This window comes from Musca domestica, unplaced genomic scaffold (assembly GCF_030504385.1).
Source record: "Musca domestica strain aabys unplaced genomic scaffold, Musca_domestica.polishedcontigs.V.1.1 19, whole genome shotgun sequence".
Lineage (NCBI taxonomy): Eukaryota > Metazoa > Arthropoda > Insecta > Diptera > Muscidae > Musca > Musca domestica.
In genome coordinates, this window is record NW_026712245.1 from 3039945 (window position 1) to 3112033 (window position 72089).

Genomic DNA, 72089 nt, shown 5'->3' on the forward strand with positions numbered 1-72089 from the left:
TTTGCGGCCAAAATGTGTGCATGCCCAAGGCTTTAATACACCTCCAGAATATTTTGGCCATAATATTCGGCATTTATTCTGATGCCACAGTCGATTATATGAGAGGAGAGCGACCATCGGTTATTATGGCGGCCCACACCATTACCATGGCCGGGCGCTTGAGTTCTGGTGGCCAACAGAAGGTGCACACTTTCAGCTGACCTCTTTGGCAAGACAAAAACACGATCATTTTGTTTTTGGTCACAAACTGCGGGACAAGGAATGTTTTCTCATCGGAGAAAACCAAATTGGGCAGTTCACCACTTTTGGCCAAGCGAAGCAACTCTTTAGCTCTTTCGAGTCGTTTTTTTTTCTGTTGCGGTATAAGTTCTTGCACTTTTTGGCATTTCATTGGCTCCCCGTGCACCGTGCTTATTTTTCAATATTTGCCGAATGGAGAAAAACAAAAAACGGAGAAAACCAAATTCGACAGTTCATCACTTTCGACCAAGCGAAGCAACTCCTTAGCTCTTTTGAGTCTATTTTCTTTCTGTTGCGGTGTAAGTCCTTGCACTTTTTGGAATTTCAATGGCTGTAACCCGAGCTCATTTTTCAATATTTGCCGAATGGAATATTGCGATATGTTCAGCTCACGAGCCATTTTTCGGCCACTGCGACGCGGGCTTCGATCAAGTCGCTTCTTTACTTTTCGAACCATTTCTACAGATGTTGCTGTTTTCTTCCGTCCACTTCCTTGACGTCGGGCTACACTACCAGTATCACGTAATCGGTAACGAGTGATGGTACGAGACACAAAATATTTATTCACATTTAAATGCTGGAGTGCTCTAACGATAGCCACTTGTGGGGTTTCCAGCCAAATATGAAGAAATCACACTATAACGCTTGAATTCCATCACGAATAACTTTTTGTTCTGGAAAATTCTCACCAAAATGCCTTTGTACGCTTATAAACAATATAATGAGCTGTCACCGGAATAATTTTAACAGCTGTCGAACGAGTGGCTTAGAAATGACAGCGGTCTGAAGTAGCTTGCAGTTTTTTTTTTCATCTCACCCCGTATATCGGTTATACCATCTGTGGGCTCATGATCATCATTATCACCCAATTTTGTTTTTAACTTCCCACAGAGTATCTTGGGATTTGGGCTTTTGACTTTCCAGCCCTGGTGTTTTTTTTATATAAAAATAATAAAATTTATGTGTTCATAAACAAAAAACTTTAAATAATAAACAAAAAACCAAATCTACTGCCTTTATTAGCCGGCATATCACCTCTTCTCTCTCAGATCGGTCTATTCTATTTACCACTACCACCAACTCCACCTTCTCTACACTAAGAAAAAAAAAAAAACACACACACATCACTTTGAAAGCCTAGCCCACCCAATCGTACACTCTCTTGACTCTCTCTACCTTACCACGCCCCTGAGACCCCATTTTTATCGTAACACTCTTCCCCTCCACCTTTTTGATATCACACATTTGTGTGTAAACAAAAAAAAAAAATAAATAAATAAATAAATAAAATTTAATAAAAATAAATAAAACTAAAATTAAAAATTCATATTGAACAATTTTTATAGACTACAACAAGCAACAAAAAAACAACAATACATTCATAAATATGACAACAACAACACCACATATTCACAGTTATTTTTGGTGAATATCTGGGTGTTGTATTTTCACACATCTGTTTTCCTTTTTTTTTTCTCTCAAGAAAATCAATGAATAAAATTCCTACAAAAAAAAGTTAGTTAAATTGAATTGATAGCAAAGAATAAAAAAAAAATTAGAAATTTAAAAAAAATGAAGGGAACGAATATATGAAATGAAATAAAGGAATATAGTGTCACAAAGCAAATAAACATTTAAATTTAAAAACAAGAAGAAGAAGAACAACAACAACAAAAATGGTAAATAAATTTTGAATAAAAACGCTTTAAACTTTTATAGTAATTACTAGATTTTAATGTTAAAACAATTTAATAAAAAAAATAAAGAAATAAATAACAAATAAAACTGTAAACGACAAATATTACAAAACTTTGAAATGAAATTTGTGTTTTATTTTATTATTGAGAGGATTAAAAATTAATTATAAAATTTTCAGGTTATGCGACAAGCAAAGAAGGTGATAAGTCGAAATTTCAATATCTTTCATCATTTGGAAGAAACGAAATGAAACAAGTAAAAAATCTGTTAGTTTTAATACCCTCCACCATTTAGAACAAATTTGGCAATTTTCAAAAAAAAAAAAAAAAAAAAAAAAAAAAAAAAACAAATAAAAAAGCTGTAATTTTGGAGGGGCCGAACTTTGAATTCCCTCCACCATTTGGAACGAATTTGGCAATTTCCAAAAAAAAAAAAAAAATAATAATAATAATAAATAAAATCCGTTAAAAATTATGTTAAACTCTTAAAAATTCCGAATATAGCCATCATATTAGGGTCTCTACGACGACGTGGACCTGCACAGGCAACTTTTGTCATAAGCCATTACAATATTTAAATGCGAAACTTGAAAAAATTCGGTGAATAATGTAGCTAAAATCACCAAAGCATCCATTACGAACATAAAATACCAAATTTGAAACAACTCCCGTGAATAATGTCGCAAAAATCATGAAAATACCGAGTGTCGGGAGGTACCGTTATATGGGGGCTATACGAAGACGTGGGCCTGCACAGACAATTTTCTGTCTTAGGCTGTAGTATCCACTTCGAACTTCAAATATCAAATTTGAAATAATTCCGCTGAATGATGTCGCCAAAAACATAAAAATACCGAATATCATAGGCTGTAGTATCCATTGCGACTTTCAAATACCAAATTTGAAACAATTTCGGTGAATAGTGTCGCTAGAATCATCAAATAAAATAAATCGGGAGGTGCCGTTATATGGAGGCTATAAAGACGTGGAGCTGCATTCGAAATTTTTTGTCATAGTACCCATTAAGATATTCCAATGCCAAATTTGAAACAATTCCGGTGAATAATGTCGCAAAAATCATGAAAATACAGAATATCGGGGGGTATCGTTATATGACGGACATATGAAAACGTGACCCAATATACGAAATTTTTTGTCATTACGAACTTTAAATACGAAATTTGTTACAATTCAGATGAGTACTCTCGCAAAAATCATGAAAATATCGAGTATTGGGAGGTACCGTCATATGAGACAATTCTGGTAAATAATGTCGCTAAAATCATCAAAATACCAAATACCGGGAGGTACCGTTATATGGGGGATATACAAAGACGTGGAGCTATATACGAAATTTTTTGTCATAGGCTGTAGCATTCATTACGATCTTCAAATACCAAAGTTGAAACCATTCCGGTGAATAATGTCGCAAAAATCATGAAAATACCGAGTATCGGGAGGTACCGTTATATGGGGACTATACGAAGACATGGATCTGCACAGACAATTTTCTGTCATAGGCTGTAGTATCCATTACGAACATCAAATACCAAATTTGAAACAGTTCCGTGAATAATGGCACTAAAATCATCAAAGTATCGAATATCGGGAGGTGCTTTTATATGAGGGCTATACGAAGTCGTGGACCTGCGCAGACAATTTTCTGTCTTAGGCTGTAGTATCCATTACAAACTTCAAACACCAAATTTGAAACAATTCCGGTGAATAATGTCGCCAAAACATCAAAATACCGAATATCGGGAGGTACCGTTATATGGGGGGCTATAGGAAGACGTGGACCTGCACAGACAATTTTCTCTCATAGACTGTAGCATCCATTACCAACTTCACATACGAAGTTTGAAACATTTCCGGTGAATAATGTCGCAAAAATCATCAAAATACCAAATATCGGCAGGTTCCGTTATATGGGAGCTATAGGAAGACGTGGACCTACACGGACAATTTTCTTTTTCTTGCTGTAGTACCCATTTCGAACTTTAAATACCAAATTTGAAACAATTCGGGTAAATGATGTCGCTAAATTATTCAAAATACCGAATATAGGGAGGTACCGTTATATGAGGGCTATACGATGGCGTGGACTTGCACAGACAATTTTTTCTCATAGGCTGTAGTATCCATTACGAACATCAAATACTAAATTTGAAACAATTCGGGTTAACAATGTCACTAAAATCATCAAAATACGGAAATATGGAGATACCGTTATATGGGGGCTATACGAAGACATACATGGCTCATTTTCTGTCTTAAGCCGCAGTATCTACTACGAACTTTAAATACCAAATTTGAAACAATTTCGGTGAATAACGTCGCAAAAATCATGAAAATACCGAGTATCGGGAGGTACCGTCATATGGAGTTATACGAACACGTGGACCTGCACAGACAATTTTCTGGCATAGGCTGTAGTATCCATTACGAACTTCAAATTCCAAATTTAAAACAATTTCGGTAAATAACGTCGCAAAAATCATGAAAAAACCGAATATTGGGAGGTACCGTTATGTGGGGGCTATACCAAAACGTGGACCAACATGGCCCATTTTCAATAGCAAAAGTCCTGCAGACATAATATACATTTGAGTAAAATGTTATCAACCTGCTTCATTGCGTTTCACAGACGGAAGGACATCGTTAAATCGACATAGAATTTTATGCTGATCAACAAAATATATACTTTGTCTGGTCTAAAACCTAGCTATATCTAAATGTTGGCGGATTATCTCCAATTTGAATCAGATGTATATTTTTTAAATCCACCAACAGTACCTCCTGATATTCGGTATTCTAATGATAAATGACTAATTTTCTAACACAACTGTTCAAAACTCGGTACTTAGGGTTCTTATGGGTTTTACTACTTGTGGCAAATTATTGCATATTGATGTTAGTGTTTCGGTACTTCCCGATATTCGGTATTCTGATGATTTTAGTCATATTTTTTTCGGGGAATTGTTTAAAATTCGTAATATAGTCTTTGTAGTGGGTTTTGTCTTCTGTGATAGACAACTTGTGGAATAGACTCATTATTCCTTTTATCACTCATAATTCAGTGCCTCCGAATACTTGGTATTTTAGCCAATTTTTTTAGCCGACATTGGGAACTTCCTATCTCGAAGAGCTGAGTCGATCTAGCTTTGTATGTCTGTCTACCTGTCCATGTTAAATTGTAGTCACGCTACAGGTCCCAATTATGGTCCGATTCTCACGAAAATGCCTGGAAGTAGGGTTAAGATCAGAATAGAAGAATATTGTTGATCGTAATATATTTTGGTGTTGAAATGGACCAAAGAAAAATTCTTGATTTTGTAGTTGCACTGCAGATCGCAATTATAAACCAATCGACGTGGAATTAAGCATGGGGCTAGGGTTTAGGTCTGATCAGAAGATTAATAATCTTGATGGTCATCGAATTCCATTTAGCGGGTGAGTAAAAAATACGGAAACTTGCACTGACTTCCGGCGAAGTTAAAAATACACAAAAGGTCATTTCAACCCGTTGCATTACATATCCAAGGTATCGCATATTTACAAAAACATATAAAATTTCATATATCAAAGATAAACCGCTTATGATTTTGACAATTCTCACCGATTCAAAGTGGCCTTCTGTCGGAAAAGAATAAAATCTAGAAAAATCTTATAAAAATATGCTAATAAAATTATGAATATTTTTCAGTAATAGTTTGTTAAATTTGTTGTCATATTACTGTTCATCATCATCAAGATGATCACAAAGTGGATTTTTTAAATAATATTTTTTCAAGGACCAACAGAAACGTGGATTTTTTAAAGAATATTTTTGAACAGGACCATGAAAAGAAACGTGGATTTTTAAAGAATATTTTTCAAGGATAATCTCAACAATAAATGTGGATCTTTTAAAGAATTTTTTTTTCAAGGATAATCTCAACAATAAACGTGGATCTTTAAAGAATTTTTTTCAAGGATAATCTTAACAATAAACGTTGTTTTTTAAAGAATTTTGTTCAAGGATAATCCCAACAATAAACGTGGATTTTTTAAAGAATATTTTTCAAGGACCATCAGACCAATAAACGATGATTTTTTAAAAAATATTTTTTCAAGGACCATCAGACCTCCAAACGTGGATTTTTTAAAGAATATTTTTCCAAGGACCTTCAGACCAATAAACGTGGATTTTTTAAAGAATATTTTTCCAACGACCTTCAGACCAATAAACGTGGATTTTTTAAAGAATATTTTTCCAACGACCTTCAGACCAATAAACGTGGATTTTTTAAAGAATATTTTTCCAAGGACCTTCAGACCAATAAACGAATATTTTTTTAAGGACCACAAGAGCATCAAACTTGTTTTTTTTAAATAATATTTTTTTAAGGGCCACAAGAGCATCAAACTTGGATTTTTTAAAGAATATTTTTTCAAGGACCATCAGACCATCAAACGTGGATTTTTTAAATAATATTTTTTTAAGGACCACAAGAGTATCAAACGTGGATTTTTTAAAGAATATTTTTTCAAGGACCATCAGACCATCAAACGTGGATTTTTTAAATAATATTTTTTAAGGACCACAAGAGCATCAAACGTGGATTTTTTAAAGAATATTTTTTCAAGGACCATCAGACCATCAAACGTGGATTTTTTAAATAATATTTTTTTAAGGACCACAAGACATATGGTCGGCCCGCCCGACTATAGCCTTTATTTGTTTCTTTTTTACTTATATTTTGACAATAGCATTCAGAACTATAAACGTTGACTTTTAAGACTATTTCATCAAACACTATTGCGACTTTTGTATAGGATAGGATTTTTGGGGGATTTTTTACGATTATTTATCAATTTGTATTAGAATGAAAGTTAAGGTGATCTTAAAACATATTTTATACAAAAATATTTGTTTAGATTTTAGATATTTCTCCAAGGATAATTTATATTTTTGGAGAATAATTTAACATGGACCACCAGAGATTTTATTGTAGATTTTCAACAGCAATATTTTTGCAGGTTTTCGGGAATATTTTAGAAGTCTATATTTGTTTAAAAACAGGGTTTCAAAAATTATTTTGCTGCAACATCCCAATTTTTTGAATATTTCTTGAAAAATATTCAGAGGAATAATGTGTGTAACAATTTCCAACAATATTTTTTTAATGGTCCAACCAATAATTTTCAATAATGCTGGGGCTGGATTCTTGTTCTATGAAAATATGAAATGAAAAATATTTTCTTTATAAACTTTTTCATTTGACATGTCTTTCCTTTATAAAAGTTTTCATCTCACATTTTCACAGAACAAGAATTGAGGCCCTGTACTCGAAAGAAATAAACGTATTCCTTACACAACATTTCAGGATAGTCCATCAAAATTCAAATAATTTATTGTTTTTGAGGACTAAAGAACAATATACATTTTCATTATTTCTTTTCTCAGTGTATGATACAGAAACTATTTCAGTATTGTCAATTTGACATATCTGTCAAACTATTGTAAAGAGAAAACAATTTTGTTTACATTTTAAATGTGACAGTTTAACAAAGAAAAGGATACTCATTTTTCCAGCAGGAAAACAAAACTATACAAACAAACTTTTGACAAATTGGGATTTGAAACAATAGGGTTACCATCGTTCTAATTAAAAATACTTAACTTGTGGTACAAAAATATCAAGGCTTCCGATAATAGTTTGGTAAAATGTATGTTTAATATCAAAACAGAGTTCTTAGTTTTTCACAGGAAGATTTTCCTTTGCACCATGTACGCACAAATTTTCCTCATTTATATTATTTTAAAGTAATTTTCAATGCAATAAAAAAGTGTGAAAAAAACTTTTCCCAATTATTGGCAACTCTGCCAGTGCGAAACACACATTTGCACGGACATGCGCTCTAAATGATGGCTCCCTGAAATAAACAAAAATTACATTCACATCCACTCTCATAATTCAAGTGATAGTAGAGAACGTAAATATTAAATAACAATAAGAGGATGTCGGGGGTTTAAAATTTGTTTTTGAACATTTATATCATAGATGTTTCATTAGTGAGCAGTTAAGAATAGAGAAGAATTAAAAACAGCACACAGAGCAGTTGAGGCTGGTTTTTGTTTATATTTGGTTTTTGCTTGGGTGTGCGTAGAATATCCTTTATCATTTTTGTGAATGACTGGGTTCAGTGTTGTCAACTATTTTAAAAGTATTTTGAGGCTTCGAAAAATATTAGAAAAAGTATGAAAAAATAACGCTTTTTCAATACATAAATGTTAGGTTGTGGTTATGGAGGTTATGCTCTTTACCCATCTGTCTGGTTTATATTCTATGTCTAAACTAATCTAAGTCTAATATAAATATTACAACGTTCCAGATTTGGACTAGCATTGTTCTGAGCCGATAAATTCTATATTCATATTAAATCTCTAGTTCTTAGCTTTTTATGCAGTTTTCAAAATGTTGACCCCTTTATGGGGAATGTTGGTTGACGTAAGAAATTTGAAGGCAATTGGTACATTATTTCACATATTATAAAAGTTATTGATATTCAAAACTTTGATCCTTTAAAGGGAGGTACTTGATGGAGTGAGCCGATATTGCCCATTTTCGCACTTGACCTAGAGCTGATAAAAAAAAAATCGAAATTTCAAAATATGCATAAAATTGGATGATCCTTTCTTTTTCTAGAATGTAAATAATTATATGTGAAAATTTTGAGATTTCCGAAATTAGCCAGACAGACAGGCGGACATCGATAGATCGACTTCAAATGTTCTGAAATGCACAAAGAGAACTAAGGTCTCAAACTGTTTTCTTTTTCTTTACAAAATCCTCATTGTAGTCCTTGAAAAAAATATTCGGTAAAAAATCCACTATGGGTTCTTTATCCACGTTTATTGTTGGGATGGTCCTTGAAAAAATGGCCACTTCGAAGAAATATTCTTAAAAAAATCCACGTTTATTGTTGGGATGGTCCTTGAAAAAATGGCCACTTCGAAAAAATATTCTTAAAAAAATCCAGGTTTATTGTTGGGATGGTCCTTGAAAAAATGGCCACTTCGAAAAAATATTCTTAAAAAAATCCAGGTTTATTGTTGGGATGGTCCTTGAAAAAATGGCCACTTCGACAAAATATTCTTAAAAAAATCCACGTTTCTGTTGGTCTTCGAAAAAATATTCTTAAAAAAATCCACGTTTCTGTTGGTCTTCGAAAAAATATTCTTAAAAAAATTCACGTTTCTGTTGGTCTTCGAAAAAATATTCTTAAAAAAATCCACGTTTCTGTTGGTCTTCGAAAAAATATTCTTAAAAAAATCCACGTTTCTGTTGGTCTTCGAAAAAATATTCTTAAAAAAATTCACGTTTCTGTTGGTCTTCGAAAAAATATTCTTAAAAAAATCCACGTTTCTGTTGGTCCTCGAAAAAATATTCTTAAAAAAATCCACGTTTCTGTTGGTCTTCGAAAAAATATTCTTAAAAAAATCCACGTTTCTGTTGGTCTTCGAAAAAATATTCTTAAAAAAATCCACGTTTCTGTTGGTCCTCGAAAAAATATTCTTAAAAAAATCCACGTTTCTGTTGATCCTTGAAAAAATATTTTTTAAAAAAATCCACGTTTCTATTGATCCTTGAAAAAATATTTTTTTAAAAAAATCCACGTTTCTATTGATCCTTGAAAAAATATTTTTTAAAAAAATCCACGTTTCCATTGATCCTTGAAAAAAATATTTTTTAAAAAAATCCACGTTTCTATTGATCCTTAAAATAATATTTTTTAAAAAAATCCACTTTTCTATTGATCCTTAAAAAAATATTTTTTAAAAAAAATCCACGTTTCCATTGATCCTTAAAAAATATTTTTTAAAAAAATCCACGTTTTTATTGATCCTTGAAAAAATATTTTTTAAAAAAATCCACGTTTCTATTGATCCTTGAAAAAATATTTTTTAAAAAAATCCACGTTTCTATTGATCCTTGAAAAAATATTTTTTAAAAAAATCCACGTTTCTATTAATCCTTGAAAAAATATTTTTTAAAAAATCCACGTTTCTATTGATCCTTGAAAAAATATTTTTTAAAAAAATCCACGTTTCTATTGATCCTTGAAAAAATATTTTTTAAAAAAATCCACGTTTCTATTGATCCTTGAAAAAATATTTTTTTAAAAAAATCCACCTTTCTATTGACCCTTGAAAAAATATTTTTTAAAAAAATTTCTCTTTTTCTATTTTTCTTTTCTATTGTTCCTTTTCAAAAATATTCCTTAAAAAATCCACGTTAAGTGATGGTCCTTTTCAAAAATATCCTTTAAAAAATCCACGTTAAGTAATGGTCCTTTTCAAAAATATTCTTTTAAAAAATCCGCGTTTATTGATGGTCATTTTCAAAAATATTCTTTAAAAATGCAAGTTTCCATCGATCCTTGAAAAAATCCACGTTTCTATTGATCCTTAAAAATATTCTTTGAAAAATACACGTTTATTGCTGGTCCTTTTCGAAAATATTCTTTAAAAAATCCACTTCTGTTGAGGTAATGGTCCTCGAAAAAGTATATTTAAGAAATCCCGTTTTCCTTTTTTATCCTAGATGTTCCTTAAAATCACAGTTGACCACACTGTCCCCGGGATGCTGCTGCCGACAAGTGTGCGTTGGTGTTTACCAAACATCTCTTTATGCTCTCTGTTTTTGTGCGAGCGTAAATAAAATTCACAGACTCCTGTGTATGTGTGTGAGTGAGTGAGTGCGTGAGCGTAAGATTTGAGCACAGCGAAAAAAGGATTTTTGGTCTATCGCTTTGCCATGGCGTTTCAGTTTCAGCATCATTGTTATCTCGTTCGCATCTTCGAATGTGCTGAGGTGTTTCATTTCCTCTACTCTAGACACTTCAGACCAAAAAAACAAAAAAAAAAGAAAAAACATTAAATATTTTTTGCTACAACGTACGGCCAGCAAGAAAGGAAGGAAGCAAACTCGACCAACCAACCAACACACACACACACGTATACAAAAACTTTAAAGGCTCTGTGTATTTGATGTGTTTCATTTTTTCGCTGGACTTTGAAATTGGCAAAATTTCCATTGGAAATAATTTCGGAACTTTTAACTGAAAATTAGAAACGGCCGTGTTTAGACATCAAACGAACGAACGAATAAAACAAATTACTTTATTTTTGTTATACAATAATTTAGAGAAACCCCAAAAAAAGAAAGCAGAAAATTTTACTTAGCAATGTTATATACAGACATTACTATCTAGAAATATTAAGTGTAAAAAAATTGTGAAAAAATAATAATAATTATGAAATATGTTAGTTAATTCATTTTGAAATTTATTGGTGTGATATTTTTATTAGTGAAAAGCAAAAAAAAAAAAAGATAAGAGAAAAATAAATTTTTGGCAATTTTAAGTTTTTGGTCGTCTTGCATAAGTGTGTTGTTCTGGCTTTCGTCAAAGAAAGAAGACAACAACAACAACAGAAAACAGGACACTCACTACTCAGTGGATACCACAAATGCTGACACATACCTACAAGCAGACATACCAGCATGGCATACAACCATACAAAACCAACCATTTATTATGCACATCCTTCGTAATACGGGTATTTTAGTGAAATATAAAGAATGAAATAAAAAAACAACAACAGCAACAACAATAACTACAATAAATTCCAAGTGAACCTATCAAAAAAGAAGAAGAAGCAGAAGAAATGGAAACCAAGGATATTCATAGAGATTAGCTATATTAAAGAAAATACTACTGCACACGCACACACATACATATATACATATGTACGTATATACACATTGAGAACCCCCCCCCCACACACACACATAATCCAAACCCCCCAAGAAAAGCTTTAAGAAATGTACAAAAAAGAACAAAAACAAAAACCCACATAGGAAAAAAATCCACATCATGCATCTGTAGAATGTCAAGACAACAACAACAACAAGAGCCTACCACCAGAAGAATCCTAGACACCATGGCTTCTTTGGCTTCCATGGTTGGTGCTGTTGATTTCTCTGCCATTGCTGCTAATGCCACAATCATGTATCATTGCGGATAAGAAAAAGGCTTTTTTTAAAAAAAGAAAGGACGAACCCATAACAATTTTAAGCATCCGATTTTTACCTCACTCTCTCTGTGAAATCAACTTCAATAGGGCAAATAATAATGAAGCAGATCAGTTTCCCTTGGCTGGGGTAATTCATTGCATCTACGAGTGGCAGTGCATGTGGGCTTGTCACACTTCCATAGCGAGAGTGTGTGTGTGAGAGTGTCGTCGTCATACATCCTCCTCTAACTGATTATCAACATCATTGCTGTCGTCATTGTTGAAGCTGCAACGGCAGTAGCTCCTTGTAAATACAAAGCAATGCAATTGGAGCAAAACAGCAAAGGACTATCTTAACTCAAAAAAAAAAAAAAAAAAAAAAATAGAAGCACACTTAGAACCCAGAGTTATTAATAACCAACATCTTGGCTGGACCGCAAAGCCACAACCTAACGCAGGTATCTTCTACTACTCCAACAACAACAACAGCCGCAGCCGCCGCACTGTTGGTATTATCATCAACTCTAATAACATTAAAATAAAAATAATAAAAATATTTTGTAAGCAACAAAGGCAAAAATCATTGGAGCGTATTTTCTTCTTCTACAACGACGACCACGACGTTAGCAGACAACCTTAACAAACCCACACACAACGTCAACGCGAACCGATAGACATACTCTCCCTCCCACACACAAGCACACAAACACCCACCCGCCAGCCAGTCAAAGAGACACCCAAGTCAAAGGAAACTCAAACCAAAGGGAACACCAACCAGCATCCTTCTTGGATTACATTTTCCAGCCCAACAGCCGCACCAACACTAAGATGAGTGTGGCGATGCGTATGAATAACGGTGAGTAGTAAAAAAGTACGTATACTTCATGGTGTACATATGTTTACAATTCTTTTTGGGGTTTTTCTTTTGTTTTTTTTTTTTAAGGGGGGAGATTCAAACCTATTTTTGGAGTTTTCGTTAAAGGAGTTTAGGAAAAAGGTTTGGCAAAAAAAAAAAAAAAAAACGAAAAAATGAAGTGGGGAGGGCAACATGTGAAAGTATTTTTATAATAAATAGTTCGACCGGGTCATGTGACAACTTAAAACCTATAAAATTTGGAAATATCGTAGCAAACAATCTCGCACAAAGTAAAACTGATCAGGATCTGAAAGATACCATAAATTGGGGGAGACAATTATATGCGGGAAATTCAAAAGTATGAATCTAAAAAGATATCTTCTTCCCATTAAGATTTCTAAATATAATATTACAGCCACTGCAAATGGCAAACTTGATGTGAGGAATTGAAGAAGTAAAAATTAGTTGTTACTCCTTTGTAAGGTGCATTTTCATTCCGTCTATATTTCTTATTTTATGTCAATTATTCAAAATTGGAATTTTATTAATTTTGACCAATTTATGATGACACGGTACCTCTCTTGTGCTAATGCAGTGAAAGTGGAAAAGTTATATATGGTAGCTAAATTTTAATAAAATTGAAAGGAAGTATTTTTACCCTGTACCATTTTATAGTAGTGGCCAAGATATTTATAACGACTATCTAGACTCCATCTAGCTATGTTTGTCCCTCCGTATTCCTATGACAATTCGTTTCCACGTTACAGTTTGCAATTTTTAGGACATTTTGCATAGTATAAGGGCTGGGACTTATATTGCCTCAATAAATTAACAGCGCAAAATTCTACATGGAATTGTGGTAGACTGTATTTTGACCAAAGATAAAAGAGAAAATACATTAAGTCTTTCAACGGGAAAATTAGTTGTTAAATTAAATTTATTTTATTTAGTTTCCATAAAATAAACAATATACTCAAAAATTGATTATTAAACAATGAAATTAGTTTTCTGGACAATATTGGTTCCAGACCCATTAGGAGCTCTGTTCCAGAACCAGCAAGAATCTACTAGTTTTGCAATTTTTTCGATATCATAAGCAAAGGTTATAGCTCGGCAGAACCGATCATTTGATATCCCACAACACTAATATTTGTAAATTGTCTGCAGATCTGAAATCCTTTTTACTTGAATGAAGATTCAATGTCAAGATCAAAGGTACACCTCCCATGTATATGTGATTTTGTTAACTTTGGCATTTTTTCACAGAATTGCGGTACATTTCACCAGCTAAATATTATCCAATGACGTTCCAAAATACTAGGCTTCAGCTGAACTCTAACCCTATAACAAATTCCATGTCTATTGATCCTGAGATGATTGTTGCTTCATTTTAAACCCAAAATATTTTGCTAATATCTTCAAAAACAATTGGCTTTAATTCTGACCCTAATCCTATCCCCATGCATAATTTCGTGAGGATTAATAGAAAACCCCGAACACATAGTGTTGTTGGGTGAAAAATATACAGTTCAATATTGTAAGCCAAATTGAAAAAATCTCATGATATGATTGTATATATTTTGTTATCTATGCGATATCTTTGGATATCAGCATAAATGTAATGGTCAGAAGTAATCTTTCCGTGTATTTATGATTTAGATACGATGGGATATCCTGCAGCACTATAATTTTCTGTAAAGATTCTGTAGCTTTGAGACCCTTTCGACTAAAAGATCATGCTAAATATGAGCTTTGGCTATTAGAGGGTTACAAATAATTTAATAAATTTATATATTAAGGACATTGTCACAAGGAAATACCAAATTCCGTGGCAACTGTCGTATGTTTACGCCCTCTGTCGTGCCTATAGGATTTCGAAAAAAAAAAAAACATTTCAGAATTTAGATTCATGTGTATATACAGCTATATCTCCGATTACAGACTAGACAATTCTACGAAATCAGTATCAACATAAAGATCAGATGTGCCTTTTGTTCGAACTAGTGATTGTTTCGGAAAGTGCAATCCAGAATGGTTAGCTTTCACAATGTCCTAAAATAAAACCCCAAGCAAAATTATTCTTCCATCAGTCTATAAGTTTTACCAACTTGAGATCTGGTATGTTAATGTAATAGACATGACCCCCCTTTGCTGGTACCTTCCCCACAAAGGATCAACGTTTTGAATACACAATACGCATCGGACTACCAATATTTCTACACACACAAAAACTGGTATGAAAATGGCTTATAGGGGATCACCCTTTGTACCTCCCTCTCAGAAGGTGAAAAATAATTTTAATTATAACTCTCATAATATCGACCTCATAACAACATTTAATATTCAAACTTTTATCGGCATTTCTAAAAGTTGTAGATCTCTTGGAATATATCACTTGCAGGTACACTCATCCTGGCATCTCAACCATAAGGCTACAAAGCCTGTATAACACTTAATACGGCCGAAACGTATCTCATCCAAACAACATTTTTAGACCCTAAGTCTTATAGGACCAAAAATCCGTGTCAGGGAAGTTTGAGTCGATCTAGGGGTTTCCGTCCGGTCGTCTGCCTGGCTAGCTGGTACGCTCGATAACTTCAAAACTTGCAACATCGTAATATTAACCTAAGATCGCGTTTGGAGTTGGGTCGGTCCACTCCTTCTGGTACCTCCCCCACAAAAATTCAACTTTTTCAAAAGAAATTATTTAACTTATAGAACAAGAAAGGATGGCCCAATTTTGTTCAAACTTTGTTCAATGAAAATGGACAATATCGACCCACTCCATGAAGTACCTACCCACAAAACGACACCCCCCCCCCCCCCCAAAAAAAAAAAAAAAAAAAAACAAAATTTTGTGTAATTACATCTCGATAAAATGCGAAACAAGCATTTGATTTCTTCAAAACTTCACGCATTCCCATATTTTTTCACGCATTTCCATTTTTCCAACCCCCTCCCGATTTGCAATTTACATAACTTGCGATAGAAGACAACGATTCTTCAAACTTGGAATGTGCTAATATTTTTCTCAAACAGAGATCTGAATTAAATATAGAATTTATCGGGCAACTCCCTCTGGCACCTCCACCAAAAAAATCCAACATTTTCATTATCAATTATTCGCATTCCGATTTTCATTAAACTTTGTACATACCAATATTTTTATCTGCATTAGATGAAGTGGGATACTTTGATCTGCTATATATGGTAGCTTACGCAGATTTCAAAATTTTACGAAAAATATTACATATTTTATAAAATGTTTAGGAATTAGTCGATATAGTTCAAATCTGAAACGTTGTAATATTTATATCAGGTCAGATACAAAATGGATAATATTGGCCTACTTCGTGGGAACCTTCTTCAAAAAGGCTCTACATTTTACATAATCGTAACGGATGCATACATATTTAAATATATTTAACTAAGCAGACAATAACTGAGGTTATACTACGATCGGAAAATTCGACTTTTACTTTTTAACTTGTTTTGATATATATTGAGAATAGAGATTTCTTTGGAGATTTATAGCGTAATAAGATGAGGAATATTTTTTTTACTGACGTCATTCCTCTAAAACTATGCTTTGTAGGTGATTTTAAGAATCTAACCCCGAAATGTGATTTTAATACGTTTCTGGCGTTTAGGTACAACTTAGACTTTTGACGTCTTCTAGGACCTATAGTAGAATTTTATGGCACATAGTATTGTGGAATATTTTGACTTTGCTACGATGAAAAAGGGTCTAAAAATACCCTTTTGGTGAGTCACTTGAAGGTTAAAAGTGTTAAACGAAAATAATCCTCGTGGTTTTATCTGCAATATTACACAAGAAAGTATATATGTAAAATCATCAAACTCCAAGTCTTAAGCCGACAACTACAAAAAAAAAAAAAAAAAAAAAAAAAAATTAAAAAAAAATAATAACATTTTGTTGCTTAAATGACTGCTGTACACCATCACGTGTTAAATAAATTGAAACCTACTCCTGTAGCAAATAATGGCGTCGAACACAATTAAAGCGACGAAATATGTTTGAAAATTGAGCCATAACATACCGACATTGTCTGCAACAAATGTCATTTATTTGAAATCGGTATATTAGTGTGTATGTATGTATGTTTATGTGAACGAACATGTCTGCCCTGTACCAAAATTAAATTATTTAAAAGAATGGCAGTGTCAAATTACCCACCCCGCCCCACCAGTTGACACATTTGTACATACAACTCCAATTCGTTTATTTGGCACACACGCGACAACTCTTCATGCCGTGGCAGAAACTCCATCAAAGAGCATGCATGAATACATGAGCTTGTAACCAACAGGACCAACCCGATGGTGATAAGTGTATGTTAATGTTAATGCTTGGCGTTAAGTAGAGTGGCAAACAGAAGAAGATCGCACACACACTTACACACACTTACACACACATGAATACCCAACAGCCAAGCAGTGGAAAGGAAACCCATTTGTAGTGTTACGTTTCCTGTTCCCCATTTCAAACTCGACTCCAGATTCTCCTTCTTCTCCTTGTGCCTCTCATTCGCACCACAAATACGTTGACATTTTCGACATCCATGCCATGCCTTTAACATGGACTTGGCTGGCGATAGATGTCTCCTGTTTTTTTTTTTTTGCACTACGTCTGTCTGTCTGTTTGTTTGTTGCTTCTCATGTTGCGGTTGCCTTTTTCGTCTTCGTCTTGTGTGCCGATGTTGATGCTGCTCTCTTTGCTGTTGTTGTTGTTGCTGTTTTTATAATCATTGCTTTTATTTCCATTGTTCCCTCGCTTTATTTCCATTCACTTACATGTAATTTCTTCTCTTGTTGTATTCTTCTTTATTGTTTCCTCCACTTCCACTTGCAGCCAGTGCCGCCGTCCCCATCGCCCTTACAGCCCCTCCCCCCCACACCATCACTGCCGACGACATATGCCACGGAATTTTAAGTAATTGTAAATAATTGCACAGCACTGACACACTTTGCCACACATACACACACTCACAACATAACATACCGTCACGACGTCGATAAAGACGACAGGACGACACTCTCTCCCTCGTTTACCAACACGTAGCCAACGACAGCAGCAATGCCAACAACAACAAGTGCAAACAAGGAATCTGGTTTTGTGTACAACATTGATGGCTGATGTTGTGTCTGTGTATATTTATTGGCAAGTGTGTGCGCCCATGAATATGAATGGGAGTCGATAACCCAGCAAACAATTTGGAATATGAGAACCAGAAAAAATCTTTGATCCTACGACAAATATTCCTAAAAAATACATTTAAGTCCCTAAACGTTCAAAAAATTAGTAAAAACAAGCCAGGTGTAAACATCGAAAGTCCTCTAAAATATTGCTAAAAAATCAATTTTATTAGTCTGATGATCCTTGAAAAATATAAATAACTGAATAACCCAGACGAGAAGGTTGAAGTTCGAATATTAAAAATTTTCATGAGGGCCAGTCTTGGTGCATAAGTGTGTGCTAAGACTTGGAAATTCGTACTAAAAGGGTACGAAAAGTACTTAAAATAACTAAAAATTGAACACTTTGTATTCAAAAAATGCAATGAGCTAGAAATTTGGAATGAGAGTCACTAATGGGGTGCAGGATAGATGAACCAAAGGGCTTTTGGATTCAACAATAAAATGGATTTTTAAGGGCCATCAGACCAATAAACGTTGATTTTTAACGAATATTTTCTCAAGACCAATAAATTGGGAGTTTTAAGAAAATATTTTTTTTTTTTGGAAATTCGAACTTCAAGGTTACGAAAGTTCAAAAATGGTACTTAACTTCTGAAATGGTATCATTTAGAATTAGGGAACGGATAAAGCGTAAAACTTGAAATTTGGTATGACATTCAAGATTGGAAATTAAGTTTGATATATGAAGGCGATTTTGGCGAACTGTACTAAAGGGTACTAAATTTGGAACATTTTGGTGTGATTAAGTAGGAATTTTGAAATTTTGTATTAAGGTCCCAGTTGATGGCAGATTTGTGATAAAGAGGTGGTTTTACAAATCTCTATGACAAAAGCATGAAAAGTACTAAATAGTACTTTATGAAATTCGGAATGAGAGTTACCAATTGAGTGCCGGACATATGATAGAAAGAATTTTTGGAAATTCGAACTTTTAAGTTACGAAAAGTTCTAAAACGGTTTAAATAACACCATTCGATATATGGATTGAGGTAAACATTTGTAATTTGTTATAAGAATCAAGATTAGAAAGACAGGTTGATATATGAAGGTAGTTTTGGAAAAGTGGACTAAGTGTAAAAACTGTACTAAATGGTACTAAATGTAGAACAGTTTGGTTTGCGGTAAACGCAAGAAGGTGAAACTTTAAAATTTTGTTTTGCGGTCCCTGTTGATGGTTAGTTTGCGATGAAGAGGTGGTTTGGAAAATGTATACTACAAGTGTACGAAAAGTTCTAAATAGTACAAAATTTAGTTTAGTACAATTCCGTATTGGGCGAACTGATAATATTTGCAGATTGAATTTTTGTATTAATGCCGTTGTTGATGTGTAGCCTGGACATATGGAGATGGTTTTGGAAATGTGTACTAAGTGTGCGAACTGTACCAATTAGCACTAAATTTGGAGCAGTTTGGGGTGGGGTGAACGGATGGAATCGGAATTTTGAAATTTTGTATTAGCATGCTTCTCGATAGTAGGTTTGTGATAAAGAGGTGGTTTTACAAATGTGTACGACAAGTGTGCAAAAAGTACTGAATGGTACTATATTTAGTACAATTTGGTATTGGGTGAACTGAAAGTGCTTGCAATTTTCAATTTTGTATTAATGTCGTTTTTGGTGTGTAGCCTGGACATAAGGAGGTGGTTTTAAAAATGTGTACTATAATTGTACAAAAAGTACTAAATTGTACAATATTTGGTATTGGGTGAAGAGATATAGATACATTTTTGAAATGTGATATTTAGAGAACTGATGGTATTTATGTTTGAGATTTGGAAATGCTTCCTATATTTGTACGAAAAGTACTAAATGGTACCAAATTTGGTATTCGGTAATGGTATGGGGATCGAATCCTCAAATTACATTTTGAGGTCTCTGTTGGTGTCAATGGTTGAGAGAGGTAGCTGGTTTTGGATATTCGTTCTAAAATTGTAAAGTAAAATTAAAGAGCTGAAATCCTGACATTTGATATGGATAGTGGTTTTGGGACTGTGTACTACAATTGCAGGAAGAGTACTAAACAGTACGAAATTTGGTATTGGGTGAAGGAATAGGGCTGGAATCCACATATTTGGTATATATGTAATTGCAGATGTGTGTGGTTGAGGTTGGGAAGTGGTTTTGGAAAAAAATTACTATAATTGTTCGAAAAGTTCTATGAGGTACTAAATTTGCTATTATATAAGGAAAAGAGCTAAAACCGTACAATGTTATATTGCGGGTTGACAAATAAAAACTAAAACTATAAGAAAAGTACTAAATGTAAATTAATTTGATATTGAGTGAATTTATAGAACTGGAATCCTGAAATTTGATACTGAGATCTCTGTTGGTATCCAGGTTTATTGGTATCTTGTTCCTTGAAAAATAATTTGTAAGAAATCCACACTTATAACCTGGAAGCTCCTTGAAAAATATTCTTTAAAATATCCAGGCTCAACAGGTCCTTGAAAAAATCTGATTTAAAAAATTAATATTTGCTACTCAATCGGTCCTTGAAAAAATATTCTTTTAAAAATCCACAATCATTGGTCTCTTGGTCCTTGAAAATATTCTTTTAAAAATCCACGTTTATTGGTCTCCTGGTCTTTGAAAAATATTCTTTTAAAAATCCACGTTTATTGGTCTCTTGGGCCTTGAAAATATTCATTAAAAAACCACGATTATTGGTCTCTTTGGGCCTTGAAAATATTCATTAAAAAACCACGATTATTGGTCTCTTGGTCCTTGAAAATATTCAATAAAAAATTCACGTTTATTGGTCTCTTGGTCCTTGAAAATATTCAATAAAAAATTCACGTTTATTGGTCTCTTGGTCCTTGAAAAAATATTCTTTTAAAAATCCACGTTTATTGTTGGGGTGGTCCTTGAAAAAATATTCTTTTAAAAATCCACGTTTATTGGTCTCTTGAGCCTTAAAAATATTCATTAAAATATCCACGATTATTGGTCCCTTGGTCCTTGAAAAAATGTTCTTTTAAAAATCCACGTTTATTGGTCTCTTGGGCCTTGAAAATATTCATTAAAAAACCACGATTATTGGTCTCTTGGTCCTTGAAAATATTCAATAAAAAATTCACGTTTATTGGCCTCTTGGTCCTTGAAAAAATATTCTTTTAAAAATCCACGTTTATTGTTGGGGTGGTCCTTGAAAAAATATTCTTAAAAAAATCCACGTTTAGTGGTCTGATGGTCCTTGAAAAAATATTCTTTTAAAAAACCATTTTTATTGGTCTGATGGTCCTTGAAAAAATATTCTTTTAAAAATCCACGTTTAGTGGTCTGATGGTCCTTGAAAAAATATTCTTTTAAAAAACCATTCTAATTGGTCTGATGGTCCTTGAAAAAATATTCTCTAAAAAATCCACGTTTATTGATGGTCCTTTTCAAAAATATTCTTTAAAAAATCCAGGTTTCTGTTGGTCCTTTTCAAAAATATTGTCTAAAAAATCCAGGTTTCTGTTGGTCCTTTTCAAAAATATTCTCTAAAAAATCCACGTTTATTGATGGTCCTTTTCAAAAATATTCTTTAAAAAATCCAGGTTTCTGTTGGTCCTTTTCAAAAATATTCTCTAAAAAATCCACGTTTATTGATGGTCCTTTTCAAAAATATTCTCTAAAAAATCCACGTTTATTGATGGTCCTTTTCAAAAATATTCTTTAAAAAATCCACGTTTATTGATGGTCCTTTTCAAAAATATTCTTTAAAAAATCCACGTTTCTGTTGGTCCTTTTCAAAAATATTCTTTAAAAAATCTACGTTTATTGATGGTCCTTTTCAAAAATATTTTTTAAAAAATCCACGTTTATTGATGGTCCTTTTCAAAAATATTTTTTAAAAAATCCACGTTTATTGATGGTCCTTTTCAAAAATATTTTTTAAAAAATCCACGTTTATTGATGGTCCTTTTCAAAAATATTTTTTAAAAAATCCACGTTTATTGATGGTCCTTTTCAAAAATATTCTTTAAAAAATCCACGTTTCTGTTGGTCCTTTTCAAAAATATTCTTTTAAAAAATCCAATTTTCTGTCGGTCCTTGAAAAAATATTTTTTAAAAAATCCACGTTTATTGATGGTCCTTTTCAAAAATATTTTTTAAAAAATCCACGTTTCTGTTGGTCCTTTTCAAAAATATGCTTTAAAAAATCCACGTTTCTGTTGGTCCTTTTCAAAAATATTATTTAAAAAATCCACGTTTCTGTTGGTCCTTTTCAAAAATATTCTTTAAAAAATCCATGTTTCTGTTGATCCTTTTAAAAAATCTACGTTTCTGTTGGTCCTTTTCAAAAATATTCTTTAAATAAGAAATTTACGTTTCTGTTGGTCCTTTTCAAAAATATTTTTTAAAAAAATCCACGTTTATTGATGGTCCTTTTCTAAAATATTCCTTAAAAAATCCTCGTTTATTTGGATCCTTTTCAAAAATATTCTTTAAAAAATCCACGTTTCTGTTGGTCCTTTTCAAAGATATTCTTTAAAAAATCCACGTTTCTGTTGGTCCTTTTCAAAAATAATTATTAAAAAATCCACGTTTCTGTTGGTCCTTTTCAAAAATATTCTTTAAAAAATTCACGTTTGTTTTGACCCTTTTCAAAAATATTCCTTAAAAAATCCACGTTTGTTTTGGTCCTTTTCAAAAATATTCTTTTAAAAATCCACGTTTCTATTGGTCGTTGAAAAAATATTCTTTAAAAAATCCACGTTTCTTTTGGTCGTTGAAAAAATATTCTTTAAAAAATCCACGTTTCTGTTGGTCGTTGAAAAAATATTCTTTAAAAAATCCACGTTTATTGGTCTTACCCTCCTTAAGAAAATATCCTTTAAAATTAGCATTTTTCCACTTTTTTCACTTTATTTTTGTTTATTTATTTTTTTTTTTTTTGAATTAAAAAAATGCTGACTCTTTCTAATTTGTTGCCCAGTAACTTCCTCTTAAAATATTATTCTTGCAATTGGCCAAAAGTGTCCCTCCGGCTTAATAGAGGTACAAATATTTATAGATGACTTTATTATCATCTCCGGCAAAGTTTTGCTAAACTTTTCTTGATCCCACTTAAGTGAGATTATTACTGTCCCATCCCCCACCACAAAAAAAACCCTTTTGGGGAAATTCTCTCTAGCTGCCTATGTAGGTATGTGTGTGCCCATTTGGAAACTTCCTTGACATTCCAAAAGGGCTTTTTCATAATTTATGGGTTCTTTAAATACAAAATACCATAAATTCTTGAATAATTTTCATACTTAGAAGCCAAAGCGTTCTTGAGCTCCTAACTTATGTTCGCTCCGCCCTCTGTCGCCCTCTTTAGTTGAAATCCTTCTTCCAATTGCTTTATAATTGGTCTATTCATATTTACAGCAGCATTTCCTCTATTGTCAAAACATTTAATATGAATTTCAAAGTTTTCGAAATGTGAGGGAATGTGTGTGTATGTGTGCGTGTCACGTTGTGTGTGCGAGAGTGTATGTGTGTGTTTATTTGGGTCCTTCTAAAATATTGTCAACACCAAAAATTCAAAAAGTAAAATGACGACACAGCAAAAAGACCGACAACAGCAGCAGCATCACCATCAACCAGCATTACCAGGAAAATCTTTTACGCCAGCCAGTCAGCCAGCAACCAGCTGTACCAGTTTCTATTCCGACTTACCAACATACATACGTTGGTGTGTATGTATGTCTCTCAAAGTGCCAACTATATGCCTTCGAAAGAGCTTAATTTTGTTTAATATTGAAATTAAAATGGTTGCCTCACTGCACGTTTGCCACGACGGCCTGCCCCACTCCTGCATACCTCCCTGCCTACTTGACTGTGACAAAAAGTCACCTAAACCAGAAACGTTGACAGTTTTTTATTGCTGCTGCCGTTGAAATTATATTCACTTTCATTTGTCTTTTTTTGGGCCGCCTCAGTTGGCGGCGAACGAAACGGAAGACTTACAGTTCTTTGGGTTAGAGAGAACTCAATAAATTCTCCATTTCCATGTTCATATCCTTTTCAGACAGACAAACATAAAAACCGACCGACCGAAATACTGACAAACAGCAAGTCAGTGTTTAAACTGAAAATGCAAAAGGCTTCTTCACTTTCATGGCAAAGGTTTAGAATTACATAACGCCAAAGGATGTCAGCGGAGGCTTTCATTGAAAAGAACGACAACAACGACGATGTCGTCGTCGGTGACGGTGACGATGACACAAACATTGAAAATCAGGTTATTTTTGACATTTGTTTATTTGGATTTTGAATATGTGTGATGCCACATTTGGCATTTGGAGGACAAGGAACACTGTGGAGGGGGGTTTTTAGTGGCAGCAATTTGAATTTAATTAGAGACACTTAAGGAGGTGCAAAAATATATGCAGGATGTGTTTCAATGCATGTTTTTGGAAATATTTTTCAATCAAAGGCTAACTGCAATTAGAGGTTATGTCTCATGTAAAACGAAACTAGTTTAAGCCGTTTAGTAGTAGCCGTTTCAGTTGGAGAACATTGAAGCATTTGGATTTATCCTGTTTACTGGAAAAATAATTACAAGGTAGTTACCGAATAACTGAAATTTTGCCGAATCCAAAAAAAGATTGATGTGTGCCCGATCGAGGTATCAATACGTGTAAATTCTGAATATTTTTGACAGATAGATTTTTACAAGCCACGAACCCAAAATACAAAATTGTAGTCCGTTCATGTAAGGAAAGTGACTAGGACTTTCAAAATGCCAATAAGAGAATAAAATCCTTCTATAGGTGGCCTTTGCAAAACTTGGCGACTTAGAGATGTACTTCAAGGACGTTCAAGAAACCCAAAATATGAGCTTATGTTTAAAAAAAAAAACGTGAAAAAATCTGGCTTTCCAGCAATTTTATTAAAGTAGAGCTAACAAGTAAAAAAGCAGCTAAGTTTGGTCGGGCTTCCACCATTCGAAAAGAATTTGAAAAATTAAAAAAAAATAGTCGAAAAATTCTGCTCAAATAAAAAAATCTGTCATAGGCTGTAGTAACGATTCCGAACTTCGAATACGAAATTTGAAAAAAAAAAAAAACGGTGAATAATGTCGCAAATATCATCAAAATACCGAATAAAGGAAGGTACTGTTGTATAGGGGCTACACTAAGACACGAACCTGCACAGACAATTTTCCGTAGGTTGTAGTACCCATTACGAACTTCAAATACGAAATTTAACGCAATTCCGATTAATAATGTCACGAAAATCCTGGAAATACCAATATCTCAGGGTAGCGTTATATGGGAGCTAGACTAAAACGTAGGCTTATATAGAAAATTCTTTCAAGGCATAAGGTACTCCGAGAGAACTCCTTGTGTGGATTTTCAGATTATTCCAATGAAAAATGTGGCTAAAATCATCAAAGATCCGAATATCGGGGAGCTTCATTGTATGGGGACTATACGATATCGTGAACCTATATAGAAAATTCTCTTTCAAGAGGAAAAGTACTCAAAGAGAACTCCTTGTGTAGAATTTCAGACTATTCCATTAAAAAATGTGACTAAAATCATCAAAATACCGAATAACGGGAGGTACAGTTATGTGGGGGGAAATATAATATCGTGGACCTATGTAGACATTTCCTGTTCAGGGGGATAAGTACTCAGAAGGAACTCCTTCTGTGGATTTTCAGAATATTCCATTGAAAAATGTGGCTAAAATCATCAAAATACCCAATATATCGGATATCGTGGATTTATATAAGCAGTTCACTTTCAGGAGGTAAAGTACTCACAGAGGACTCCTTGTGTAGAATTTCAGACAGTTTCATTTGAAGATGTGGCTAAAATCAGCAAATACCGAATATCGGGAGGTAAAGTTATAGGAGGATATACGATTTCGTGGACCTACATAGACATATATTTTTCAGGGGGTAAAGTAGTCACGAAGATCTCCTTGTGTAGAGTTTCAGACAGTTACATCGAAAAATGTGCCTAAAATCATCAAAATACCAAATATAGAGAAGTTCCGTTGCTTTTCGATATCGTGCAAAATTTTAGCTCCTATCTCAACTCGTTTTGACTCTAGCGTGGTTATAACAGACGGATAGACAGACGGACGTGTGGACCGTCTTAGAATTTTACGCTGATCAAGAATATATACAGGGTGAGATAAAAAAATTGCAACAAAGTCAAACGCAATAATTTTTACATTTTTATTGAATGAAAGCAAAAAATGCCGGAAATAGCATCACATTTTAGAATAAGTTTAGATTTAATCGAATAGGTAACTTTTGACACGAATTATGGCCTTCGAAAGACCAATGAAACCATCACACGCTGCCCGAAACTTGCTCTGCGGTATTTTGGCCCATTCACGGCGAAGCACTTGCTTGAGGTGATCGACACTTTGGTATTTTTTAGTGCCAACCTTGCTTTCCAAAATACTCCAGACACAATAGTCCAACGAATTGGTATCCGGAGATGTTGGTGGCCATTGTGCGCTGGAAATGAAGCGAGAAGCCTCGTTTTGTAACCATTCTTGGGTGGCGCGTGCTGAGTGCGATGGTGCTGAGTCCTGTTGGAATGTCCAAGGTCTGCGGCCAAAATGTTTGCGTGCCCTAGGCGCTGAACCCCGGGAATGGTTACAAAATAAGGTGTCTCGCTTCATTTCCAGGGCACATGGCCACCAAAATCTCCGCATACCAATCAGTTGGACTATTGTGTCGGGAGGATTTTCGAAAGCAAGGTTGGCACTAAAAAATACCAAAGTGTCGATCACCTCAAGCGCTTGGAATGGGGCAAAATACCGCAGAGCAACATTCAAGCAGCGTGTGACGGTTCATTGGCCGTTTGAATGCCATAAATCGTACCAAAGGTGACCAATTCGAACAAATCTAAACTTATTCTAAAATTTGATGCTATTTCTGATATTTTTTGCTTTCATTCAATAAAATTTAAAAAATTGCAGTTTTTTATCTTATCGCATTTTTGAGACATTTCCTTAGGGACCAAAAAATAATTTTTTGAGGTGCTTGGGATATATAAACAATTTCTTTAAGGACCCAAAAATAGTGGATTTTAAGGAATTCTAGCGTTTAATTATTTACTAAAGAAGAACTTAAGTTATACCCAATCTTGTCGTAGCTAAAGCCTTCAAAAACTAAATATCGAGAGGAACGCCTATTTTCGGGATATACCAAATACCGGACATCTATTTTCACAATAATTGTTACTCGTATTATCAACATAATTTGGTTGGAAAATGAATTACCCTTTCTAAGCACATCTAGTACTTTCGGCTATGGATTTATAACAAAAAAATTAGATGATCATTTTAGACATGTGCTTCCTATCTCAAAAAGATATCTTTAAAGGACCACCTATTGAAAATATTGAATTATGAGAAATTTATTTTAAGGGCCAAAAATTATTTTTTTCCACATCCTGTGGATTTTTAGAAAATTTCTTTAAGGACCCCAAAAATAAATAAAAAACCAAAATAATTAATGTAATATCATTCAGAAAATAATACTGTTCAAAAATCTTAGCATTTTAAAAATATTTTCAAGGATCTCCCATCGTAAAGACTTCCAAAACAAAAATTTTGAATTTTAAGAACTTTTTTAAGTACCTCCCTACCGAAATTTGTGGACTGATGAGTAGATTCTTTCATGAACTTACTGATTATTTTATCAAATTTATAAGATTAAGAAAAGAATTCATGACCGCCTTTCAAAAATCGCAACTTTTTAAAAATATTTCTTTACAAAAAATTGTGTTTTTTAAAAAATATTGAGGACGTCTTGAATCGTAGATTTTTACAAATATTACAAGAACTTCCTACCGAAAATCATGAGTTTTTTAATCATCAAACGGAAGTTTTCTTTCCGTCTCATATTCGATACTATTTGTCTTCATCTATCTATCTATTTCTACTATATTATATTTCAATCTATTCGACTTAGCATAAAATCTCCTTTTTCTCTCAGGTCTTCACCATGCTGTTTCAATGGGCACCATCGATACAATAACCACAAATACCAAGCCAACTTGTTCCAGTCATTCTGATCGAAATTATGATTCTGAAGATGAAAATACGTATCGCCGTCGTCTGAGACATACCTCATCCACAGAATTGTATCCCAGGCCATCGCAGTATTCCAAGGGAGACATAAGAGAGCAGGTAAAAATCTATTTCCAATATTTGAACTTAAATCTAACTGAAATATATTTCCTTCAGTACTGCCTCACTGATCGCCAAGTTAATACCATCGATCGCTCACGGCGTGAACGCTTTTTTGGTTGCCTAAGTCGTCGTAGTACTCCGCAATCGTTTCTGGGCGGCTGTGTTGGTCGTCGCATACCCTCAGACGAGAATTTGGCACCCTACACACCGTTTTATAAATATTCACGTTATACGAAACAATTTCCTAATACTGCAACAACGTCGTCGTCTTCGAACACTGCTGACAACATGGATATGGAAAGTTCCTATTTTCGTAGACAACCAGCATCGATACTAAGTACTTCCAAAATGGTGGATGCATCCACGGATAATCGCCAGCACAGCAGTTGGATGGATCAGCAACAACAACAGCAACACCACCAATTTCAGCAGCACCACCTACAACAACAGCAGCAGCAGCAGCAGCAACAACAACAACATCAGCTGCAACAGCATCAGATGGCCCAGCATCCGGCATATGGGAATTATGATAATATCAGTTATATCAACGATAAAAGGTAGAAATTTTAAACATCCTCTAGATGGAGAGCAATAATTTCAGCTTTTAGGATTTTTTTAACAAAAAAATCGTGATTTTTAAGAATATCTCTCAAGGACAATCAGGCCATCAAATTAAAGAATATTTTTCAAGGACCATCAAGCCTATAAAAGTGGATTTTGTAAAAAATATTTTTGTAAGGACATGCAGACAACTAAACATGGACCAATAAACGTGAATTTTTAAGAACATTTTTTCAAGGACCTTCGGACCACCAAACGTGGATTTTTTAAAGAATATTTTCTCAATGACCTACCCCACAAAAAATGTGGATATTTTAAAGAATATTTTTTCAAGGACCTATCCCACAAAAAATGTGGATGTTTTGAAGAATGTTTTTTCAAGGACCTACCCCACAAAAAAGAAGATATTTTAAAGAATATTTTTTCAAGGACCATCCCAACAATAAACGTGGATTTTTAAAGAATATTTTTTCAAGGACCATCCCAACAATAAACGTGGAGTTTTAAAGAATATTTTTTCAAGGACCATCCCAACAATAAACGTGGAGTTTTAAAGAATTTAGGATCAAGGACCTCAAACCTCCTTCGATGGCTCTTGTCTTGCCTGAGAAATTAGCCTTAAAATTCTTTAAAAATCCAAGTTTATGGCTATCTGGAATATGGAAATTCCTTGAATTTTTTTTTAAGAAAATCCAAGTTTATGGCTTTGAATATCCTTGAAAAAATTCTTGAAAAAGTCCTTGAAAAAAATTCTTTAAAAATCCACGTTTCTGGCTTTGATAGTCCTTGAAAAAATTCTTGAAAAAGTCCTTGAAAAAAATTCTTTAAAAATCCACGTTTCTGGCTTTGATAGTCCTTGAAAAAAATTCTTTAAAAATCCACGTTTCTGGCTTTGATAGTCCTTGAAAAAAAATTCTTTAAAAATCCACGTTTCTGGCTTTGATAGTCCTTGAAAAAAATTCTTTAAAAATCCACGTTTCTGGCTTTGATAGTCCTTGAAAAAAATTCTTTAAAAATCCACGTTTCTGGCTTTGATAGTCCTTGAAAAAAACTCTTTAAAAATCCACGTTTCTGGCTTTGATAGTCCTTGAAAAAAAATTCTTTAAAAATCCACGTTTCTGGCTTTGATAGTCCTTGAAAAAATTCTTTAAAAAATTCACGTTTCTGGCTTTGATAGTCCTTGAAAAAAATTCTTAAAAAAATCCGTGTTTCTGGGTTTGATAGTCCTTGAAAAAAAAATTCTTTAAAAAATCCACGTTTGTTGCTTTAAAGGTCCTTGAAAAAAATTCTTTAAAAAATCTACGTTTCTGGCCTGGATAGTCCTTGAAAAAAATTCTTTAAAAAATCCACGTTTCTGGCTTTGATAGTCCTTGAAAAAAATTCTTTAAAAAATCCACGTTTCTGGCTTTGATAGTCCTTGAAAAAATTCTTTAAAAAATCCACGTTTCTGGCTTTGATAGTCCTTGAAAAAAATTCTTTAAAAAATCCACTTTTGTTGCTTTGAATGTCCTTAAAAAAAATTCTTTATAAAATCCACGTTTGTTGCTTTGAAGGTCCTTGAAAAAAAAAGCCTTTAAAAAATCCAAGTCCTTGAAAAAAACTCTTTAAAAAAATGCACTTTGTTGCTTTGACGGTCCTTGAAAAAAAAATCCTTTAAAAAATCCAAGTCCTTGAAAAAAACTCTTTAAAAAAATGCACTTTGTTGCTTTGACGGTCCTTGAAAAAAAAAAATCCTTTAAAAAATCCACGTTTCTGGCTTTGATAGTCCTTGAAAAAATTCTTTATAAAATCCACGTTTCTGGCTTTGATAGTCCTTGAAAAAATTCTTTAAAAAATCCACGTTTCTGGCTTTGATAGTCCTTGAAAAAATTCTTTAAAAAATCCAAGTTTCTGGCTTTGACAGTCCTTGAAAAAAAATTCTTTAAAAAATCCACGTTTCTGGCTTTGATAGTCCTTGAAAAAATTCTTTAAAAAATCCACGTTTCTGGCTTTGATAGTCCTTGAAAAAATTCTTTAAAAAATCCACGTTTCTGGCTTTGATAGTCCTTGAAAAAATTCTTTAAAAAATCCACGTTTCTGGCTTTGATAGTCCTTGAAAAAATTCTTTAAAAAATCCACGTTTCTGGCTTTGATAGTCCTTGAAAAAATTCTTTAAAAAATCCACGTTTCTGGCTTTGATAGTCCTTGAAAAAATTCTTTAAAAAATCCACGTTTCTAGCTTTGATGGTCCTTGAAAAAAATTCTTTAAAAATCCACGTTTCTAGCTTTGATGGTCCTTGAAAAAAATTCTTTAAAAAATTCTATGATGGTCCTTAAAAAAATTCTTTAAAATCCACGTTTCTAGCTTTGAAGGTCCTTGAAAAAAATTCTTTAAAAAATCCACGTTTCTGGCTTTGATAGTTCTTGAAAAAAATCCTTTAAAAATCCAAAAAAATTCTTTAAAAAATCTATGTTTGTTGCTTTAATAGTCCTCGAAATAAATTCTTTAAATCCTTGGAACAAATCCTTGAAAAAAAAATTCTGGATTTTTTTTAATATCTGCATTGTTGAGGACCGGAAACACCCCTTTATTGACTCGTTTGAGGGTTAAAATTTTCAATCCATATCTTTTATTGGTTTTTCCTAACTCTGATGTTATTTATCTCTTTCTTTATAGCTCATATCACTGCCCTTCCCATATGGGAGTTGGTGCTGGTCTGCAGCATCCTGGAGCCCTCAATACCCCCAGGTTTGGAGCGTCTATTTTGAATTCTTCGCAATTCTAAACTTGATCTTCTCTTTTCTCTTTCTCTCTTTCCACAGAACAAAACACGTTAGCTTTGCCCGTTCCCATACCCTCACCTCATTCGATGACTTCAATGTGGGCTTCCGGTCGTCGGGACGCATGAAATCGGCCCAGTCACAAGAACGCCTAATTGGTGGCAAAAAACCCTTGGGACCCAGTGGATCCTATTATGACACAATGCCTGTTTGTGCCGCCCCGCCACCGCCTATTACTGCCATAATGGGTTCGAACTCCACCATACATATGCTGCCAACGGCAACAGTTCCTGTCCACCAATTAGGTCACACACATCAACACTACCAGCCAGGTCATATGCAAGTGGCGGCGGCACCAACGCAGCCACCGCCCACAACATATTTGCCCGCCTATGTCACCGAACAACATGTCCAGACCCAGCAACCGACAGCGGTGCTAACAAATCGCCCAATCCTAGAAGACTTGTCCAGTATGAAAATGGCCTCAACGTGTCCACTGCAAAATCTGCCACCACCCAGTCCAGAGGTGATTGTGGTGGAGAAAAAGTTTCGCAATGCCATGAAGACGCAGGCCACTCAGACGGATGTTAGGAAAAATGAATTCGAACAAAGTTTGGCCTTGAGTCCAAGGACCATACATCGAGTCCGGGTGGTTTCGCAGGGAGCCCAAACGAATGGGCTGGCGAATGGAAAACCCCTGGCCAAGAGTCTCTCACAAATACCCTATGACAGTAAACGACATGAAGAGACCAGAGGCACCTCGCAGGCAGAACATGAACTGCTGCATCGCACCCAATCGGAGGAGCCACCCAAGTCCCCGCTGGAAAGTAGTTTCCCATACTACCAACCCCCACCTCCTCTCGAGTATGATACGAATCATGAGAAGTATATGTATCAAAAGAAAGATCTCAGCTCCATGTCAAAGGAGGACTCCTTTTCGTACGAAAGCAATAGTTTGCCTCGGCGAACCTGTGGCTATCGCCTGGACACCGATTTCCATAGCCTGCCCAGACGAGACATGCACAATGTCCAGGATGTGTGCAAACACATCACAGAATGTTCTGAGCTCATGGCAGATGGTTCCTCGGATTTCACCTCAGATCTACTACCACCACCCCAGGAATATTGTCTGGACGATGATGATTCGCTGGATATTACTCAGACCTATCCCAAGGAATACAAGGACTCAAGTCGGCGTAAATCCATGTTGGTTAGCATGGAACCACCCGATGATAGTCCCTTTCGCCGGGATGATATACGGCGTCAGTCCATGCCGGTCTATGTGAAAACGGAAAAACTTGTGGACCTGGATTATGTGGGCAAGGGATCGCGTCGCTTCAATCGCAAAGCTTTCCGTGACGATATGTCCGATGAAAAAGAAATTATCATCGATTTTAAACCCTACATCAAAAACGATCTGCAGTCCAAGACTTTGAAGAGGAAATTCCTCAAGAAACACGAGCAGCAGGAGGCCAAACTTGCGCCCAAGGAACTTCCTGAACCCTATGATTCCATATCAGCTGAGAGTGATCATAGCGATCAGGATCCACGACAAGATCCTGTTTATGAAAATTTACAGGCCTGCGGCTGTGTGGCCATTGCCGCGAATGTTCCGGAGGCTGAGTACAGCGAGCAGGAACATGAAGAGAAGGATGAAAAGGGTTCAGGAATTTCTGCACCGCCCAGTCCGCTGCGCGAGGAGGCCATTGGTCATGCTTCTACCTATCCGTCATCGGATTCATTGGCTAATGATGTCACAAGAGATCATTCGGATGGTCATTGGAATGAATCGGAGGTGACCGTGCTTATGGCAGAGCAAAGATCCGAGGCCTCGTACAATTTGAATCTGCTGCTAACGCCATCAACGAAGCGGAAACATTTGTTGTTGCAGCATCAGCAACGCAGTTCCGTGGACACGGATGCCTTGGATTTTGAGGAACAGTTTACGGATCAAAGTCCCACCTATAGTCAAACGGGTTCAGTGAGTATGAAATCGTCTAGGTCTCCGGCAACACCACAAAATGAGAGGGACATCATTGCCAAACCCTATGACAGGGGTAATCAACCCAAACTGATATCCCCCTCCATTGAAATAACACCCATTTTGGGGCAGACTGGCCCTCCACCTGCCAAGCCTCCGGGCAAGGCGTTGCTGGCATCGCCCAGGAAAACTATTGCCATTTCACCGCCAAAGGAGCAAAGGAGGTAATGTCAATATCTCACAAATTTTCTGAGATTGATGATATATTCCCCTTTGTTTTAGGTTATCCGACATTTCCGTGGGCGTTTCTTCGCTGACCGACAACTTGAAGGGCTTTGACAACTCCGAATGCAGTACCAATACCAACACCGAGGACTATGCCACCTGTACCGACACCTCCCGACGCACGCCAGGTATGAGGACTACCTTAACCACAACCACTACTACGACAAGCTCATCATCAACAACACAAGTACCAGGTTTGAATCAACAAACTGTCGTTATGTAAATGTTTAGACTCTAGAAAGAGAGTGAGAGAATATAGCACGTCCTGTTTGTATGATGATTTCCGTTACGTTTAGTTTAGATACTTGTGTGTATGTGTGTTTCTTTGTGTTCCAATTTTTTGGGCCCTTCCCAGAATGGAAATGTCAATAATAGTTTTTTATTTATTCTTTTTATTTTTTTAAGAGTATGAGGACTCTATTTTATTTTTATTCGAAAGATTACCCTCCTAAGCCATTTTTAAAGTGGTGAATTATTTAACTCATATATATCGCTCCATTAGATCTTCGCTTCAAATTTATCTAAGTTCCATTTATAAAATCCATTTTAAAATACCCTGGATAAATATTTTAAATATATTTAATCCAATATTGTGGGGTAAACACGCCTAGAATTAGTTTAAAAAAAAAAGTATTCAAGAAATCTACACTAAATCCAAGATTTTACTGATAATAGTTCTTGAAAAAATATTCAAGGTCAAGATCAGTGGTCTAAAACCCATCAAAAAATTCTAAAAATCCATAAAATATATTTTGCAGGAGTAATATTAAAAATTCGTAATAGAATAGCATTCTTAACATACCTAATATTATAATCCTGTGAACTCAAAAACTATTTTGTCTCTTAACAAACAATATAGTCCTTAAAAAAATCTAAAAGCAAATCCCGAATAACAATTTGTATACAGTCTGTCAAAAATGTTTTTTCAAAAATCTGCGAAGGCCCTTTAAAATATATTCATGAAAAATCCATGGCACCTTTTATTTTTCAAAATTTAAGAAATACCTTTTTGTGGTCCTGCCATCAAAATTTTTAAAGTTCCAGGATTATACCTTGGAAAAAAACATCAATATCCTTTAAAAGTACCCAGGCTCTATTGATCCTTATTCAATTCTATTAAAAAAAGTAATATTCTCAAAAACTTCACGAAAAATTATTTAAAAAAATCCCAAATGGTCCATGAAAAAATGTTAATAACAAATTATTGAAATACCAAATACTCAGACCTTCTGCCACCAGAGGTAAAACCTTTTACGAACTCTAAATACAAAATTTGTAACCATTTCGTAGAAATAATTGGCTGGAATCATAAAAATACTGAATTTCGGAAGAAACCGTTAGATGAGGGCTAAACTTTCAAAAAAAAAAAAAAAAAATCAACTAAAAAATCCACTGTTCTTGGTCTTTTTTGAAAAAATACAATGAAAAAAACAAAACAAAATTGACCTTAAACAAGTTTAAAGACATTACGTTCGGCAGGGCCGAACTTTTAATACCCTCCAACTTTTTATATAAAATATCTGAAATCACTTTAAACTACAAATGCCAGTAAGGCCGTTTGGATAATGCTGTTAAACTTTTCAAAAAAGCGGTCTCACCCGTTGTATGGGGGCCATACCAACACGGGAACCTCTATAGACAATTTAATACTTCTAGGATTGTCATCTTCCAAATCTTCTTAAATACCAAATTTGAAACCATTGCGTGGGTAAATCCCTGAAAAAATGTGTGGCGAAAATAATCAAAACAAGTTAAAAAGCAGTAAGTTCGGCCGGGCCAAACTTTTCAAAAAAATAAAATCCCTTGAAAATTCTGTTAAAATCTTTAAAATACTTAATATTGGAAGGTGCCGATATATGGGGGGATATACGATATTATACTCACAAGGAACTCCTTGTGTGGATTTTCATATAATTCCATTGGGAAATGTGGCTAAAATCATCAAAATACCGAATGACGGAGGGTACCGTTATATGGGGGATATACGATATCGTGGACCGATATAGCCCACCTCCGAACTTGACCTGCCGGCAGACAAAATAGATTTCTGTGCAAAATTTTAGCTTCCTATCTTAATTCGTTTAGACTGTAACGTGATTACAACAGACGGACGGACAGAGCTAAGAAATTTAGAATTTTACGCTGATCAAAAATATATATACTTTGTTCGGTCTAAAATGAATATTTCGATGAGTTACAAACGGAATGACGAACTTAATATACCCTCCATACTATGTATGGTGGAGGGTATAAATAGGTATATGGCCGTTATATGGCGGCTATACCAAATGTGGACCGATTGACCTCATTTTCAATCCCAACCATCCCAGACACAATTCAAATTGTTCTGCCAAATTTTGAAAATATATATATTTAAGAAAATCCATGATCATGTCTTTAAAAATACTTTTTTTTTAAAAAATTGCCCCCAATTATTCCCCAGTTGATTCTGATGAAAAAAATCTTCAAGAATCCACGAGTGCTGGTCCTTTGAAAGGCACTTAAAACAACTATGATTGATCCTGCAATTTTTTTTTAAATATAAATTTAGTCCATGATTGGTCTAAAAAATCTTTAAAAACTTCAAATTTTGTGCTGGAAAAATATTAAAAAACAAGAAAGCAGGGCCGTTCATGTGATACCCTACAACACTACAATACGTTCGAAGCTTCCTTATCCATCCATTTTGATGTTGGCCCTAGGTTTTTGATCCTAGGGTATTTAAACAATTTCGCACGAAAGTTGTGTTCAATTTTACCTCTAAACATATTCCAATGGCCATCCAAAATTCAAAACTTTTTCCCTGTCCTTAACGCTCTCCTCAAGCAAAATTACGTGTCGATTGGTTTCAAATGTGACCTTTACAGCGACTGCAAAATCTAACTTTTTCAATTAATTTGAAATCCTAAATTACACCTAAAAAAGGCTTTAATTCTAACCCTAACCCTACCTCCATGCAAAATTTCGTGAAGATCGGGCGATAATTGCGACATATGTATAATACCCTTAAACGTAGTATTGCGGGGTGTAGATAAACTTCAGAAAATTTTCAACTCAAAATTGTAACTCAAATTGAAAAAATCGCATGTGATAAAAAATATGACAAAAATTAAAAAAAAAAAAATGTAACAAAAAATATTCACTTTTTTTATTGTCAAATTTTTCTGGTAACAGACAAATGCAAATTAATGAGAATTGTAAAAATCAGTTCAGCGGTTCTTGACTTATAAGCAGAATAATTCAGATCGATTTCTTTTACATATATATTGTACCTATTTTGCTATATATCCAATATATTGGCTAACAGCATCACTGTTATGGTCATAAGTGACCTTCTAATGTATTTGTGGTTTCGCCGGGATTAAAAATATTCGCGGTTTAGTGGAATTTTTCGTATTCGTTACATACGATGACCGCCCAAATTGGTAGGCTTCTGTTCCTGTAGAGCAAGAGGAAAATCAGGACATATTTCTGTTTTTGGTCAATTCCAACCCCAAAATATTTTGCGATCCTCTCAAAAAACAATAGGCTTCTATTCTAACTCTAACCCCACCTTAGTTTTAAATTTCGTGAAGATCGGACCATAATTGCGATCTGTAGCGTCATTAGTAAGTTAATAAGTAATTTAGTAAGTTAAAAGTCCACCATTTGTCCTTGACAAATTATTTTCAAAGTTCTCAAAAAAAAAAAATAAAATAAAATAAAAAAATCATTCCACAAAGTTATCAAGTCCTTCAACAATACTTCAATAAAATTCTCTGCTAGGACTTTAAAAATATTCTAAGAAAAGCTAAAAAGCCTAAAAAATAATTTGAAACAACCACGTTAAAAAATGCATGAATTAACCTCACTAAAAGCTCATTCCTTAAAAATGCTCCAAGATAAACTTATGGCAGACTTTAGTTTCTAAAAACTATTTTAGTTTCTAAAAAAACTAGTTTTAAAAATTCAATTACCATAGCTGCCACTGTCCTTGAAAAAAACGTTGGGAAAAAGAAATTATAGATTTTAAAAAGTCCACAATCGTCCTTCGTAGAAAATAGATTTATAAACATCCATACCTCCCGCAATCCATGAAAAATATTTTTAAAAATTCCTCGTTTTTAAAATACTTGCGATTATACCTCATATAGTCCTTAAAAAGGGTTCTATTTAATCTAAGATAATACTTCCATAAAAGCCCTTAAATATTATTTTTTAAAAACTTGCAATTGTGCCTCCCATAGCCCGTAAATATATTTTAAAAATATAAATGATTATTGCTCCCAAATTCCTTAAAAACATATTTAAAAAATCCAAAATTATAGTCCTTAAAAAATATTAAAAAAAACCTCGGATACACCTCCATAGTCATATCTTCTACAGTTCTTGAACGAATACTATCGAATATCCACTATTAAAGTTTCTGTAGTCCTCAAGAAATATTCTAGCAACCCAAGATTATATCTCCTATATTTCTTGAACAAATATTTTTACAAAAATCCAGGACTACCATGGGAGCTGGTCCACGAAAAAATATTTTTACATAATTCGCAATTATAGATCCTTTAGTCCTTTAAAAAAAAAAGTTAAAAATCCATGATTCCAGCTATAGTCCTTTAAAATATATTTTCTGTAGAGATATGTACGATTATAGCATCTCTGGACCTTGAAAAATCTGTTGAATAATATTTTGGTTTTTCTTTAGTCATTAAAAATATATTTGTAAATAATCCAAATTTATATGACAAATTTTGACCTTTGAAACCAATTCTTAGAAAAATCATGACTTTGGCTTCTATTGGCCTTCAAAAATTTCCATTAGAAATTTAAATTGAAATATCTGCTGGTCCTTAAAAAAAAAAACAACATCCTTAAATTGCAATGAAAATTAAAAAAAAACAGATAAGACCCTCCTGGTCTTGAAATATATTTAAAATATGCAAAATTATTGCAATATTATTAAAAACCCATTATTGAGATCCTGTTCATGTTTGAGAAAAACATTTTTAAAAAGTTCACATTAATCCTTGAAACATGTTAAAAAATCATGATTGTAACCAAAACAATTCCCTTACTCCTAAAAAAATTAATCCGATAGTTCTTAAACATAATTTTTAAAAATTCCTTATTAGGTCCTTAAAAACATTTTCATAAAAATCCAGGATTTCATTTCTTTTGGGACCTAATATGGGCTCTAAAATTACAAGTTGATTAGACTAATAGTCCATGAAAAAAATATTTTTCAAAGTTTGACTGTTTCATAGCAGATCTTAGGAGTCTCCAGATACCATCAAAAAACTCGTAAATCAAATCAAAAACAAATTTTACAACTTAGTATAGACCATAGTAGATGGTGTTCGATGTTGTTGTTTGATGCTTGATGTATGATGATGCTTTGCGTATGCAACTAACTACCTGCTTGGAATGTCCTGTGTTTTTTATTCCTTATCCTTTGATGTTGAAAACCAAACAAAAATTGGTTAACCGGATTAATTAAATATCTCCCCCCCTTACAGCTTCCACTCAATCTTCCCAAATGGATAAGACCCATGGTGAATCTTCATTTGAGAGTGCTTCTTCTCTGTACTCATCCAAAGGAGAAATGATCTCAGAAGATATTATCCAACCCGAAGAGGAGTATCGGCGAGAATCTAAAACCCATTTAGATTTGACATTGAATTTACCCTCTCCCATCCAGGCGGGAGAGATTGCCAAGAAATCACCTTCACATTCAGTGAGCAGTACCTCATCGGGTAGCTATAATGTGGGTGTTGTTGGCGATGGCGATGAAGGAGGTAAAACACCGGAAGGGGAAAAGCCGGTTGTGCCCATGAAAAAGGAAAGCACTTCACCACTGGGCCAAAGGGTGGCGGAGTTGGCACGCAAGAAAATCGAATCCATATCAGATGATGAACGCAGCGATGTACGTTACTCCTCCTCCGGATACTATGAAAGTCCCCAGGATGATGAGTATCAGAAGTTGAAGTCAAGACGTCATCGCCAGGAGGAGGAGCGTAAGCGGCGAAAGACCTCAATGAAAATCGATATTGAAAAGGAGAATATGAGAGCACTTACGAGTCCCATAAAGAGGGATGTTCACAAGAAATCTCCCGAAAGGATAAAGGCCTCGTCCGCCTTGGCCGAGTCTACGAGTCCTGTTAAACTAAAACGTTTCCGTCCGAAGATACGTCGTCAACTGCGACGGTCTTCACGTGATGAAAGTGCCACACGAGCCACACGCAAGACCAGCAATGCGGCGACTTTGTCACCCCAACAGATAATGGGCAGTGCTGAGAAGCTGCTAGATGCAAGCATTATGTCTCCCAAGCCCCCGGCCACACCCAGCCATATGGTTACCAGTATGGAACCAGATCTACCCATACCAGCCCCTCGCATAGGCAAGGAAGCTGCAGTGGCACCACTGTCGTCGGCCACTGCATTAACTTCCACAAAGGCTCCAACCTCGCTATCACCTGCATATGTAAAATCCGCCTCGGAAACATGTCAATTAAAAGCCAAATCCATTGAGTCCCTAAATCGTTCGGTTTCGCCCGGTTCCGATTCGGTATTTTACAGTGAAGCTGATGGCAATCATGCCGACCAGCACAGTGGCCATTGCTCGCACTGTGGCAAGGAGGTTGACGATCCCACTGTGGTCTGTGGCGATTCGGTGGAATCATTACCCTACATAGACAACGAACCGGATATTGTTAAGCCACCGTCCGATTTTGCCGATTCGCCAGTGACCAATAAGACACCGCAGCGTTTGTACAAGAAAATGGATAAACGTTTCAGGTCCGAGGAGCGATATCACCTCGAGAGGGGTCGTCACTATAAGACACGAAAGGAGAATATTCGAGCGAAGGTAAGGAGGAAGGTCACTCCCATCAAAAATTAGGAGGTATTTATTTATTTTCTCATTTTAGAGCGAAGAACGCAACCAGGAATGCAATAAAAAGACCACACCCATTCTACGCCCAGCCGGTTCCAGTCCCTGCATACTGCCAGAAATTACCAGCGAAACCAAACAGCAGACCATTTACATTGGCCACTATGATTGTGCCCGCTATGCTAGGCTGACCGATTCGGATATATGGGCCCAATTGGATCATCAGAGTCTGGGTAGGCCAACAAAATTGAAAAACTTACCCCAAAAATGTCTCAAAAATAAATTATGATTTCCTCCCCAACTAGAACGCAGTCGCGGTCGCCGCTCCTCAACCGATTCGGAGAAAAGCTTCTACACCAAATACCAGGTGATACTGCATCGCCTTGTACAGAGACGTTGCACTTTGGAGATGTATCATCGCCAAAAAAATGATACATTTGGTAAGTTTTTCTTTCTCTCTTTTTCTTCGCCGACTATTTTGGCCGGCCATGCGAGCCCATACCCCATAGTTCATTGATATTCATTGACACGCAGTTCAGCTATGCTTGGCATGTAGCGGATGTACCAACAGCTCGTCTCGTGCCGCTCTGTGTTATGATAAATGTGACGACGATGGCTGCCGTGGCTATGCTTCCACATCGAGTGTGAGTGTGCGTGTGTGTGTGTGCGTGGAAGGGCCAGCTAAGGGACCACATTTTGTTTAGATACCCGGTATTTTTGACGCGTGTTTCTAATTTTGGAACATTAGCTAGATTCGCATCGCACTGACCGTTCTGTAAACAAACATTTTGAACAGCACAAGTGAGTGGTGCACAATGGGTTAGGTTGAGAGAAATTCGATTGTGGGAGAAAGAGGGGAAAGTGAAACAAATATAAAAACGAGGCAGGGACGTTGAGAGAAGAGAATCATATATTCTTGAAATCATGGGAGCGACAGAAGGCATTCATTTCAGAGGAGGGCCACTTCACTATAGAAGACAGTTTGAAACTCTCCTATACAAAAATCGCCAGAAGATGATCCTGAAGATCTTTTGACTACAGAAACTCTTTGGAAGGTCAGAAAGTCATCTAGGAAACCATTAGAGGTCTGCAGGAGATCGTTAGAATGTATTCAACCTGTAAAAGATAGTTAGAGGGTCTTCTGTCTATAACAGGCAGTCAGGGGGTCTTCTGTCTATAAAAGGCCGGTAGAGGATGTCCTATCTACAGGAGACCGTCAGAGGGTCATCTGTCAATTGAAGACATTCAGAGGGTCATATGTCAATATAAGACTCTCAGAGGGACATCAGGGGATCTTTTCGTCCGTGGAATACCTTCAGAGGGTATTCTGTTAATAGAATAAAGTCAGGACGTCTTCAACAAATAGAAGGCCGCCAGAGGGTCTTTTATCTATAGAAGGCCGTCAGCGAGTGTTCTCTCTAAAGAAAACCGTCAGAAGGTCTTCTCTCTTTAAAAGACCGTTATAGAGTCTTCTGACTATGGAAGACCGTCAGAGGGTCTTCTGTCTGCAAAAGATCGTCAGGGGGTTTTCTATTGACAAAAGCCCGTCAAATGGTCTTCTATAGACAGAAACCCCTCAAAACCCTTCAGAAGTCCTTCGGAAAGTCTCTTATAGGGATAAGCGCTTCATAAAGTCTTCTATAGGAAGTAGCCTTTCAGAAGTTCTTCTAAAGACAGAAGTCCTTCGGAAGGTCTCTCATAGACAGAAGGCCTTCAGTCTATATACAGAAGTCCTTTAGAAGGTCGACTACGGACAAAAGTCCTTCAGAAGATCTTCAATAGAGAGAAGAGTCTCTTATAGGGAGAAGTCCTTTAGAAAGTCTTCCACATACAGAAACCATTGAGCAGGTCGTTTATGGCGATGAGTCCTTCAGAAGGACTTTCAGAATATCCTCTATGGACAAAAGCCCTTTAGAAGGTCTTCTGTGGCCAAAAGCACTCCAAAAGGCAAAGACCCTTTAGAAAGTCTACTATAGGCAGAAATGCTTCAAAATGTCGTATATGAGACTTTCTGGAGGGCTTTAGAAAGACTTTCACATACAGAAACCATTCAGCAGGTCGTTTATGACCATGAGTCCTTCAGAAGGACTTTCAAAATATCTTCTATGGACAAAAGCCCTATAGAATGTCTTTTGTAGCCAGAAGCACTCCAGAAGGCAGAATCCCTTTAGAAAGTCTGCTATAGGCAAATATTCTTCAGAATGTCGTCTATGGTCATAAGTCCTACAGAAGGACTTTCAAAGATAGAAGCCCTTTAGAAAAATTTAAATGGAGAGAAGCCCTTCTAAAGGTGTTTTGTGAATAGAGGACCTTCAGAAGGTATTTTATACCCAGGAGCGCTTCCGAAGGTATTCAACAGACAGGAGCCCTTTCAGAAGGGTTCTATTGTCCGAAGAACTTCAGAAGGTCTTCAGATGGTTTCCTATAGACAACATCCCTGGATAAGGTCTATCTACAGAAGTCCTTTAGAAGGTCGACTACGGATGAAAGTCCTTCAGAAGATATCCAATAGAGAGAAGCCCTCCAGAAGGTCTCTTATAGGGAGAAGTCCTTTAGAAAGTCTTCCACATACAGAAACCATTCAGCAGGTCGTTTATAACCATGAGTCCTTCAGAAGGACTTTCAAAAAATCTTCTATGGACAAAAGCCCTTTAGAAGGTCTTTTGCAGCCAGAAGCACTCCAGAAGGCAGAATACCTTTAGAAAGTCTGCTATAGGCAAATATTCTTCAAAATGTCGTTTATGGCCATAAGTCCTACAGAAGGACTTTCATAGACAGAAGCCCTACAGAAGAATTTATATATGGAGAAGGCCTTCTAAAGGTCTTTTGTGAATAGAGGAAGAAGGTATTTTATACCCAGGAGCGCTTCAGAAGGTATTCAATAGAGGGGAGCCCTTTCAGAAGGATCCTAAGGTCCAAAGCACTTCAGAAGGTCTTCTATAGGCAGAAGCTCTTTAGGAGGTCTTCTGTGGAGAGAAGCCTTTCAGAAGGCCTTCTATGGACAGAGGACCTTCAGAAGGTCTTTTATAGACGGAAGTCCTTCAGAAGGTCTTCTATAAACAGAATCTATCCTCTTCTCTAGGCAGAAGGTCTTCTATGGAATAAAAACTCCTTCAAAAGATCTCCTATATATAGAAGCCCTTCGGCAGGTATCTTACAGAGAGAAGCCCTTCGGATGGTCTTGTATGGCCCGAAGCACTTCAGAAGGTTTTATAGGGTCTTTTATAGAAAATTGTCTTTTATAGAAAAAAAACCCTTCAGAACGTCTTCTATGGCCCGAAGCACTTCTTCTATGGCATACGAAGTAGGTTTCCTATGATCTGAAGGTCTTCTCTGCCAAGAAGCCCCTCAGCAGGGCTTTCAATGGCTAGAAGTTTTTAGAAGGTCTTCTGTAGTAAAAGCCCTTCAGAAGGTCTTTAATGTTCAGAAACCGTCAGTCCACAAATTTTGGATTTTAATTATATTTCACAAGGAACACCAGACCAATAATCGTGGATCATTTAACTATAAAACATTCGGTCTTTTATTTTTTTTTATTTATTTCCGCCACTGTGCCATGTGACAACAAAGTACCATTGACCGCCAAAAAGACTAGAGGAGAGTACTCGCTTGTGGTCTCGTTCGCCGTGTGTCTCTCTGCCCGTTGTTGTACAACACAAAACTTTGGCAGTAATAGTCCATTATTTATTTATTTCATTCGATGGCTAATGGGGGGATATCGGATGGGCGGGGGGCAGGGTGGTGTTGTTGGCTTCTATTTTTTTCGGCACCGCTTTTTTATTTGCCGATAAGTGCGTTCGTTATAAAAAAAATAAAACGCTGAGAACTTTATGGTACTCTGGCAAAGCGAATTAGATTTTGTTTGCAAAACTGTTTTGAGTTCATTCGGAATTTAGTCATCACCAAACTTACACATGGGATACAACGCCGGGCAGGAGACACTTTTCTGCCAGTATTTGATTTCTGCACAGCTATTTGAGAAGACGTGAAGTTATTTTTGATAAAAAAAACAAGCACCTGCTGTCGATTGCTAATCTAATTGGATTGAGAATTATATTGAATTAGAAGAAAATAGAAGCACATAATTGAAACAGATTTAGAAACCCCGAAACACAAAAAAGTGAAACATTGACCAGAAACTGAAAGTGAACTTTGCGTGACTTTGCCGCTTGTGGCATAAATAAAGAAGCGGCATTCGAATTTGTGATTGGGAACAGCAACAAATATAGCAACATGTTGGGTGCGTAATCGAAAGAAAAAGTACCCCTCCCTCTCTCGTTTTTGGCTGGGATTTTGCGGGTGTGCGTTCTATTTCTGAATGAAATCCCCCTAAAAAATCGACACACACTCGCACTTATATTCCAAAGTTTGGGGAGGGCGAAAAATAACAAAACAACAATAAAATATTAACAAAATCTTGACCTACGTTCTTCTAGAATTGATAACATCGAATTCGGCACAAGACTCTCTGAGGCGGCGTCTGGAGGAAATTTTAAAATTAATGCTGTTGGTATGGGCTCGTGAAGGTCATGTCTTGTCGAAATTAACAAACGGCGAATATGGTAGCTAAATAAAAACAATTTCCTTGTATTTTTTTTTCTTAATAATCCAATAATTAATAAAACAGTGGAACAGAGGCAAGAGGAACAGGTTATTAAAATTCTCAAATTCGAAGAAAAAATTCAAAATATTAAAAAAAAAAATAAAATAAAATTTTTTGAAAAAAATAAAATTTTGGAATTTGGAAAATTTAATGTTTATTTTATTTTTCTTCAAATTTGAGATTTTATATTTTTGTTTGTTCCTTATAGCCTGGTTCACCTGTATCTATTTTTTTAACAAAATAATTTCACTCCCTATTCTCCCAACCCTTCCAGGTGTCGATAAAACCGTTGTGGTCAAATCGGATTCGGGAGAATTTGGTTTCCGCATTCACGGCTCCAAACCTGTTGTCGTGGCCGCCATTGAACCTGACACCCCAGCAGAAAGTTCCGGCCTCGAGGTGGGCGACATAATCATATCAGTAAATGGTGTTAAAGTTTTGGATAAACATCACACAGAAGTGGTGAAAATTGCCCATGATGGTTGTGAAAAACTTGAACTGGAAGTGGCCCGCACTCTGGGCGTCCTAATGAACGAACAACAGGAACCGCCCATTCAGGTCATCTACAGTGGTTATCTGTGGCGTCAAAGTGGCCAGGCCAAGGGTTCGCCCAACGCCAAAAAATGGGTCCAGCGTTGGTTTGTACTGCGTTCGGATAACTGTTTATACTACTACAAGACTGAAGAGGTGAGTTGGATAGGAATTTTGAAAATCCACATATAAGTATATATAAATATAAAGTCCTCTATAGACAGAAGTCCTTCAGAAGGCCTTCTATAGGCTGAAGCCCTTTAGAAGGTCTTCTGTAGACAGAAACCTTTTAAAAGGTCTTCTGCGACCAGAAGTCCTTTAAAAGGCTTTCTGTGACCAGAATCCCTTAAAAGGCCTTCTGTGACCAGAAGCCCATTAAAAGGTCATCTGTGACCAACAGCCCTTTAAAAGGTCTTCTATGGACATAGATCCTTCAGAAGGTCTTCCATGGAAAGAAGCCCTTCAGAAGGTCTTCTATGGATAGAGACCCTTCTGAGAATCTTCAATGAACAGAAGCATTACAGAAGATCTTCTATGGACAGAAGACGGAGAGAAGCCTTTCAGAGGGTCTTCTATGAGCAGAAGCCCTTCAGAAGGTATTTTATGAATAGAGACACCTTCAGAGAATCTTCTATGGGCAGAAACCCTTCAGAGAATTTATTACCGACAGAAGCCCTTCAGAAGGTCTCGTTTTGAACAGATCCCTTCTGAAGGGCTTTTGTGCACAAGAAGGCCTATAGAAGATCGCCTTCTGGACAAAATTCCTTCAGAAAATTGTTTTCTGGGCAGAAGCCCTTCAGGAGCTCTTCTATACACAACAGTCCTGCAGAAGGTCTGGTCTAGACAAAAGTCCTTCAGGAGGTCTTCTATGACCAGGAGCTCTTCAGAAAGTCTTCTATGGCCAAAAACCCTTCAAAACTTCTTTTATGGGTGGAATCTCTTCAGAAGGTCTTCTATGGACGGAAGTTCTTCAGAAGGTCTTCTAGAGGGTCTTTCATAGGCATGAAGCCCTTCAAAGAGTCTTCTAAGGCCATGAAGCTCTTCAGAAGGTCTTCTATAACCAAAAACCGAAGCTCTTTTATAGATCGAAGTTCTTCAGAAAGTTTACTATGGCCAGAAGCCATTTAGAAGGTCTACTATGGCAAAAAGTTTTTCCTTGGACAGAAGCTCTTCTGAAGGTTTTTCTATAGACAGAAGCTCCTCAGAAATTCTTTTATAGAAAAACCACTTCAAAATGTCTTCTATGACCAGAAGCTATCAGGTCACCAATCGTATTTTTTATGGAAAATTTTTTCAACGACCATCAGACCAATAAACGAGGACTTTGGAAGAATATTTTTCCAAGGACCATTTTAACAACAAACTTAGATTTTCTGAAGAATATTTCTCTCTCAGACTAGTAAGAGGTTTTAATTTTTGTAAAGGCTATCAGGCCAAAAGTGAATCTTTCTTTATAAAATTGTGAGTTTTTTCATTATATCTCTCCAAGCCCTAAAAGATCACTATATAGCACTATTTTCCAAAAAGGTTATACATAGGTATGAGTATTTGTAAGTTTTTTTTTTTCAAAAATCATAAGACTTCTAATCTTGGATTTCTAGGAGCATTTTTTGCAAGGACCATAAGACCAAAGGTCGTAAATTTTTCAAGCAAGACCACTTTCACAATCTTGTCTTTTTTAAGAAAAAATTATCAATTTTTATTATGTCTATTCATGATATAACATTTCCCTTTCTCTTCCTCCAGGACACACAGCCAGTTGGAGCAATGATCATGGCCAAGCACACAGTCGAGCCATGCCCCGCCAAAGTCGGTAGACCCAATGCATTTAAAATAGATTCGGGTGAGGGTATACCCATGTATGTGGCCGGGGATAATGAAGAGATTACAAATCGTTGGGTAAATATTTTGAAGAAGGCAGTGGCCCAGGAGAATTCATGGTTGGATAAGAGGTAATGTTTCCTACTATACTTTACATATTCTATGAAATAATTTTGAATTTAAAATTTTTATTTACCAGTGCCCGCAATTTGTACAAACAACCCAGCAATATACAACGTCCCGACTGTTTTGGCTATTTGATGAAATTGGGCTCGAAATGGTGCGGCTGGTCGAAACGTTACTGCGTCCTGAAAGATGCCTGTTTGTATTTCTTTCAGGACGGCATATCGAAATCAGCTTTGGGTTTGTAATTTTTAAAAATTTTTGAAGCAACATTGTTTAATTTTTAAGTGTCTTACCTGCAGGTATGGTCTGCCTTCATGGCTACAAGGTCTCATCAATGTCAGCTGCTGCATCGGGCAAAAAATATTCCTTTGAAATTATACCACCTGAACCGAAATTGAGACATTACTATTTTTATACCGAATCTGAAATGGAGAAAAAGAGGTGAGAAAAAAATAATTATGATTTGATTTATAAATAAGTTTTCTAAATATTATGATATCCGGACTTTTATAAAATTTATTTTAGATATTTTTTGTAGATTTTTGAACAGTCGTCTACAAACCGGAAAAATATGTTACTTTTAAAATTAGGATGCTATATTTGTACAATTTTTTTAGGTAGGATCTCTCTTAAATCGTTAACTGATTTTACGACTTAGTTTTTTTATACCCTCCACCATACTATGGAGGGTATATTACCTCGAAAAACTCATATCAGACCCAACAAAGTATATATATTCTTGATCAGCGTAAAATTCTAAGTCGATTTAGCGATGTCCGTCTGTCTGTCTGTCCGTCTGTCTGTCTGTCCGTCTGTCTGTTGTAATCACGCTATCTTTCGAATGAATTGAGATAGATGGCTAAAATTTTGCACACATGTTTATTTTTCCAGTAGGCAGGTTAAGTTTGTAAATGGGCCATGTAGGTCCACGTTTTCATATAGCCCCCATATAACGGTACCTCCCTATATTCGGTATTTTCATGATTTTAGCGACATTATTCGCGGGAATTGTTTCAAATTTGGCATTTGAAGTTCAAAATGGATACTACACCCTAAGACGGACAATTGTCTGTGCAGGTCCACGTCTTCGTATAGGCCCCATATACCAGTACCTCCCTATATTCGGTATTTTGACGAGTTTAGGTACAATACTCACCGAAGTTGTTTGAAATGTCGTATTTGAAGTTCGTGATGGATACTACAGAATATGACAAAAAATTGTCTTCGCAAGTTCAGGCCTTCGCACAGCTCCGATATAACGGTACCTCCCTATGTTCTATACTTTGATGATTACATTACATTACATTATTCGCGTTTATTTCAAGTTCCGAATTTGAATTTGGTAATGACTCATGACAAATAATGCCTGTGTGGGTCAAGTTCGGGCCAGCCGAACTTACTGCTTTTTAACTTGTTTATCCATCGGAGTGTCATTCTGTGACGCATCGACGTAGTCAGAGGGCCATTCCGGACTCTTTGCGAAATGGACAATGTGTAGACCTTTTCTGAATACTTAGTTTGAAAAAGTATTATTTTGATTGTTGCTATCACTCAGTTTTTCGGAAGAGACGAGATGGAGGGCTGAAGTTTTCCTTACGAGTGTTTTTGGTCTGAATGTAAATCACATTTGAACCACCTTTTCTTTAAGCCCCATAATGCGAAGCCTTCAAATTTTGCCTATTTTGACGATAATAGCCACAGCTATTTAAATTTCTTAATGGGTGCCAATATCCCCGGTTGAAAATTAGGTCCACAGGTCTACGATTTTGTATTGACTCAATGTTAAGGTACTTCCTGATATTCCCGATATTCGTTACCAATATCCCCTGTTGTAAATTATCTCCACATGTCTACATTTTCCTATAGACTCCGTGTTAAGGTAATTCCTTATATTCGGTATATGCGTTATTTTAATAACATCTTCAATGGATTTGATTGAAATTTTGTATTTAAAGGTTGTAATAGCCACATGTTAGGAAATTATGTGGGTAGGTCCCTGTTTTCGTATAACATTTAAGTTCTGATAATGTCTTTATTTTCTTAGTTATACCATTAGTGAGTGACAACATAGGGAATATATTCTCCGGCTGATGAAGAATTTGCCTTTTTGAAACTAACGTTGAATGATCAAATTTAAATATGGGCAATATTGGTATTTTCCTTTCGGTCAATTAAATGAATTTTATCTGAACATATTGAGTTTTTTGAGAGGAGGCAACAGGATTAAAGTTCCAGTCAAATCAGGTGCTTCCTTCAGATACTTTTTAAAATATCTATTCTTTGTTTTGGAAAATTTTGGCCTAAATTTAAAATTTGAGCAGTATTGACCTTCTTCGAACTTAATCTCTATATTCCAAGTTTGTTCCAAATACTTTTTTCGAGAGTGAGATCCATACGCCCAAACAGGCGATCTGAAGACATGACCAAATGAAAATCAAATTTAACGGTCTCTTTGGATGAAATTCGTTTCAGACCTCTTGAAGTCGATCTGGCGATGTTCTTCCGTCTCCTGTCTATGTGCACAAAAGCTCTGTGAGGAAGTATCTGATTTCCTATTTGATCGAGAGGGGCAGTAGCGTTTTACTCCCTCAATAAGAAAATAACCAAACATAAGGGGAATCCGATTTAATCCCAATTATGCACATCATTATATTAAAGTCAGCCTTAGGTCAGATGACAAAATCGGTTTGATTCTTTTTGTACTTCCTGCACAGGGCGACAAGGTAAGGTTCGAAAATTGATAATTTACTTCGGCACCTTCGTCATAATGCAAGTTAGGATATATTAAAACTAGCAAATGCCCGCTACTTTGTCAACGAAAAGTTCACCTTAAAATTTAAAATTCGTTCCAACAGTTATTTTTAGACCTTTTAGGTTTTACATATTGTTCAAATTTAAGTACCATTTAGTACTTCCCATTTAGTATGCATACCCAAATCCACCTCCTCTTAAAAAAATATTCCAACAATAGCCTACATATATATTCCGAAAACATCTCATTTTCTAAAAAAGAGATACCAAGAGTTATATCCATATTCACCTTGATTCCTTCAACCGATACTAAATTTGGGAATATTTAGTACTTTTCGCATTTTCAAAATCACCACCAAATCTCCAATACATACAGGGTGAGATACAAAAAACTGCAACAAAGTCAAACGCCATAATTTTTACATTTTTTTTCAAATTTTATTGAAAGAAAGCAAAAAAATGTCGGAAATGGCATCAAATTTTAGAATACGTTTAGATTTGTTCGAATTGGTCACCTTTGGCCCGAATTATGGGCTTCAAACGGCCAATGAAGCCATCACACGCTTCCCGAATGTTGCTCTGCGGTATTTTTGCCCATTCCCGGCGAAGCGCTTTTCTTGAGGGGATCAACACTTTGGCATTTTTTAGTGCCAACCTTGCTTTCTGAAATACTCCAAATACAATAGACCAACGGATTGGTATCCGGAGGTTTTGGAGGCCATAGTGCGCTGGAAATGAAGCGAGGAACCTCATTTTGTAACCATTCTTGAGTGGCGCGTGCTGTTGGAATGTCCAAGGTCTGCGGCTTAAATGTTTGCGTTCCCAAGGCTTTAATACACCCTCCAGAATATTTTCGCCATAATATTCGGCATATATTCTGATGCCACGGTCGATTAATACGGGCGGAGAGCGACCATCGGCTGTTATGGCGGCCCACACCATCACCATGGCCGGCGCTTGAGTTCTGGTGGCCAACCGAAGGTACACATTTTCAGCTGACCTCTTTGGCAAGTAAACACGATCATTTTGTTTGTTTACCATCTGCTGGACAACGAATGTTTTCTCATCGGAGAAAACCAAATTCGGCAGCTCACCACTTTCGGCCAAGCGAAGCAACTCTTTAGCTTTTTTGAGTCTATTTTCTTTCTGTTGCGGTATAAGTTCTTGCACTTTTTGGAATTTTAATGGCTTTACCCCGAGCCCCATTCATTTCTCAATATTTGCCGAATGGAATGCGAGCTCACGAGCCTTATTTCGGTCACTGCGACGCCGGTTTCGATCAAGTCGTATGCTTGTAACCAATATAATGAGCTGTCACTGGAATAATTTTAACAGCAGTCGGACGAGTGGCTTAGAAATGACAGCAGTCTGAAGTTGGTTGCGGTTTTTTCATCTCTATACCTAAGGTGCACGGATTCCCAATAATCTTATTTCGGAAATTTCCAAAAAAGAGGAAAAAGGGAACTTGCCCTTTTTATTTAGGTTATTTTCAGAAGCAAACTGTTTAAACGCCGATACATTTGTCTCCCTTTTTATACCCTCCACCTTGAAAAGGAGGGTATATTAACTTTGTCATTCCGTTTGTAACATCCCTAAATATTCGTCGGGGTCATTATGTATATATATTCATAATCAGCATAAAATTCTAAGTCGATTTAACGATGTCCGTCTGTCCGTCTCACTGTCCGTCTGTCTGTCTGTTGAAATCACGATACAGGCCACATTATTTGACGTATAGCGTCAAAATTTAGCATAATAATTTGTATTGTGTCTAGGATGGTTGGTATTGAAAATGACATATATAGGTCCACGTTTTGGAATAGTCCGCATACAACGGTACCTCCCGATATTCGGTATTTTGATGATTTTTGCCGCATTTTTTCATGGATTTGTCTAAAAATTGGTATGTGTTGATCATAGTGGGTTCTAGCTCCGGTGGCGAAACATTGCATGTATAGGTCCACGTTTTAGTATAGTCAACATATAACGGTACCTCCCGATATTCGATATGATGATTTTTGGCAATTTTTTTTGCGGATTTGTCTGAAAATTGGTATTTATAGGTCATAGTGGGTCCTAGTTCGTGTGGCGAAACATTCTATGTACAGGTCCAACTTTGGTATAGCCCCCATATAACGGTATCTCCCGATATTCGGTATTTTGATAGTTTTTGTCACATTTTTTCACGGATTTGTCTTAAAATTGGAATTAGTTAGTCATAAAAGGTTCTAGTTCCGTTGGCGAAATATATATAGGTTTTTGTATAGCCCTATATAGCGGTACCTCCGGATATTCGGTATTTTGATGATTTTTGCCACATTTCCCCACGAATATGTCTAAAAATTGGTATTTGTGGGTCATAATTGGTTCTAATATTTCCATTACCCTAAGGTAGAGGGTATTAAAAGTTCGGCCCGCAGAACTTAATGTTTTTTTACTTGTTCAACTCTACTTACATAATCTGCTGGAATTTCCTCGTAATTATTAATGTTATCGTTTATCTTTAACGTTGCATGTTTTATGTTTTCCTTTGTAAAATATTCGCATTTATAAATATGTATTTTTTAATTTTTTACAGATGGATATCAGCTCTCGAGTATTCCATAGATCGTTGGATCAAATCTGGGTAACTAAGGTTGAAAACCATTAACAATAAATCATCCATGCACAGCACAAAGCGGAAACGACGTAGTTTTAGTTATTTCATGGAGTAATAAGTCACAACGTGTGTGTGTGTGTGTGTTATTTTTTTCGTAATTCAATTCGATTCACAACAACATCGTAACGCATCAGATCAGATCAGGTCACAACACATCATCACAAATAACAAATTGGATGTAAATAGACGATAATAGCAATGTAATGGAGTCACTGGTCCCCCAAGTCCTCGTCTACCCCAGGTCATGTTAAAGAAACACTTCAACACACAGAGCACTTAGGGAAATTTCAAACTAAATGCAGCACCAAAAAGCATCCAAATGTTGTCTCGCAAATTTTGTAAAAATTTCAGATGGTCATCATAGGGAGTTTAAATGTTCACATCACCAAAAAAATGCACCAAACTACATATGATTTAAAAACGCCAGGAAAGAGAGTGGGGAATATGAAAACAAAAATCGGAAAGAAAAGGTAGAGAACTCCTCATGTTGTGAAGATTATGGCATAAATATACGTTAATACCTAAAATGCCAGCTTTCGCGATTGACGAAAAATTTAAGAATTTTTCAGAAAAAAGTTCTGGTCCATCCAAAATGGAAGTCTTCTACTCTGTCCTAAGCTAAAGCCCCATGCAAAATTATTCGTCGAGGGGTCTATAATTGTCACATGCATATCTACTGCTCTCATCTAGATATTTTGGAAACATCAACATAAATAATAGTCTTCCATTCTGTCAGTAATCCTACGTCCGTGCAACATTTTGTAAAGATCGGACACCAATTGCAATCTATAGAATAGATTACAAATTAACATGGATAATATAACTCCTGCCGATAAGAAGCCCTTCGTATGTCTTCTATTGAAGATTTTTTTCTACCTTTTTTTTCATTCGGATATTTTGTATATACGAGTATAGGCGAACTTTTCTAAATCTTCTCCGACCTTACTCTATAAATGATCTCATAATGACCTTCTATATACAGAATACCTTATGAAAGACTCTCCCATTGAATACCCTTTAAAGGCCTTCTCTCTAGGAAGTCTTTTATTTTCGTAAGGATTTTCTCCCCAGAAGATATCCTATACACCAACGAACTCATAGCAGCCTTCTATTAAGAGAACACTCTTATTTATATTATGTCTGAAAAAATACCTTTCGAAAGTCTTCCCTTAAAGACATCTTAATATAGAAGACATCAGTCGACTAAATGCCTTTAAGCCTTGAATAGTTTGCCTTAATAAGACTCGCTTAAGATCTTCCGTCTATGGATGACCTTTTGAAGGTCTTCTTCTAATAAAACTTATGCTCAATTTTCCCTCCATAGGAAATCTGAGGAATTTCTTTCTCTTCAGAACTCGTTAAAAAATCTAATCACCTAGAAGACCTTTGCAAAATATAATATAATCATCGGTGTATATTGTCAAAATATCTTTTGAAAGTGTTTTCCTACAGAACACCTTCTCAAGATGGGAACCTTTCAAAGCTTTTCCATCCATCGAAGTACCTTTTTAATTTCTTATATTTTTCGTGTCTTTTTTTTCTATAAAGTACCTTTTGCAGCTATTTTTCTATTGAAGACCTTCATCTGTCTATCGAAATCCTTTAGAAGAATTCTGAAGGATCCACCTCTATTGACGACCTTTAGAGGAATTCAACCTGAAAGTGTTCTCTATAAAAGACCTTTAGAAAATTGTCTAGGGAAGACCAGAGATTTTTTCCCCTTTTTTACCCTCCACCATTCGTTTCTTTTCCATAGAAGACCTTGAGTTATTTTCTTTTCCATCTCCCTGAGGTCTTCTACTCTCCTTGGAAGACCTTGAGGTCTGTTATTTTCCATAGAAAACCTTGAGGTATTCTAATCAACATAGCAGACTTTGAGGTCCTTTAGGTGGGACCTAGTACTTTAAACGTATTTTAATGTAAAAAACCCTTAGAAGGACTTGTCGGTATAGAGACCTCTTTTATTTATTAACGATTTTTTACAGGTCTACTCTCACTTGAAGACTTCTTTTAGGCCTTTTTATATTGAATATACAAATGTGCCCAGAGAGAACGAAGTCTAAAGGAGGATACTGACTATACTGACGACCTTTAGAGGAATTCAATCTGAAAGTGTTCTCTATAAAAGACCCTTAGGAAATTGTCTAGGGAAAACCAGAGATGTGTTATCACTTTTTTACCCTCCACTATTCTTTTCTTTTCCATAGAAGACCTTGAGTTCTTCTCTTTTTCATAGAAGACCCTGAGGTCTTCTACTCTCCTTGGAAGACCTTGAGGTCTGTTATTTTCCATAGAAAACCTTGAGGTATTCTAATCAACATAGAAGACCTTGAGGTCCTTTTAGGTGAGACCTAGTACTTTAAACGTATTTTAATGTATAAAAACCCTTTGAAGGACTTGTCGGTATAGAGCCCTCTTTTATTTATTGACGATTTTATACAGGTCTACTCTCAGTTGAAGTCTTCTTTAAGGCCTTTTCTATATTGAATATACAAATGTGTCCTTTAGAAGGTCGTCTACAGAGAGAAAAAAGTCTGAAGGATCCACCTATATTGACGACCTTTAGAGGAATTCAATCTGAAAATGTTCTCTATGAAAGACCCTTAGGAAATTGTCTAGGGAAAACCAGAGATGCTTTTCCCTCTTTTACCCTCCACCATTCTTTTCTTTTCCATAGAAGACGTTGAGTTCTTCTCTTTCCCAAAGAAGACCCTGAGGTCTTCTACTCTCCTTGGAAGACCTTAAGGTCTGTTATTTTCTATAGAAGACCTTGAGGTCCTTTAGGTGAGACCTAGTACTTTAAACGTATTTCTTTTAGGCCTTTTCTATATTGAATATACAAATGTGTCCTTTTGAAGGTCTTCTAAAGAGAGAAATAAGTCTAAAGGATCCACCTCTATTGACGACCTTTAGAGAATGTGTTCTCTATAAAGACCTTTAGGAAATTGTCTAGGGAAAACCAGAGACTTTTTACCCTCCACCATTCTTTTCTTTTCCATAGAAGACGTTGAGTTCTTCTCTTTTTTCCATAGAAGATACTGAGGACTTTTACTCTCCTTAGAAGACCTTGAGGTCTGTTGTTTTCCATAGAAGACCTTGAGGTCTTCCACTCTCCTTGGAAGACCTTGAGGTCCTTTAGGTGAGACCTAGTACTCTATAGAGGATTGAAGATCGCATTGTCTTTTCTGAAAAATATATGACAATTTGATCTTCTATCGAGACTAGAAAACAACAACATCGTCTTCTTTGAAGAATAAAAGACCACATAGTCCTCCAACGATAAAAGAAACCTACTTTGTCATGTATGGAGACTAAAAGTTTACATGGTATATAGAGACTGGAAGGTCACATGATATTCTCAAGTTCTTCTTTAGCGAAAAGGTCCCCCATGTAAAAATTTAAAATGATATAATCCAAGGCCAAGGTATTTATGATATCGTTGCCACATTTCCAACCAAATAAGCTGCTTTTTCAGTATTTTCTACAGGTATTTCGCACAAGCAATGGTTCGGATCCCGCAGGATCCCGTTTTGAGATTATACTGCATACATAAGACATTTTAGAGCATTTTTAAAGTAATAAGGAGTCTTTGAAGGCATAATGCTTAAGGAAACCTTTTGAAGATATTTCACAAATAGAAGTTATTTTTAAAGGTCCTCCACCCCAAAAAATAAATTGAACAAATTTAAAAAAAAAACTGTTTATAATGTTGCTTAAATCATCAAAATACCGAATATAGGGAGGTACCATGGGGGTTATAAAACGTGGACCAGCACAGACAATTTGAAACAATTCCGGTAAATTAATGTCACTAAAATCATCAAAATACAGCATATTGGTAGGTACCGTTATATGGGGGCTATACGAAGACATGGACCTACATGGCCCATTTTCTGTCTTAAGCCGTAGTATCTATTACGAACTTCAAACACCAAATTTGAAACAATTCCGGTAAATAATTTCGCTGAAATCATCAAAATACCGCATATTGGGAGGTACCGTTATATGGGGGCTATACGAAGACATGGACCTACATGGTCCATTTTCAATACCAAAAGTCCTGCAGACATAATACACATTTGAGTAAAAATTTATCAACCTACTTCACCTAGAGTGATTTCCACAGACGGACAGACGGACGGACATTGCTAAATCGACATAAAATTTTATGCTGATGAAGAATATATATATATACTTTGTGGGGTCTAAAATGTATATTTCGAGGTGTTACAAACGGAATGACAAACTTATTATACCCTCCATACTATGGTGGAGGGTATAAAAAGAGGGTAAAAATTGGTCTCCTCTCTAATCAGAGGTTAAGGTCATTGTTTTACCCAGCAGAGTTTTAACGAATTGAGCATTTGTCCGGCAAATTCTTCTTCCCTTTACAAATCACACATGAGCAGTAGTCTCTACCCAAAACGATATTTGAATTGATAAGTTCGACATCATCCCATCGTCACACAAAACCAAAGAAAAATCCATCACATTCTTAGAAATAGAATAAAAAAAGAACAAAAGCAACACAACCACAAAAAAACTATAGCAATTAATGGATTAAAAAATTTTAAAAATTAGACGGCTGTTTTCCAAATGCAAAACAACAAAAACCAATAATGGCAACTGTAGAAAAATTAATTACAACAATACTTATGATGACATTTCAAAGAACAACAAAAACCCCCAAGTGAAAGTTGATAGTAGACAAAACCAAAAAAAAAATAAATAAAAACAAAAACTAGGAAAATGTTATTATTTACAAAGAAACAAATGCAAAAAACCAACAACAACAAACAACTATATACAAAATAAAATAATAACAAAATGTGTTATTTTTCGTTGAAATAGAAAAAGAGACACCTCTGACCGATGCGCCAACAGCGGTGATGTTGCAACAAATGGCACAACACAACTACAACATTTACTTTAGTTTAGACGTCTTAATAAAAAAATGGAAAAACCAAAAATTAATTCAAGGATCGAGGAATTAGTTATAGTTTTAAAATTTATCAAAAGAACAAAGCCAAAAAAAAAAAAAAAAACACAAAAACAACACAAACAAATGATATATAAATTTAATGTAGACTTGTTTTATTGTATTTATTTAATTTTGTATGAATGTTTTGTTAAATTACTCTGTTGACAACAAAACCAAAACCAAAAAAAAAAACCAAAAGAATAAACATTTTATTATTTGTTTTTTATGATGGATGTCGTGATGTTTATGTTTTTGGTTTTATTTTCTCTCATCGGAAAAGGTGGGGGGTTAAGGGGATCGAGATATGCATAAATAATAACTACTGTTCGTGAGAACATAAAACACTTCAGACACATGGGAAAGCAATGAATAATAAATAGGGATCAAGCTACGAAAAAATTATAATTCTACAACAGTTGATAAATAGCCATTATAATTCTATACTCCTTACTCAAAGAGTGTCATAGGTGAAGTTCTATAAGTTTACTTGTTTTGAAAAATCCTGAATGCCATATGAAGAGAATGGAATATTCTCGTTAAATAAAACTTTGAATATTATTTTTGAAAATTTTTAAAAACTAAAACATAGCGACATTTTTCTTCAACTTTCCTCATACAATTTAAAAGTTTGGAAAATTGATGAATCTTAAAGACTTTCACTCCTGCTCAAAAGTCCTGATTTTTTTGAAGGACTTTCTTTTTTTGGCTGCAGGATTTATTTAAATTCTTTTTTAAGGTTTGAACCCATCTTGAAAATATATTTTTAAGATGGGTTTTAAAGATTTTGGTCTTTAAAAGAATAACTTTTACGAACCTCAGTGGAAATGTTAGAAATATTTTTTTTTTGGAAACAAAAAATTTAAAATAACGCATTTTTAAGAAGAAATATTTCAGGAATTTGTGCCAAAAATGTCAATTTAAAGAAAACATGTATAACCACCTAACCAAAATTCCAAAATAATTTGAATACAAGGGCCTCCTCGCCAAAACTTTAGAAAAAATCTCGATGACTTCGCTCCAAGAAATCAAGAATTAAAAATACGATTTTATTTTTGGCTAAATCGTGGATTTAAAGAAACATTTATGGTCTTTCTACCAAAATATTGGTTCCACAAACTTTAGACATCGCGAATTTTCAAGAACTTTCTGATCAAAAATTCTGGATCTTTTATAAACTGGGTGAGATAAAAATTGCAAAAAAGTCAAACGCCATAATTTTTAATTTTTTTTTTAATTTTATTGTATGAAAGCAAAAAATGTCAGAAATATTATCAAATTTTAGAATAAGTTTAGATTTGTTGGAATTGGTCACCTTTGGCACGAATTATGGTATTTTGGTCCATTCCCGGCGAAACGCTTGCTTGCGGTGATCGACACTTTGGTATTTTTAGGGCCAAGATTGCTTTCTTAAAATCCAGCAGACACAATAGTCCAATGGATTGGTATCCGGAGATTTTGGCGACCATTGTGCGCTGGAAATGAAGCGAGGAACCTCATTTTGTAACCATTCTTGGGTAGCGTGCCATGATCGACACTTTGGTATTTTTAGGGCCAAGATTGCTTTCTCAAAATCCAGCAGACACAATAGTCCAACGGATTGGTATCCGGAGATTCTGGTGGCCATTGTGCGGTGGAAATGAAGCGAGGAACCTCATTTTGTAACCATTCTTGGGTGGCGCGTGCTGAGTCCTGTTGGAAAGTCCAAGGTCTGCGGCCAAGATGTTTGCGTGCCCAAGGATTTAATACACCCTCCAGAATATTTTCACGATAATATTCGGCATTTATTCTGATGCCACGGTCGATTAAGTCGAGTGGAGAGCGACCATCGGCTGTTATGGCAGCCCACACCATCACCATGGCCGGCGCTTGGGTTCTGGTGGCCAACCGAAGGTGCACATTTTCAGCTGACCTCTTTGGCAAGTAAACACGATCATTTTGTTTGTTTACAAACTGATGGACAACGAATGTTTTCTCATCGGAGACGGAGAAAACCAAATTCGACAGTTCACCACTTTCGGCCAAGCGAAGCAACTCTTTAGCTCTTTCTTTTTGTTGCTGTGTAATTTCTTGCTTTGGAATTACAATGGCTTTACCCCGTGCTCCATTCATTTTTCAATATTTACCGAATGGAATATTGCGATACGTTCAGCACACGAGCAATTTTTCGGCCACTGCGACGCGGGTTTCGATCAAGTCGCTTCTTTACTTTTCGAACCATTTCTGTTAATGTTGCAGGTTTCTTCCGTTCACTTCTTTGACGTCGGGCTACGCTACCAGTATCACGGATATCACGGAGATTTATTCACATATAAATGCTGGAGTGCTCCGACGACAGCCACTTGTGGTTTCCCAGCCAAATATAAAGAAATCGCACTATCACGCTTGAATTTCATCACGAATAACTTTTTTCCGGAAAATTCTCACCAAAATGCTTTTATACGCTTGTAGACAACCTGACCTGTCACTGGAATAATTTTAACAGCTGTCGTACGAGTGGCTTAGAAATGACAGCAGTCTGAAGATATGGGAGCTATAGCTATATCTGAACCGATTTTCACCATATTTGACATACTTGTTTCGAGGCTCAATTTGGCTGTGCCAAATTCCATCCCATTCACACTAATATTACACATTTGGTGCACAATAAAGAGCAAAACGGACGAAGATATACATGGGAGCTATATCCAAATCTGAACTGATCTTGATAAAATTTGGAAAAGGTATTTCTGAACTGTATTTGATATATTTCCCCAAATATCGTTGTTAAAGAGTGCATATTACGGCTGCGGAGGGCCGATTATCTCCATTTTCAATAGGGTTTGTCCTTGGGTCAAACAAATGACTTGTGCAAAATTTCATCTGGATCGGGCAATAAAAGCGACCTGTACTTTGTTAACAAACATACATGGACAGTTGGGCGGACGAACGTGCATAAATCGACTTAGAGTGTGATTCTATGCAGATCATCAAAAGGAACTATGGGTCTACCCCTTTCCCTTTGCCTATTACAAACAAATGCACAAAGACATAATACCCGGACCACCTTGCGGTGTAGGGTATACAAATTCTTTTAAAACAAGTTAAAAAATATCTGTCGATTTTGCCGACAGATGTATACCCTCACTGGGGGAGATATCAGAAGGAGTGGACCGATATATCCCATCTTCACAACAGATCTTTTGATAGTGGAAATAATGGAATCTGATGCTTATCTCGGATGTTATAAACGTTTTGGTTATTCAAAATTTTGACCCTTTGTAGGGGAGGTATCAGAAGGAATGGTCCGATCTCCACCATCTTTATAACACATCTTGTGTTGATGAAAATATTCAGATGTGCCAAATCTAAATGGAATCGGATATTAATTTCGCGCTTTATGAGCTCAATGGATTTTTAAAATTTCGACCTTTTGTGGGGGAGGTATCAAAAGGAGTGAACCGAAATAACACCAGATCTTGGGCTTATAAATTTATTGGGATATGTGAAATTTAAAGACAATCGGATTCTTACATCACATTTTATAAGATTTGTAATTATTCAAAATTTTGACCCCTTGTGGGGGAGGTACTTAATGGAGTGAACCAATATTGTCCATTTTCGCACCTGACGTAGCACTGATGAAAATATTAGGATTCGCAAAATTTAGAGCAAAATCGGATTATCCGTTCTCTTTCTGTGCAATAGATTATTTTCATTGAAAATTTTGACATTTTGTGTGGGAGGTACCGGAAGGAGTGGACCAATATTGCCCTTCTCCGAACTCGATCAAAGTTTGACAATAATTTTACCATGTATAAACTTTGGACCAAATCGGATATTCCCTTCGAGAGTTATCGTGCGCACCAGCCAGCAAGACAGACAGACGGACGGACATCGCTAGATCGACTCCAAATATCCTGAAACGGATTTGGTCCAAAGAGACCTAGGGTCTAAGACCGTTATTTCGACTAGGCACGTTTTGGCCGTATTAAATGATATATACCCTCTGTAGCCACATGGCTGAGGGTATAAAAAGTAATCCACCGTAGGGTGCTGGCGATACCATCTCAACATATTCAAATTACCTACCTCCAATTTTGGCCAACAAAAAAAAAAGGAGAATGCAGAGATCATAAATTAAATTTACTCTCACCGAATGTATTTTTCGGTAGTTTAGAATACATGTATGCCTGCAGATAACAATCATTGCTACAAACTGCTGCTGGTGCTGCTGCTGCTTTGTCATTGCTGGTAACTGGTAACAGCAGCAGCAACGGCGGCATTTTTGCATGCCACTGATGTTTTTCCACAAAACACGGTTGACCGGTTTAGATGCTCATTATGCTGTCGTTCGTTCGTTTGTTCTGCATCTTCTTTTCCTTCTTCGTTGTCTATACCAACAACAACATGGCAAAAATTGTTAGTTGATGTACCCTGCGATGCAGTTTTGATGATAATCTGCCACACAATGATAAATTCCGTGTGTGTGTATGTTTGTATGTTGTGCATATAGTTTGGTTAGGCTAAATGAAATGTTTGTTCAGTTTATGGCTAAAGAGTGAGTTCGGACTCACTTAACCAACCAACAACAATTTAGCATCGACTAATGAAAATTCATTTCTGGTTTGGTCGTCTTTTTTTCTTTTATCTCGGACCTCATTGTCATCGTTTTGTTTGATGACAATTGTGAAATTGTTAGCTACCTCCAATGCAGCCACATGTCCAGCTAGCAGGTTGTTGGCTCGGTTTGGTTGGTTGGTCAGCAAAACAAATCGCCAACAAATCTGCAATGTTCGCTCAACATGGTTAGCTGGTATCTATTACTAGTCTTGGGCTTCGGTTGCTCGCTTGGTTGCGCTACGTAACTCAAGTAGTTGCAGTGGCATCAACGGCCAACAGTAGTCACAGTCACAGCGGTGGTTATGGCGGCGGCGGTGGTGGTGGTAGTGGTAGTGGAACAACAAGAAGCCGGGTAGCAAGCAGTAGCAAATATCAGTCAGTCAGGTGGTGCTGCAACCAAACGGCAACAGTCAGCAGTAGTTAACTCAAACTACCTACGAACACACACACACACATGCATACACACGATGCAACACGGCATATGCCAAGCAACAGATAGTGGCGGATAGTCAACCAACCAACCAGCCAGTCAGTCAGTCATTCAGTTAGTTGCGCTGCATTGTATGGTTGAGTGGTTGCGCACGCGCAGCCATACAAAATGACGAGTAGCCAGGCAAAATTATCATCAAAAGTAATAATAAATTAAATGCATGCATGTGTGTGTGTGTTGGTGTGAGTGTTGAGATAGATACACATACATGTATGCTGTTGCATGGCTGGTGAGAAACATTCAACATCATTCATCTATCCATCCATCAACAGCGGCGGGAACGCTTGTGTTGGTAGTTGTAAGTGAATGTGCAAGGTGGCTTACAAGCCAACAGCAATGACGACCATGACGATGATGATGATGATGATAATTACGTTGCATGAACACTCTCAGAGAGTCTGGAGAACAGGTTCTGTGCACGTGTATTTGACTAGAGAATGGTGTGCAGTCCGTTCACATCAAGGTTGCCGTATAATTAGTGGCTGGTAATAATGGTGAGGGTTTGGAATAGAAAAAGGGTTCTCAGGGTAAATTTGTGGATAAAATACGCCTATTCTACTACAGGAAGTATGGATAGAAAAGCTTTTTAGAGGACAATTACAAATCACTCGGTTAATATTAGTTCTGTTGAGGAAAAATCAAACCTTTCCAAAGGTCTTCAAAAAAGAGATGACCTCTCCATAGGACTTCCACAGTCTGGGGATAACTAAAAATCCTTTGGAAATTACTTCTAGAGAAGAGAGGGCTTTGAAAGACTTCTGGAAAAGGTCATTTCTGGAGGAAAGCCCTAAAGATATGTGGGAGTCCTCTACAGAGAGAACACCTAGATATAAAAACTTGCTTTAAGAAGCTTCTTAAAGAATTCCATTCCAGAAGTGTTCTGTTGAATAAGAATATAAACCTTTTCACTGGACATTATGGCCAATTTTATATTAGGTTTTAATAAGGGTCTTCTATAGAAAAAGTGCTCTCAGAGGAATTTTGTGAATAAAAGACGCCTATAAGGGTCTACCATAGGAAGTATGGATAAAAAAAGCTTTTTAGAGGACATTTAAAAATCACTCTGTTAATATCAGTTCTGTTATGGAAAAATCAAACCTTTCCAAAGGTCTTCAAACAAGAGATGACCTCTCAATAGGACTTCCACAGTCTGGGGATAACTAAAAATCCTCTGCAAATGTCTTGTAGAGAAGGAGGGGCTTTAAACGACTACTGGAAAAGGCCATTCTTCGAGAAAAGACCCTAAAAAAGTTATCTGGGAGTTTGCTACAAAGAGTACACCTGGAGATAAAAGACCTACCTTAAGAATCTTTGCAATGGAATACAGATGTCTTCTGTCGAAAAATAATTTAAATAATTATCACAGGACATTAATAGACTGAAAGCCTTTGTGTAGGACATACATAGACCAATTTTTTAAAAGGTCTATAGACGGAAGACCCTTTATAAGTGTCTTCTATAGCAAAAGGCCTTCAAAAAATCATCTCCACAAAGGATAGCTTAGAAGGAAAAAAGGACGTGAATGCAATTTTTTGGACTTAAGGCTTCTCAGGCGGGTTTTTAGACATGGACATAAATTCTTTTAATGAACATCGCCAATAATCTCTCTTTAGAACACCCAGAATAATTTCTAAAGGATAAATGTGGATTTTTTAAAGAATATTTTTCAGGGCTATGAGACCACTGATTTAGCAGAGCTTTACATAACATATAAAAGTTTTTATGAGGAATTTGTGAGAATTAAAAATTAAATCATATCAAAGGAACTAAGATATGAGAGAGGAATATACTCCTCTGAATCGATTTCGACTAAATTTTCCGAGGAATTTGTACCTTTTCAATTCGGGCTTGTATAACCCATTTGGTGCACAATTAACTTGAAATCGGAAAAAAGATATATATGAGCTATATCCAAATCTGAACCGATTTCTATAAAATTTAGCAAAGATATTTCAGAGCTATATTTGATATACTTCCCGGAATATCGTTGTTACGGAGTGCATATTACGACTGTGGAGAACAAATACAATAAATCGGATAAACTATATATATGGGACCTATAGCTATGTCTGAACCGATTTTCACAAATTTGTAAGTGCCAAATTCCATCCCATTTGGGCTACTTTGGTGCACAATAAAAGTCAAATCGGACGAAGATATATGGGACCTATTTCCAAATCTGAATCGATCTCGGTAAAATTTAGCAAAATATTTCTGAGCTGTATTTGATATATTTTCCAAAATATCGTTGTTATAGAGTGCATATTACGGCTGCAGAGAACAAAAATAATAAATCGGATGAACAATATATATAGGAGCTATAACTATATCTGAACCAACTTCAATCAAATTTGCCATACTTATTTTCAGACCTAATTCCAATTTTAATGGGGTTCGTCATTGGGTCAAACAAATGATTTGTGCAAAATTTCATCTGGATCGGGCAATAAATGCGACCTGTACTTTGTTTACAAAAATACATGGACGGACGGACGAATTCTTGATTTTTTTAAATGGCCATAACTCCTTAAATATTGACATTTCGGGGTTTTTAGCTATAATTTGTGATCACTTATTTAAAGAGGAAAAATAGCATACTTTAAAATGGCCATAACTCCTTAAATATTGACATTTCGGGGTTTTTAGCTATAATTTGTGATCAGTTTTTTAAAAAGGAAAAATAGCATACTTTAAAATGGCCATAACTCCTTAAATATTGACATTTCGGGGTTTTTAGCTATAATTTGTGATCAGTTTTTTAAAAAGGAAAAATAGCATACTTTAAAATGGCCATAACTCCTTAAATATTGACATTTCGGGGTTTTTGGCTATAATTTGTGATCACTTTTGTAAAGAGGAAAAATAGCATACTTTAAAATGGCCATAACTCCTTAAATATACACATTTCGGGGTTTTTAACTAAAATTTGTGATCACTTTTTAAAGGGGGAAAAATAGCATACTTTAAAATGGCCATAACTCCTTAAATATTGACATTTCGGGGTTTTTAGCTATAATTTGTGATCACTTTTTCAAAGAGAAAAATAGCATACTATAAAATGGCCATAACTCCTTAAATATTGACATTTCGGGGCTTTTAGCTATAATTTGTGATCACTTTTTAAAGGAGGAAAAATAGCATACTTTTAAATGGCCATAACTCCTTAAATATTGACATTTCGGGGTTTTTAGCTATAATTTGTGATCACTTTTTAAAAGAGGAAAAATAGCATACTTTAAAGTGGCCATAACTCCTTAAATATTGACATTTTGGGGTTTTTAGCTATAATTAGTGATCACTTTTTAAAAGAGGAAAAATAGCATACTTTAAAATGGCCATAACTCCTTAAATATTGACATTTCGGAGTTTTTAGCTATAATTTGTGATCACTTTTTAAAAGAGGAAAAATAGCATACTTTAAAATGGTCATAACTCCTTAAATATTGACATTTCGGAGTTTTTGGCTATTATTTGTGATCACTTTTTAAAAGAGGAAAAATAGCATACTTTAAAGTGGCCATAACTCCTTAAATATTGACATTTCGGGGTTTTTAGCTATAATTTGTGATCACTTTTTTAAAGAGGAAAATCAGCATACTTTAAAATGGCCATAACTCCTTAAATATTTACATTTCGGGGTTTTTAGCTATAATTTGTGATCACTTTTGTAAAGAGGAAAAATAGCATACTTTAAAATGGCCATAACTCCTTAAATATTGACATTTCGGGGTTTTTAGCTATAATTTGTGATCAGTTTTTTAAAAAGGAAAAATAGCATACTTTAAAATGGCCATAACTCCTTAAATATTGACATTTCGGGGTTTTTGGCTATAATTTGTGATCACTTTTGTAAAGAGGAAAAATAGCATACTTTAAAATGGCCATAACTCCTTAAATATAGACATTTCGGGGTTTTTAACTAAAATTTGTGATCACTTTTTAAAGGGGGAAAAATAGCATACTTTAAAATGGCCATAACTCCTTAAATATTGACATTTCGGGGCTTTTAGCTATAATTTGTGATCACTTTTTAAAGGAGGAAAAATAGCATACTTTTAAATGGCCATAACTCCTTAAATATTGACATTTTGGGGTTTTTAGCTATAATTAGTGATCACTTTTTAAAAGAGGAAAAATAGCATACTTTAAAATGGCCATAACTCCTTAAATATTGACATTTCGGAGTTTTTAGCTATAATTTGTGATCACTTTTTAATAGAGGAAAAATAGCATACTTTAAAATGGTCATAACTCCTTAAATATTGACATTTCGGAGTTTTTGGCTATTATTTGTGATCACTTTTTAAAAGAGGAAAAATAGCATACTTTAAAGTGGCCATAACTCCTTAAATATTGACATTTCGGGGTTTTTAGCTATAATTTGTGATCACTTTTTTAAAGAGGAAAATCAGCATACTTTAAAATGGCCATAACTCCTTAAATATTTACATTTCGGGGTTTTTAGCTATAATTTGTGATCACTTTTTTAAAGTGGAAAAATAGCATACTTTAAAATGGCCATAACTCCTTAAATATTGACATTTCGGGGTTTTTAGCTATAATTTGTGATCACTTTTTTAAAGAGGAAAAATAGCATACTTTAAAATGGCCATAACTCCTTAAATATTGACATTTTGGGGTTTTTAGCTATAATTTGTGATCACTTTTTTAAAGTGGAAAAATAGCATACTTTAAAATGGCCATAACTCCTTAAATATTGACATTTCGGGGTTTTTAGCTATAATTTGTGATCACTTTTTTAAAGAGGAAAAATAGCATACTTTAAAATGGCCATAACTCCTTAAATATTGACATTTTGGGGTTTTTAGCTATAATTTGTGATCACTTTTTTAAAGTGGAAAAATAGCATACTTTAAAATGGCCATAACTCCTTAAATATTGACATTTCAGGATTTTTAGCTATAATTTGTGATCACTTTTTTAAAGTGGAAAAATAGCATACTTTAAAATGGCCATAACTCCTTAAATATTGACATTTCGGGGTTTTTAGCTATAATTTGTGATGACTTTTTTAAAGTGGAAAAATAGCATACTTTAAAATGGCCATAACTCCTTAAATATTGACACTTCGGAGTTTTTAGCTATATATTTTGATCACTCTTTAAGAGAGAAAAATAGCATACTTTAAAATGGCCATAACTCCTTAAATATTGACATTTCGGGGTTTTTAGCTATAATTTGTGATCACTTTTTAAGAAGGAAAAATAGCATACTTTAAAATGGCCATAACTCCTTAAATATTGACATTTCGGGGTTTTTAGCTATAATTTGTGATCACTTTTTAAGAAGGAAAAATAGCATACTTTAAAATGGCCACAACTCCTTAAATATTGACATTTCGGGGTTTTTAGCTATAATTTGTGATCACTTTTTAAGAAGGAAAAATAGCATACTTTAAAATGGCCATAACTCCTTAAATATTGACATTTCGGGGTTTTTAGTTATAATTTGTGATCACTTTTTTAAAGTGGAAAAATAGCATACTTTAAAATGGCCATAACTCCTTAAATATTGACATTTTGGGGTTTTTAGCTATAATTTGTGATCACTTTTTTAAAGTGGAAAAATAGCATACTTTAAAATGGCCATAACTCCTTAAATATTGACATTTCGGGGTTTTTAGCTATAATTTGTGATCACTTTTTTAAAGAGGAAAAATAGCATACTTTAAAATGGCCATAACTCCTTAAATATTGACATTTTGGGGTTTTTAGCTATAATTTGTGATCACTTTTTTAAAGTGGAAAAATAGCATACTTTAAAATGGCCATAACTCCTTAAATATTGACATTTTGGGGTTTTTAGCTATAATTTGTGATCACTTTTTTAAAGTGGAAAAATAGCATACTTTAAAATGGCCATAACTCCTTAAATATTGACATTTCAGGATTTTTAGCTATAATTTGTGATCACTTTTTTAAAGTGGAAAAATAGCATACTTTAAAATGGCCATAACTCCTTAAATATTGACATTTCGGGGTTTTTAGCTATAATTTGTGATCACTTTTTTAAAGTGGAAAAATAGCATACTTTAAAATGGCCATAACTCCTTAAATATTGACATTTCGGGGTTTTTAGCTATAATTTGTGATCAGTTTTTAAAAAGGAAAAATAGCATACTTTAAAATGGCCATAACTCCTTAAATATTGACATTTCGGGGTTTTTAGCTATAATTTGTGATGACTTTTTTAAAGTGGAAAAATAGCATACTTTAAAATGGCCATAACTCCTTAAATATTGACATTTCGGAGTTTTTAGCTATATATTTTGATCACTCTTTAAGAGAGAAAAATAGCATACTTTAAAATGGCCATAACTCCTTAAATATTGACATTTCGGGGTTTTTAGCTATAATTTGTGATCACTTTTTAAGAAGGAAAAATAGCATACTTTAAAATGGCCATAACTCCTTAAATATTGACATTTCGGGGTTTTTAGCTATAATTTGTGATCACTTTTTAAGAAGGAAAAATAGCATACTTTAAAATGGCCACAACTCCTTAAATATTGACATTTCGGGGTTTTTAGCTATAATTTGTGATCACTTTTTTAAAGAGGAAAAATAGCATACTTTAAAATGGCCATAACTCCTTAAATATTGACATTTTGGGGTTTTTAGCTATAATTTGTGATCACTTTTTTAAAGTGGAAAAATAGCATACTTTAAAATGGCCATAACTCCTTAAATATTGACATTTTGGGGTTTTTAGCTATAATTTGTGATCACTTTTTTAAAGTGGAAAAATAGCATACTTTAAAATGGCCATAACTCCTTAAATATTGACATTTCGGGGTTTTTAGTTATAATTTGTGATCACTTTTTTAAAGTGGAAAAATAGCATACTTTAAAATGGCCATAACTCCTTAAATATTGACATTTTGGGGTTTTTAGCTATAATTTGTGATCACTTTTTTAAAGTGGAAAAATAGCATACTTTAAAATGGCCATAACTCCTTAAATATTGACATTTCGGGGTTTTTAGCTATAATTTGTGATCACTTTTTTAAAGAGGAAAAATAGCATACTTTAAAATGGCCATAACTCCTTAAATATTGACATTTTGGGGTTTTTAGCTATAATTTGTGATCACTTTTTTAAAGTGGAAAAATAGCATACTTTAAAATGGCCATAACTCCTTAAATATTGATATTTTGGGGTTTTTAGCTATAATTTGTGATCACTTTTTTAAAGTGGAAAAATAGCATACTTTAAAATGGCCATAACTCCTTAAATATTGACATTTCAGGATTTTTAGCTATAATTTGTGATCACTTTTTTAAAGTGGAAAAATAGCATACTTTAAAATGGCCATAACTCCTTAAATATTGACATTTCGGGGTTTTTAGCTATAATTTGTGATCACTTTTTTAAAGTGGAAAAATAGCATACTTTAAAATGGCCATAACTCCTTAAATATTGACATTTCGGGGTTTTTAGCTATAATTTGTGATCAGTTTTTTAAAAAGGAAAAATAGCATACTTTAAAATGGCCATAACTCCTTAAATATTGACATTTCGGGGTTTTTAGCTATAATTTGTGATGACTTTTTTAAAGTGGAAAAATAGCATACTTTAAAATGGCCATAACTCCTTAAATATTGACATTTCGGAGTTTTTAGCTATATATTTTGATCACTCTTTAAGAGAGAAAAATAGCATACTTTAAAATGGCCATAACTCCTTAAATATTGACATTTCGGGGTTTTTAGCTATAATTTGTGATCACTTTTTAAGAAGGAAAAATAGCATACTTTAAAATGGCCATAACTCCTTAAATATTGACATTTCGGGGTTTTTAGCTATAATTTGTGATCACTTTTTAAGAAGGAAAAATAGCATACTTTAAAATGGCCACAACTCCTTAAATATTGACATTTCGGGGTTTTTAGCTATAATTTGTGATCACTTTTTAAGAAGGAAAAATAGCATACTTTAAAATGGCCATAACTCCTTAAATATTGACATTTCGGGGTTTTTAGTTATAATTTGTGATCACTTTTTTAAAGTGGAAAAATAGCATACTTTAAAATGGCCATAACTCCTTAAATATTGACATTTTGGGGTTTTTAGCTATAATTTGTGATCACTTTTTTAAAGTGGAAAAATAGCATACTTTAAAATGGCCATAACTCCTTAAATATTGACATTTCGGGGTTTTTAGCTATAATTTGTGATCACTTTTTTAAAGAGGAAAAATAGCATACTTTAAAATGGCCATAACTCCTTAAATATTGACATTTCGGGGTTTTTAGCTATAATTTGTGATCAGTTTTTTAAAAAGGAAAAATAGCATACTTTAAAATGGCCATAACTCCTTAAATATTGACATTTCGGGGTTTTTAGCTATAATTTGTGATGACTTTTTTAAAGTGGAAAAATAGCATACTTTAAAATGGCCATAACTCCTTAAATATTGACATTTCGGAGTTTTTAGCTATATATTTTGATCACTCTTTAAGAGAGAAAAATAGCATACTTTAAAATGGCCATAACTCCTTAAATATTGACATTTCGGGGTTTTTAGCTATAATTTGTGATCACTTTTTAAGAAGGAAAAATAGCATACTTTAAAATGGCCATAACTCCTTAAATATTGACATTTCGGGGTTTTTAGCTATAATTTGTGATCACTTTTTAAGAAGGAAAAATAGCATACTTTAAAATGGCCACAACTCCTTAAATATTGACATTTCGGGGTTTTTAGCTATAATTTGTGATCACTTTTTAAGAAGGAAAAATAGCATACTTTAAAATGGCCATAACTCCTTAAATATTGACATTTCGGGGTTTTTAGTTATAATTTGTGATCACTTTTTTAAAGTGGAAAAATAGCAT

General features: G+C 35.1%; 1 protein-coding gene across 1 annotated transcript; it reads left to right on the forward strand.

The window, feature by feature from the left end:
• The first annotated feature begins 10777 nt into the window (after positions 1 to 10777).
• Positions 10778 to 53234, forward strand: LOC101894127 (uncharacterized). Its single transcript, XM_059121137.1, is given in 15 exon segments — positions 10778 to 12856; positions 28016 to 28209; positions 28267 to 28769; positions 31430 to 31501; positions 31576 to 33738; positions 33797 to 33927; positions 39298 to 40646; positions 40708 to 40903; positions 40976 to 41110; positions 45038 to 45232; positions 45548 to 45960; positions 47551 to 47756; positions 47825 to 47988; positions 48051 to 48192; positions 53081 to 53234. Coding segments are annotated over 15 exon segments (5943 nt in total). The 5' UTR covers positions 10778 to 12828; the 3' UTR covers positions 53133 to 53234.
• The last annotated feature ends 18855 nt before the right edge of the window (positions 53235 to 72089 follow it).